At 33.6% G+C, this 60,934-nt stretch overlaps 1 protein-coding gene and 1 long non-coding RNA gene across 2 annotated transcripts in view; one reads left to right on the forward strand and one right to left on the reverse strand.

Moving 5' to 3' along the window:
* Positions 1–34,703: 34,703 nt before the first annotated feature.
* On the reverse strand, positions 34,704–57,600 carry LOC143076621 (ubiquitin-conjugating enzyme E2 L3-like). The gene is made up of 4 exons (XM_076252442.1): positions 57,518–57,600; positions 51,905–52,000; positions 50,676–50,862; positions 34,704–39,273 (listed from the first exon to the last, which is right to left on the reverse strand). The coding sequence occupies exons 1-4, from the start codon at positions 57,542–57,544 to the stop codon at positions 39,119–39,121; spliced, it is 465 nt and encodes a 154-aa protein (XP_076108557.1). The 5' UTR covers positions 57,545–57,600; the 3' UTR covers positions 34,704–39,118.
* A 3,330-nt stretch (positions 57,601–60,930) lies between these two features.
* The window catches only part of LOC143076618 (uncharacterized), a 7,830-nt gene continuing 7,826 nt past the window's right edge, over positions 60,931–60,934 (forward strand). Inside the window, exon 1 of the long non-coding RNA XR_012978727.1 lies at positions 60,931–60,934. This exon is cut by the window's right edge and continues 130 nt beyond it. This is a non-coding gene — a long non-coding RNA (uncharacterized LOC143076618).

Here is a 60,934-nt window from a genome sequence, read left to right on the forward strand (position 1 = left end):
AAAAGGATATTTAAAAGAGGGACGAAAGATACCAAAGGGACAGTCAAACTCATAAATCTAAAACAAACTGACAACGCCATGGCTAAAAATAAAAAAGACAAACAGAAAAACAATAGTACACACGACACAACATAGAAAAATAAAGAATAAACAACACGAACCCCACCAAAAACTAGGGGTGATCTCAGGTGCTCCGGAAGGGTAAGCAGATCCTGCTCCACATGTGGCACCCGTCGTGTTGCTTAAGTGATTACAAATCCGGTAAATAGTCTAATTCGGTAGGTCACATTCATGAAAGGGAAGGGGATTGTAGTTACGACGTAAGGAACATATCCGATATCATTTGTGAAACGGTTATTCCATAACGGTCAACCAACTCGTTATGGCGTCCGTAAAATTTACGAAGGGATGATTTCAACTTCACCATTTGGAACTCTTGGTTTAATAGCTTCCTTGTGAGCAGCAAACCTCTTTCAAGAAAATCATGATAGGAAATGCAAGCACGGGAATATCGTATCAATTGGGAGATATATACCCCGTATGCAGGTGCTGCTGGAATGTTGCTACTTAGAAATGGAAAGTTCACAATTGGAAAGCTGAAATCATCTCTTTTGTCGTAAAGTTTTGTTTTCAACCGACCCTCATTGTCAATTTCTAGATGTAAGTCAAGATATGAAGCCGACTTAACTGTATCTGTAGTATCCTTTATCTCTAGTTCGATTGGATAGATGCGTTCCACATAGTCACCAAATTTTGAATTGTTTAGTGAAAGAACATCATCTATATAGCGGAAAGTAGAGTTAAAGGATATTGCTAACTTCTTATCTTTCTTCCTAAGAAGTTCCTGCATGAAGTCAGCCTCATAATAATAAAGAAACAAGTCGGCGAGCAGAGGGGCACAGTTTGTTCCCATTGGAATGCCGACAGTCTGTTGAAAAACACGTCCTCCGAACGTAACAAATATGTTGTCAATCAAGAAATCAAGCATCTTGATAGTATCAGTTTCAGAGAATTTTTTGTTTGAATCAGAGTGATTCTTTACAAAGTAGGATTTATCCCTCCCTAAGACAAGATACTTGTATCTACGTTGGCCATTCTTTTTTATGAAGCAAAGTAATATCAACTCTTTCAATTTGTCTTTTAGTTTGGAATGTGGAATACTTGTGTACAGGGTAGAAAAGTCAAATGTTTTAATACTGTTACAAGATGAAAGAGAGTTAGATTGTATGTACTCTAAAAGATCTTTTGAATTTTTAAGTATCCACATCTGATTCACGCCACCTCTAGAATAGGCAGTTTCACAATAACTTTGAAGCCCGTCTTTGATTGCTGATAAAATAGATGTTAATAATATAGAAAGAGGTTTCGTGGAGCACTTGGAAGACCCAGCAATATACCGTTGTTTGTAAGGACACTTATGTAGTTTAGGTATCCAATACAGTGATGGAAGATCCAGTTCTTCATCTTTGGTTGAAATTCCAAAGGAACATAGAACAGACCTATGATTATCCAGGATTTCCTCTTTGGTAAGTGTCGTGAGGGTATATGTTGAGTTACCAAGTGAATTGTCAATACCTAATTCGTTTATCAAGCAGTTGATGTAGTGACTTTTACACACAAAAACGATGTTATTTGGGGCTTTATCTGCAGGGACAACAACATATTTGTCATGGAGGTCGGATAGGTGTTTTGCAACATTTGGGTCTTTAAAGATTGACGTAGCATGGTTAACGGTCAACCAACTCGTGATGGCGTCCGTAAAATTTACGAAGGGATGATTTCAACTTCACCATTTGGAACTCTTGGTTTAATAGCTTCCTTGTGAGCAGCAAACCTCTATCAAGAAAATCATGATAGGAAATGCAAGCACGGGAATATCGTATCAATTGGGAGATATATACCCCGTATGCAGGTGCTGCTGGAATGTTGCTACTTAGAAATGGAAAGTTCACAATTGGAAAGCTGAAATCATCTCTTTTGTCGTAAAGTTTTGTTTTCAACCGACCCTCATTGTCAATTTCTAGATGTAAGTCAAGATATGAAGCCGACTTAACTGTATCTGTAGTATCCTTTATCTCTAGTTCGATTGGATAGATGCGTTCCACATAGTCACCAAATTTTGAATTGTTTAGTGAAAGAACATCATCTATATAGCGGAAAATAGAGTTAAAGGATATTGCTAACTTCTTATCTTTCTTCCTAAGAAGTTCCTGCATGAAGTCAGTCTCATAATAATAAAGAAACAAGTCGGCGAGTAGAGGGGCACAGTTACAGACTTAAACTTCACCACTTGGAACTCTTGGTTTAATAGCTTCCTCGTGAGCAGCAACCCTCAATCAAGGAAATCATAATAGGAAAAACAAGTCCTTAAATATCGTATCACCTTCGATATGCAGGTATATACTCCGTATGGAGGCCCTTCTGGAATGTTTGCTAAATTGAAATTGATACCTCACAATAAGCAAGCTGAAATCATGTTTTTTGTCGTAAGATTTTGTTTTCAACTGCACCTCATTGTCAATTTCATATGTAATTTAAGATATGAAGCAAACAGTATAATGTTATAAGGAAAAATAGCTCGACAATTGCATCAGAGACGCCACCCAAATTCGAGCATGGTCGGAGTTTTGTGATAATAAGCCGCGTGTATGTTTTCAAAACATTTGGTTGAGTCATACTTAATAAAGAAAAGAGTGCACACGCTGAAATGTCTCGCCTTCTTTATTATTCATTGTATGTTGATAGTCCTATATATAAAGCTTTATTACAACTGTCACATAAACTTTGCATCAACCAAGAAAACTAAACATTGGCCAATGCACCGTGAACATGAGGTCAAGGTTAGATGAACCATGTCAGACAGGCACGTACAGCTAACAATTCTTCCATACAAGTAATATAATTAACCTATTGATTATAGTTTAAGAAATTCAGACCAAAACACAAAATAGTTACCGTGCTAACATCATTCCATGCATCTCCAAATTCTTGAGTCAACATTTTTGAGTCTGTTGAATGAGCTATTCTATTTCTGTGAAATTTAACACGAGCCAAATCGGCTCCTGTGCTTATATCAGTTGGTGCTGGAAGGGTATCATATCCTGTGACGGGAGGAGGTATTCCACTTATATTCCTCAGAAGACATATCATTAAGGTTATGTCAAAATTCTGAGAAGTAACTGTTGATCCTGTATAAAGACAATAATACAAGAAGTAGAATACATGCACGATAAAGTCGTAAGGCAGTTTTCTGAAAGTTTTGTGATTTTTCTTTGTCTAGGTTGATTATAGTCAAACATATAAATTTTCAAAAAGGCTAACAACCTCATACATAACGACATTCTAAATTATTATGGTATTGAAATGGTAATGCTACATGGCATTTTTAAAGAACATACATGTTTTATTGCATAATTATATAAATGCACAAATATCTTTTAAATAAAAAAAATTACAGGCTACAGAGCAACTTCGGATTAACTTTACATCAAGGTAATTAAGAACGAGCATTGAACATTGTTAGGTTAAGGTTATAAAATGTTCACATTTAAACCTTAGCGCAAGGTAAAATAGAAATATTTCGACTAGTACAAATGTTTAATGCATTATAATGAAAAGATACATTTGACCAACAGAGTTATAACATGTAAACAGGGAAAAGAAAGTGGTATGTAGTTTCTGTTTATAATATGGAAGACTCCATTTGGTCTAAGAGGGTTTACACGAAGACAACTTGAATAGTTTCTACTTATCTGTTTACGAAGAGACTTAAGCAACTACCAGCAAAAATTATTTGTTGACTGAAACAGGAATATTTAAAACTTGTATTGAACGTAATAAAGCGCAAATGTTTACCGGAAAATGTTCCTAGAAAATAGGTATGTCGGCCGGGTCTAACAGCTCTGATTTGTAATAAATTTCAGATAGATATTGATCATTTAGACGGATTTCGGCAATAATACGTACCAAGTGTTATTATGAGAAAAAAAACCAATCGGATTCCTAAGACAGATGGATTATCATTGACATGTGGTGACTCGGTATTGGTCATTCGTCTTTTCATTATTACATGTTATTTGTTCTTTTATAAGTGGTTCATCTGCAAAACATCTGGTTGTCTAGTTTTTAGATATATTACAGTTTAGTAATACACACTGCTAAAAGGTGTACATTTTCTTTATAATATTCTTTTAACTAAAGTTAGAAAGAAATGGACCGTCTTATATGGTATCATTGATTCAGGTGTGTGTGTGTTATTTTAATAGCGTTCTCATATACATGATACTTTTTGTATATTAAACCTACCGGAATGAAATAATGTGTTGTACTGAACTGATGTCAAAACTTTGCTGCGATATCTTAAATCATCAATTGCATTTTGATGATTCAGTAATGTTGAATGAAGATTGTTTGGATGGAAGACTCCGTCAAAATAGCATCGAACAGCTCTTGGGGCAACACCAATGGTCAGTGCAACCAATCGGAGAAAATTTGTTTCTTCTTCTTTAAGTGAAGTAGCCATCTGAAAGGAAAGGTTTTGCTTCTTTAAAATGGAATAAAATCCCTGTTTACCAGTATTAAAATATAAATAATGGTATACGAGAGCGAGAAAAACAGAAAAAAAGTAGGAGAATGAAGGACCGAAACGATGATATAATGGCTAATAAGGAACAAGTTATGAAATATAAAGGACAAAAAAATATAGAAAGAATAGAGAAAGTGCCAAAGAAAAGATTGAATAAGGACAAGTGGTAAGTGGTAGAGGTACAGGACGAAGAAGTTAGTTGTTCGTGTTCTCTGAACTGAATGCATGAACACCATTAAGTTAATTCAAAATGACAGAACCAGATTTCAAAATATTTAACGAACACACGCAATAAGTTGAAGCTTAATCAAATAGAAAAAGGAATTCAGAATTGTGTCTTTATAGTTTTTTTTTTTAATTGATGTACATAGATATGAAAACAAGGATATCCATTATGACAGCTAATGAGACAGTTAACCGCTAACTAATGAAAGAGAGAAAACGACCTTATTTGAAAGCTATAAAAACAAATAACAAGCGTGCACACGCTGAAATGTCTCGCCTTCTTTTCTTGTCATTGATATTATGTTGATAGTCCTAAATACAAAGCTTTGTTATATACAACAGTCAAGGTCAGATGAACCATGCCTGGCAGACTTGTTCAGTTGACAATTCTTCCATACAACAAATATAAATGAAATATTGCTAATGTTTTAAGAAAACAGACCAAAACACAAATACTAACACTGAGCAATGAACCGTGAAAATGGGGTCTAGGTCAAATAAAACCTGAGCGACTGACATATAGATCATAAAGTAGTTCCATACACCAAATATACTAGTTGACTTATTGCAAAAAGAATTAGATGAAAAGAACAAAACTCAAAACTTTAACTTTGACCACTTAACCATACAAATGAGGTCAAGGTTAGAGGACACTTGTCAGCTTGACATGTACACCATATAATCATTCCATACACCAAATATAGTAGACCTATTGCATACAGTATGAGAAAAATAGACAAAACCAAAATATTTAACTTTAACCACTGAACCATGAAAATGAGGTCAAGGTCAGATGACACCTCCCAGTTGGACATATACAGCTTACAGTCCTTCCAAACACCGAATATACAAGACCTATTGATATGGACCTGACCTCCAAAACTCAACCTTGTTCACTGATCCATGACATGAGGTCAAGGTCAAGTGAAAACCGTCTGACGGGCATGAAGACCTTGCAATGTACGCACATACCAAATACAGTTATCCTATTACTTACAATAAGAGATAGTTTAACATAATAAAATGTTTAACTTTTTTTCAAGAAGTCACTGAACCATGAAAAATAGGTCAAGGACATTGGACATGTGACTGACGGATACTTCGTAACATTAGGTATCTATATACAAAGTATGAAGCATCCAGGTCTTCCACCTTCTAAAATATAAAGCTTTTAAGAAGTTAGTTCATGTTGTTTATTCTTTAGTCTTCTATGTTGTGTCATGTGTACTATTGTTTGTCTGTTTGTCTTTTTCATTTTTAGCCATGGCGTTGTCAGTTTATTTTAGATTTATGAGTTTGACTTTCCCTTTGGTATCTTTCGTCCCTCTTTTAGGTAACGCCGCCGCCAGATAGCTATCCCCATGTCGAGCTTTCTGCGTCAAAAGTCGCAGGCTCGACAAAACCCAGATAAAGCAGTAAGCCAAATACAGGTTGATACATGTTAGCATCCAAGGAATAGTGTCTGATTAGTTAAGTGCAATGACACAAACAGCAAGAATGTGTGCATGTAAGCTAAGTCTTCTGAAACGTCAAGTTTATATTTCAATTTGTTTGCAATGAATACATTTTTTTTTTGTGTTTTATATATTAAACACATACCAACATTTGGTTATTCAAATACTGTTTCTTCAAACGCTTTCACCGCAACTAACACTGTTCATAAGGCAGAATTGACGTCAATTATAGTAGTACGGCGGCTTTGTGAAAAATTGTGCACATCCTGCTACAAGCATGAAATTTGGCATAAACCTTCCTCAACTATTACTCTTTTATTTCAGATAGGGAGGCATTTGAAAAAAAAGTGTCTCACTTCCGGTAAAATCCAAAATGGCGGACATCATACTTAAATTAGCCCAATATCGAAGGCTAGTGTGTAAAAAGGTGTTTTTAACATACTACTATCATAATATTTGGTACAAACCTTTGTTTTTTTACTACTTTTGGATGAATTAAATAGATGCGATGTCTTTAATAACACTACTTCCGGTAAAATCCAACATGGCGGACATTGTACTAAAATAAGCTTATTTTTTAGGGAGGGTAATAAATGAGTTTTAACGTACTGCTATTATCATTACATTGTGCAGGAACCTTTATTTGGTGCTTCTCACATTGATACGATGTATAAGACATATGTCTTTAAAACCCTTACTTCCGGTAATACCCAAAATGGCGGACATAGAATTGTCAATTTCTGATTGTAATATTCAACTTTTTTTCAAAATGTTGGGTTTTTTCTGTTCATTAAATTTTTGGCTTTAAGTTATTCTCAAAACCACTAATTCTATTCTGTTGTAAATGATTAAAAACAAAATTAACACTTCCGGTAAAAAAAAAACACAATGTGGCGTAAATTTCAAAGATGAGTCCTCAATCCATATCTTCGATGTGAAGTTTTGGATAGATTGATTAAAACATAATAAAATCACTTAAGTACTAAAACATTTTTAAATTACTACAATTTTCGGCCAAAAATAACGGACACCACCACATGCACACATCGCAGTGCAAGGGAAACCCGATTTTCCACATTAACAACGACCGCGGCATTATTTCTTACATCCACAATGTTCAAGCTTCTGACAAAATGATGAGGCCTCACAAAGTTATCCTCTTTGTCCCCCTCTGGACTGGGTAGCATAAGAGCCAATTCCAAGCTCGTCTCCCTAAACACTTACCTAAGTATATTGCATGTTTTACATGCTGGAAAAGACTAGACCAAATTGAGGGAATAGCCTCAAAAAGCCTTCCCTTTTGCGCAAATAGTTATTTTCTTCCTTCGTTAACCATGTTTTACCCATCTGTTAAGTTTGTTCGATCTGACAGTAAAACTCCGGTGATTTAGGCTGATCAATCATCATTCTTTATGTTATAGTCACATCTTCAAATGCCAACAATGTCTCCCAAACAGTCTTTTTCTTTTCTTTTCAAGCAAAGAGAGAACCATATCACAACCGGTTAAGGCATGGATAACAATAAGTGTGTATGATCACTCATTGCCTTGTGCATTTGAAAGGCCATCGATAGATATTAATCCAAAGTCTTTTGCCCTCCCAAACACAATCCATGATTTGTCTACCCCTATGTCACGGAATAGCGAAACAGTAATGACAGCATCATCATTAACGACTGTTCGAATCATGACTCGTTTAAGTTCGTTTTTCACTGCATTAGACACATGCACCATGATTCTAGTGTCTGCCTCTAAATGTGAACTTGTTGCTTAACTGGAAATTCATCACATGGTGGATAAGAAATAATCTCCTGAGCATTTGTTGCTATAGCTACCATACGCCTTCAAGACTCCATCCACTCGTAATACAGTTTCAAGGTATTTTATTAAGGTAAGGACATAATAACCAATCAGCATACTTGTTAGGCCGCAATTCACAATCGGAGAGCTGATTTTCCACATTTACAAAGACTGTGTTATTGTTTCTCACATCCACAATATAAAAGCTTCTGATAAGGCGAAGAGGCCTCACAAATAGTTGTCCAAAAGGGTTTCCATGGATCATATTTGTTCCTTCGCCATTTATACGCGTCTGGACTAGTTAGCATAGGAACCTTTTCCAAGCTTGTTACTCATTCACACCTCCCATGGTATATTGCACGCTTTACATGCTAAAAAAGACTAGACCGAGTCGTGGGAATAGCCTCTTTCCTCATCCAAAAACACCTGTTTTCTTGCTTTGTTAACCCCATCTGATAAGATTTTTTTCGATCTTACAACAAAACCACGTATCGTTTTCAATGACATTAAATTTATCAAACCCAAATCTGATGCTGTTGGCTGATTAATCATCATTCTAAATGCTAAAGTCACATCTTCAAACGCCATTAATGTCACCAACGCAGTTCCTTTTCTAGCAAACGTGTTATCTTTTAATGCCTAGTGCATTTGAAAGGTCATGTATAGATATATATCTTAAGCTTTTTCCACTTCCAAATGCACACCAAAGTTTTTCTGCCCCTATGTCACGGAATAGCGAATCAGCAATGACATCAATATCGACTGTTCGAGTCATGACTCAGTTAAGTCTGTGTTTCATTGCATCAGACACATCTATCTTGATTCTAGTGTCATTCTCTTTTGTGTAAACATGGTGCTTTACTTGAAACATCATCAAGTGGTGGATAACACTGAACATCCTGAGAATTTGTTGCTACAACTACCTTTTCCTCCAAATTGTATTGAGCAAGCTGCTGTGAATGAAAACTAAAAAGTTCTTTCTTATTGTCGTCATCTCTCAGAAAACTTTGCCAACTTTGATGATTTGTTTTTACCCCAGATTCATCTGTGTATTCCCTTTCCCCTAAATGTAGCTCTTGCTTCTTGTAGCAGTTTTCAAACTACCAGTATTGTCTATGTTCGCATCCGAGACTACATCCACTGTTGTTATAGTTTCAAGGTGTTTCTTAACGAGTATGATGATTGGGTATAACGTCCTTACCTTAATAAAATACCTTGAAACTGTAACAAGAGTGGATGAAGTGTTTGATGAGTATGGTAGTTATCTTATCCACCACGTGATGTATTTCAAGTGTAGCATCATGTTCACATTAAGAGACAGATCCTAAAATAATAGTGCATGTGCCTGATGCAGTGAAACACGAACTTACACGAGTCATGATTAACAGTCGTTACTGATGATGCTGTCAATACCATTTCGCTATTGCGTGACATAGGGGCAAACGAACTATGGATTGTGTTTGGGTAGGCAAAAATCTTTGGATTAATATTTATCCATGGCCTTTTAAATGCACTAGGCAATGAGTGATCACACACACTTATTGTGACCCATACCTTTACCGGTTGTGATACGGTTCTCTCTTTGCTTGAAAAGGAAAAAAAGACTGCGTGGGAGTCATTAATGGCATTTGAAGATGTGACTTTATCAGAAAGAATGATGATTGATCAGCCTAAATCACCGGGGTTTTACTGTAAGATCGCACAAACTTATCAGATGAAGCTTACATGATTAACGAAGCAAGAAAATAACTATTTGCACAAAAGGGAAGGCTAATTATAATTGAGGCTATTCCCTCAACTTGGTCTAGTCTTTTCAAGCATGTAAAAGTGCAATATACTAATGCAGGTGTTTAGGGGACGAGCTTGGGATTGGCTTTTATGCTACCCAGTCCAGGCACTAATGGATGGAGAAGGGACAAAGAGGATCCCTTTGAAAAACACTATTTCTGAGGCCTCATCATTTTAACAGAAGCTTGTACATTGTGGATGTAAGAAAGGATGCGGCGGTCTTTGTTAATGTGGAAAATCGGGTCTCCCGTGCACTGCCTTGTGTGAATGTGGTGTTGACTGTAAATAAACATGTATTTCTGGCCAAATAGTAGTAATTTTAAAAATATTTTAGTACTTTAGTGATTTTATTTTGTTTTAATCAATCTATCCAAAACTCTACATTGAAGAAATGGATTGAGGACTCATCTTTGAAATTTACGTCATATTTTTACCGAAAGTGTCAACTTTATATTTAAACATTTACAACATGATAGAATTAGTGGTTTTGGGGATAATTTTAAGTCAAAAGTCTAATGACCAGCACAAAAAAAATCTTTTTCTTTACATTTAAAAAAAAGTTGAATATCTAAATAATAAAATGATATTTCTATGTCCACCATTTTGGATGTTACCGGAAGTAAGGGTTTTTAAGACATATGTCTTATACATTGTATCCATCAGAAGCACCAAAGAAAGGTTCCTGCACAATGTAATGATAGTAGCAATACGTTAAAACACATTTCAAATACCCTCCCTGAAAAATAAGCTCATTTAAGTACAATGTCCGCCATGTTGGATTTTACCGGAAGTAGTGTTATTAAAGACATCTCATCTATTTAATTTATCCAAAAGTAGTAAAAAACAAAGGTTTATACCAAATATTATGATAGTAGTATGTTAAAAACACCTTTTTACACACTAGCCTTCGATATTGGGCTGATTTAGTATGATGTCCGCCATTTTGGATTTTACCGGAAGTGAGACATTTATTTCAAATGCCTTTCTATCTGAAATAAAAGAGTTATAGTTGAGGAAGGTCTATGCCAAATTTCATGCTTGTAACAGGATGTGCACAATTCGTCTGACATAAGCTTGTAGCCGCCGGACTAAAGTCCATTAGGGTCACCCCCATCTCCTTCAATTTGAGAATATGCTATTATCTTGTAAACGATCCAGATCCCCACCCCCTAAACCAAATATATTATTGAATGGGACGATGAAACTAATCAAATAAAATTTAAGGGAAGTCCCTGAGGGTCACCCCACCCTGTTCAATTTGAGAATGTGCTATTATCTTGTAAACGTTCCAGATCCCCACCCCTAAACCATATATATTCTTGTAGGAACAATAAAACAAATGAAATGAAATAAAAAAGAAGTCTCTTGGGGTCACCCCACCCCCTCTTCTTAGAAAACTTGTAAACGGTCAAGATCCCCACCCCTAAACCATATATATTCTTGTATGGAAGAATAAAGCACATCAAATGAAATATAGGTAGAGTCCATGGGGGTCACCCCCTACCCCATATGTTTGAATACTTGTAAATGGATTGGACCATAGGAATGGCGAGTTATGGGAGCTTTGTTTGGAAGACTTCGTTACAGCATCCTGTTACAATTATTTCTTGTTAAGAAATAGGTTTTGTGGAACACTTGGAAGAAGCAGCAATATATAGTTGTTTGTAAGGACACTTATGTAGTTTGGATACCATACAGTAATAAAATATCAAGTACGGCATCTTTGGTTAAAATTCCAAAAGATCATAGAACAGACCTATGATTAGCTAGGATGTCCTCTTTAGTAAGTATTTTGTGTGTATATGTTGGGTCTTCAAATGAATTGACAATACATGGTTCATTTATCAAGCAGTTTATATAACGATATTTACACACAGAAATGAGTGCGTGTGGGTTTTTTGTTTTTGGGATGACATTTACATATATGTCATAGAAGTAGGATAAATGTTTGCAATGTTTTAGTTTTTTTTTTTTAACTACATAATAATTTTATTCATCAAATATTGCTTGTTACATAAACCATCAAGATTCCAAGCTTCTCTTGACGTACAATCCACTGACTACCCAGGTAATAATCAGCTGATTAAATTAATTGACATACACTTTGTTTACAAAACTCTATATTAACAATATAAAAAATTATTCATTGATTATGTTCCTTTTAATTGAAAGTAACATTGGACTTATTGTCAAATTCAAATTCAAATTCTTCACTTTGAGCCTTACGGCTCATCAGTATAATCAAGTACATGTACATTATATACATATGGCATATTACATACAATATAAACAATATGCATAATAAACAACAGGTGACGTCAGAAGTTTCATCAATACAAAATATCTTTTTATTACAATAAACTGTTTCTTAATTTAAAAGAGAAATGTATAAACTTTCCCAAGTTACAAAGCTGTTTTGTGTTTTCACCTGACAATAATTCTATTAATTTAAAAGTTGATGGCCTAGACCAGTAATATTTTTTTATATATATTTTTTTCGCAAATCAGTATATCTACTACATTGAAGGATAAAATGAAATTCATCCTCTATTACTCCTAAATCACAAAAAATACAATTTCTTTCATTTCTATTAGTACCAACATAACGTCCAGTTTCAATACAAAGGTTATGTGAAGACAAACGAATTCTTGTTATACATTTACGAAAAAGTACCGGAATGCATTTTTGTAAATAAAATTGCAAAACTACATTTGTTACAACATACTTATATAATCTACACTTTGAAGAAGAATCTAATAAAAATTGTAACTCTTGGTTAGCTTGATCAAACAAACGCTGTCTTATCAAAGGTAAATATGAGCTGTCTACATTTAACAACCACTGATTATCCCACAAATTATTCATACCAAGACTATATATCAATATTTTAACATATGTTGCCCAATTCATACATTTTGAACAATTTAACACAAGTTCTTTATAACAAGACCTTAATATACAATTGTCACTAATTAAAATTTTGAACCAAAATTTAAGTATTCTATAATAACGCTCATACTGCAATGGAAATCTACCTAATTCAAAATAGACCATCACATTTGAGGTCGTTCTTTTGACACTTAATAACATTTTGCAGTAGTCCAAATGGACCTTTTCTATCATAGGAGATTTGTGTACTCCCAATATTTCACACCCATACATTAATATGCTACTAACATAAGTATCAAAAAGACTAAGCATTGTAAACACATAATGATGAAGTAGTTCTTCTAATACTGAACATAGCTTTTCTACCTTGTTCTGCACAATGTTTCTGTGTATTCAGAAATTTACAATTATACGGTATTAATACACCTAAATAACAAAATTGTTCCACAATATCCATTGTTTGACCGTTATAGACCCATGTCTCATTAGGCCGTACAATTCCACCCTTCCTGAAAACAACAATTTTTGTTTTTTTTGTATTAACAGACAAGCCCCATTTTTCTGTGTAAATTGACAAAGTATTTAACATTTCCTGTAAACCTTCTACTGTTTCAGACATCAAAATCATGTCATCAGCATACATTAACAAAAATAATGTTATATCTTGAAACTCTAAGGCACAATTGCCATTAGCAATAAATTCATTTTCAAAATCATTCACATAGAAAGAAAATAAAATTGGAGAAAGAACTTCCCCTTGCATTAAACCAAGGTTGTTACAAAAGTAATCAGAGTTTAGCCCATTAAATCTAATACAGGTTCTAACATTATTATACATAGATTTTAAAACAGTTAATAGTCTTCCCCGAATACCTAATCTAGAAATTTTGTACCATAAACATAAGCGATCAATAGAGTCAAAAGCTTTCAAGTAGTCTACAAAGCAACAATATAATCTTTTATTTTTACAGAGTGTATTTTGAATAACAGAGTATAAACAAAAAACAGCATCAACTGTACTATAACCATTTCGAAAACCAAACTGTGCATCAGATAATATATCATTGACAGTTGCCCAAATTAACAATCTTTTATTGAGAATTGTGGTGAAAAGTTTACCTAGATTGCTGACAAGGCTTATGCCACGATAGTTTGCTGCATCATTAGCATCACCAGATTTGAAAATTGGTACCAGGATGGCATCTGACCATGATGACGGGAAAAATCCACTAATCAATACGGCGTTAAAAATAGTACATAAATGTGGTATAATAAAATCCTTGTATTCAATGAAAAATTCATTCAGCAAACAGTCTGGACCATGGCTTTTGTCCATTTTAAGTTCATAAATTGCCTTTATAATCTCATCAGCAGTAATATCTGCATCTAGTTCATCAAAAACACATTCATTATTAATCACTTCGGCCATTTATTCGGCGCACTTGATACAAGTTCTTTGAAATATTCAAAAAAGTCGGTAATGTTTAAATCACATTTCCTCTGATTTTTTTTCCTAAATAATGAATAAAATTTTCTTGGATTGTCTTTCTTTAGTTTACACAACATATAACCTTCCTGTCGTTTGTAACTACGTTTGAGCTTGCAGTCATACTTCTTGTAAGCTTTTTTGGCACTGTTTAAATCTATATGACTATTAAATGTTTTTTTACCATTAAAAGTATGTAATTTTTTACAATAATTGGCATATAGCTCTTTACACTTCTGGTCAAACCATGGTTTATCAGTATTTTCTCTCTGATTTTGGGAGTTTCGCTTTAATTTCGCTTTTACTTTTGGCATTTGTTTGAAAAAAAGGAGCTGTCACATTTGTTAAGCACTGAGTGAAGTTATTTATGCACAAGTCCATACCATCCTGAGACGCTATGTCCATATTAGCTATCGTTGAACTTAAATCATCAGCATTAACTAGTAGGGCATTATAGCATAAGTCTCTAAATTCTTTATTCCATTTGAAAAATTGAGATTCTTCACCATCCATTAAATTTGAATTAATATCATTGCACTGCATAGTAAAGTCAGTTTTAAATTGAACATGTATGGGAGCATGGTCACTGTATGTTGTAAAATTACTTGTAATAAATTTTAAAACTTTTTCAATGTTAGTTGGCTTAGCTAACAAGTAGTCGATCACACTCATACCTCTTGGACCACTATATGTAAAATCCTTTGAAACCCCATCAGGGTGGCGCCCATTTATAATTCTAAGTCCACTGCTCTTACACAAATTAAGTAGTTTTGTTCCATAGTCATTGGTTCCTGCATCTGGATTATTACGGCAAGACAAAGCCTCATCAGCAACATATGCAAACAGATCACCAACCCTATCTAAAATACTATCATGTAATTTATCATTTTGTACATAATCATTCTTATTAGCTGTTCTAGCATTTAAATCACCAATAACAAAAATATTTGGACATTCAGCTGAGTAATGTATTATTTGAGACTCAAGCTCATAAAACAAATCACAATTATGAATCCTATAAAAGGATGAGTTCTGTGGTGGTATATACAGATTTGCAATTAAATAGTCACTTTCACATCCAGTCAGTTCTTTAGCTATCCTTATCCAAATCAATGTCTCATATGAAATGTCAATTATTTTAACATAGGGTGATAATATTTTTCTTATCATTACATACATACCACACCCTTGTTTATACTTTTTTCTAGATAAAGGGATAGATTTACACACAAAATCATCAATTTTAATATTACATGTATTATTGATCCAACATTCTGATAAAAACACAATATCATAAGTACAAATAAAATTCTTAAATTTCTCATCTTTAATTTTTTCTTCAAAACCACCATTTATATTCCAAGATAAACACTTTAAATTTTTAATTAAAACTTCCGACGATTTCTATGATACTTGCGTACCATTTTCATTCATGACATCAGCACCATCATGATTTTGACTTTTATGTAAAATATTTTCTGAATCACTAAATTTAATTTTATCCTTTTTTGCGTTTGCAATAGCAACATCAAGTGGACCACCTGAATATAAAACACCTCCAATAAACAATTTATCCTTAATAAGCACTGCTTTTACATCTGCATCACGAGCTTTTTTAAGATGGGGAATTAATGATTTCCTCTTTTCCACAACAGATTTTGGATATTGATCAGTAATAGAAATTGACGAACTTTTCAACTTGTAACTCCTTTTACGAACACTGTCACGTTTCTGCCTGTCACTAAATTTCACCAATACAGGCCGTATACGTTCCTGACCCTCATTTTGACTCATTACTGCTATCTCATTTTTTTTTACCAAGACGAAAGGCAGATTTTATGTTTAATTCATCCTCAATTTCTAGGTTGTTTTCACACATACTTTTAATAATAAGAGCACAATCTTCTCCTTCACTTTCCTTTATTCCATGAAAAAGCAAATTATCTCGCATGGATTCACACTTAATAGATTCAAGATCATTGTTGAGCTTTTCATTTGCTTTGAAAATTTTCTGGAGGTTGACTTTTGAATCTGACAGGTTTTTAGAGTCGCGCTTAATAAATGACATATCATTGCGCAAGGCTTATGTCTTATGTCCATTATTAGTTATTTTCCATTATAATAAATGCTTTTTGGTTGGTACAATAAACTGTAGTAGTTTCCATCTGTATATTTTTAATTTATTTTCAGTTAAGTATTTGAAAATAAAGTTATATAATGATTTCATATTTGAAGCTTCTTGCAATGGCAAAATTTTGAGCCACCAGTTTATCCCTACTGACGTTTCTTTTTTACTATTCACTAGAGAGTCATATAACATTTTATTTGAAAAAAATGTAGTCTCAAAATAACGATCTTTCCATGTGATCTTATTTCTCTGGATATTTACTTTAATGTTTTAGTTTTTAAAGATTGATGTAGCATGGGTATTAAGAGACCCAATTAGATTTTTAATTCTGTTTTGAATCAACGACCTCACAGCCATTCGGGAAAAGTATCTACGTCTTCTTTCTTGTGTTTAACCCACTGCTGGGCATTATTCTGCGTCCAACAATATTTTAAAGTTGTGTTTCCAATTGATTGATTCGGGCTCTTGATAATTCGGGCCTTTGGAAAACAGTTTCAGCAGTGAAGTTTTATTAACAATGTTTAAGTCCTAGGTAATAAAGTGGACATCCGGATTATATATGAATGGGCAACTAGCACAGGTGCAATTCGAAGGCCAATATTGAGAACCGGCAACAAAATTAAGAAATTGAAGTTGTAGTTGGTTTGGTATAGTGATAAGGTACAGACTTATCTTTTAAATAGGGACGTATTTTCGAGTGAACTGATTTATGAAATTGACCAGTTGAAGGCATCGAGACAGTTGTTGGAAAAGGGAAATTTATGACAGGATCATTTCTCCTTTCCATCGTTCCCAGCGGAGTTGAAGATCTTTGAGGACCAAAAACTCTGAAAGAGTTAGCCAAATACAGACAATTTAATCCTTTCCTTTGATAGAAAATCCTAATTATTCATAAAAAAAAAGATAACGTTTTGTTAGCAGTTAATAGTTATCAATGGAACCAGGGTTATAATTTAGTACGCCAGACGCATGTTTCATCTACATAAGACTCATCAGTGACGCTCATATCAAAATAAAAAAGTCAAACAACTACAAAGTTGAAGAGCATTGAGGATCCAAAATTCTTAAAGGTTGGGTCAAATACGGCTGAGGTAATTTATGCCTGGGATATAAGAAAGTCCTTAGTTTTTCGAAAAATTCAATTTTTTGTAAACAGGAAATTTATAAAGAAAAATGACCACATTATTGATATTCATGTCAACACTGAAGAGTTGACTACTGGGCTGGTGATACCCTCGGAGACGAAACGATTATAATCACATCAATGGCAAGTCATACTCTCGGGAAGGAAATCTTAATCAGCATAGATATCAACATCAAATATTGTATTTACGATTTGTCTTTTTTGAACAGTTGTTTAAGTAGTTCTTGGTTCATGTTGCCAACGGCTTACGGTTAAATAACATAACGGACGCCATAACGAATTGGTTGATCGTAACGATATGTCTGTTTCACAAATAAACACGGTTATGAATGTGACCGAAGGAGTGGTTTACGTGTATTTCCTAAACAAAATATTTTATCATCCCCAATTTTATGAGAGAAAAAAACATTGTGGTCAAACATATGCCAAAAAAAAAATATTCTGAATTAAGATTTTCCCCACACCTTATATTGTTCAATTTTGGAAACAAAAATGCTTGATAGCGTCGAAAAACTAAAAGAAAATGTCCGTCTTCACCCCAAAAAAGAACCTAAATAATATCACGTATTTGTTCTAGAAGTCCATAGAAGTGGTAAGGTATGATAACGGAGATTTAAATTTGTATTTACCTTACAAGTTGACGCCAAGTAATTTATAGCTGTTTTGATATCTTTACTTTCATTCCCTTTTATAGCACTTGAATATCTACAAAGGTCGTATAGAAATATTTGTCACGAACGTGAATAAACTCATCAAAGATGACACCGTACTTTAGCTTCTTTTTGCTGGAGGTAAATAAGGTCTGAAAATGTTTGACGTGTTTTAAAGTGATAACTATTTGAACTGTATAAAATGATAAACACAATTCAAAGTTCTCTGCTCTATCGATTTTCATAAATAGAATGATTGAAAGTTGCATCAAAAGAAAGATTGTAGTTTCGTATCAAATTACATGAATTAATATATGAGATGTTAAGGGCATACGATACAGTTAAAGGGGAGGTAATGACGTTGCTAACGTAAAATGTTATTTTCGCGACGTCAAACTATGACATATCGGGTAAAGATGCACGTTTCGACTAATTTGTATCGTTCAAACTGATTTAATTTGAAAACGAGTGCACGGACCCCTATTTTTTAAAACGACATTTTGTTTCATTTTGCAGGGAGATTATGTGGACCAAATTTTATAAAACTGTAAATAGTGCAATTTTTTTAATTTTGAAAAATATACAGCAAACAATTACGTTTTTTTCTCAAATCATGACCATTTGATAAATAAGACTTATTTTTGAACAAAAAAGGCATAAATTTTTAGGATACTTATAAACTACAGAAATTACAAATTATTCAACAAAAAACAATTGATATTTATCTTTTAAAACAAAACGGTTGTGGGTTTCTTTCGAAAAGGAAAATTCGGCCAGAAATCCAAATTTTTAGAAAATATACAAAATTTCGACCTCATTTAACTCAAAAAGAAGCACATGAAGGTATATGTTTTATTACATATTTAATTTAATCAGGCAAAAATTAGCCTATATAGAAATTTTCTTTAAACTGTAAATACGGGATCAAAACTGTATCGTATGCCCTTAAATGAATTAACATATGAGATATTAAACTAAAACTTTTACGCTTCGCTTGTAATGTTAAAGTGAAAAAAATATTAAAGACCAATGAACTGGCTTAATAAAACATTTGAAAGTTGTTTTAGAATATATGTTTATAGTCAATACTATGTTTATTTTGTTTTTTATAGATAAGTGCGCTTGTTAATTAAACGGCCACTGCTAAATACGTAATCTCATTATGTCGCTATTCGAATAGACTTATTCTGTGGGTTACTCTAAAGACCTGAACGTGGACATAAAAACACCTGAAAAGACATGAAAATATAGTACTCGATTTATTCAAATACTATAAATTCTTCCTTTTTTTTAATTTGCATGTTTTTACAGGTACATATCTATATTTTGTTCCAAAAATAAAATGTTTTAAATACAATAAAAAATGTTGAAGTTAAAACTGACCTGAACGGAGAAAAAGAGGACACCTTTAAGGGGCACTAGTACGAGATATGTAAATATATATAAAGTGTGATTTCTTTTGTTCATTCATAAATGAAAGTGTGGCATGGTAATTCAGTGTATAACTTAGCAGAAATAATACGTGTGAACGGGAAAAAATTAGTCTGGTGGAATACAAAGCATTTTCAATAAACGAACTTGCGAAAATCGAGCAAAAAGACAGTTAACACAAAAAACGTTATTCTTAGAATTAATACATTATAACAAGAGAGCACAAGTTAAAATGTCTCGCCTTCTTTACTGATCATTGATTTTATGTGACAGTCCTAAAATACTAAATACTAAACGTATCGCATATAAACTTAACATGATCAAAGAATATGTAGTCATGTTTAGATAAACCAAGCCAGAAATACATGTACACCTTAAAATCATTAATTGTTTACAGTATACTAAAGATCGACCAAACTATAAAAATTATATATCAAGCAAAGAACCATGAAAATGAGATCAAGTTAATATGAACCCTATCCCACATAAATGTACCTCTTACAATTGTTATACTTAAACTGTGGTTGACCAATTGCACAAAGTATCTAAGAGACAAAATTAACCAAGAAACTTAAAATTTATCAGTGAACAATTAAAATGAGGTTAAGGTCAGATGAATCCTATCAGACAGACATGATTTCTGTTCTATGGTCGGGTTGCTGTCTCTTTGACACATTGGTCATTTCATTCTCAATTTTATGAACACGTTAAAATCATTGGATGCTTTAGATGAAGTTGACCTATTGCATATAATATTTGCTAACTAACTAAAGCAGGAAAAATCATCATTAACAAATGAACCATGAAAATAAGGTAAAGTTAAAATGATAACTGTTAGACAGACATATAAACCTTACAAACATTTCATACACCAAATACAGTTGACCTATGCCTCATAGTTGAAGTAAAACAGGCCAAAACATAAAGACCTCAACGTCGAGCAATGAACCGTAAAAATGAGGTAACGGTCTTATAAGACTGGCATGTACATCGTAAAATATTTTCGATCACTAAATATAGTTGACCTAATATAAGAAAAAAAACAGACCAAAACACAAAAACCTAACTTCTACCACTGAATTATGAACATGGGGTCATTGAAACATGCCAGTTGGACATGTACACCTTACAATCCTTCCATACACCAAATATAGTTGACATATATAACTCCTAGTATCTGAAATATTGACTTGACCACGAAAACTTAACCTTGTTCACAGATCCATTAGATGAGGTCGAGGTAGAGTAAAAAATGTCTGACAATCACGAGTACCCTGCAAATTAAGTTAGGCACATACCAAACATAGTTATCATATAAAACATAATAAAAGAATACTAAAAATTGTTTTTATTTTAAATTGTCACCGAACCAGGAAAATGAGGTCAAGCACAATGGACACATGACCAACTTCATTTCATAACGCATATATAAAAAGTATGAAGGAACTACGTCTCCCACCTTCTGTAATATTAAGCTCTTGTGAAATTGTTAATGACGCAACCGCTAATGCCGCCGCCATATCACTATCGATATGTCTAAATCATAAGCATACAGCGTATAGCTTACATATTGGAAAAAGTCAGGTCATTACATAGCACTAAAGCCCTAATCAGTTTATCAAGTAATAATTACTGTAATATTCTCTGGACGTATATGACGATAATAGGAATTACAAACAAAGAGGCAGCGTGTTCATTTGTATTCAACACGAATAATGATGCAAATAATATATTGGGTTTACATAAACCATATCAGACTGATACCAAAGGGAAGAAAAAAGTAAAATCACAAAAATACTGAACTTAAAGGAAAATCAATTCGGAAAGTCCATAACCACATGGCAAAATCAAATAACAAAACGTATCGAACAAAAACGAATGGACAAGAACTGTCATATTCCTGACTTGGTACAGACATTTTCAAATGTAGAAAATGGTGGATTAAACCTGGTTCTATAGCCCTAACCCTCTCACTTTAATGGCAGTCTCATCATATTCCGTTATATTTACATTGATGCGTTAAATGAACAGACACAATGAATAAAATAGTCAAAATATGGGTACATCAGTCATCATCGTATAACAATTTTAAAAGGAACAATTTAACAGAACACAAAAACATCTACTATCTACGAACACATTCATTGATTTGAGTGTCTGACGTCAGAAAATTTTATACGTCACATAAATTTATCGTTCAATGTGCATACAAACGAAAATTGTACATAGGCAATGTTAGCCTACAGGGTTAAAAAATCAAAAGTATGTAAGAATAAATTTCAGATATAGACCGAGATTTAAACTAGTCCAAAAAGTTATATATAGAATTTAAAAGAATCCATAAATAGTTAATTCCACTACGTGATTGAATGATTTTGACGTTTGTGGTTCAACGTATATAGTAATTCATAATAGAAATATATCATAATGACATATAATAGAACAATATCATACTGACGGGATCTTTTAAAGTACAGAGTCACGTTATAACTCAACGAACGTAAATCAAAGTACGTAAAGTACTAAATATATAAGAATAATGTTGCATCTCCCTTCTCAACACAAATAAAAATAACATAAATGCACAAGCTATACAAATACAATAGACAAATTCAAATTATTGTTCCAATACAAAGTCAGTGTTAAGTAATTGTCCTTGCATAAAAAAGTTCATTACACAAGCATAAAAAGACTCTAAATGCTTGTATACACCATATATGAATTATGAAAAAATATAAGCATATACAGGAAGTTACATTGATTCAATGATTTTAAGCTTTACTATACGTCCAGATCTTGTAATGTATAAACCATCAGAAGGAATTTGTTGGGTTTCTGTAGTTTCTGTATCGCTCGTAATTTGGGGCGAGTTATTTATGTTCGAAGTAGGTTCGGCTAATTCAGTGGGAGTTAGGTTGCACTGCGGTTCGTAACGAACAGAGGGTACAATTGCGTCATTTTCAACAGTAGTAAGGGGTACTTCCTCTCTGGTTCCTATTATATGACGTCTATTGGGTCTATAAATACCACCATCTTGACTTTCTACAATGTGAGACCTACTAGCAGGGTGTTGACTAGAGATAATAGCAAGTTTCCAGAGTCCATTACTTCCCCTTATTCTGACAGAATCTCCGGAATTTAAAGATTGTAATAGTTTTGAGTGCTTGTCATAGTACTTTGTCTGATACGACTTTTTACAATTTTATTCTGAACTTCATTATAAATAGGTGTTGTTGGTAACAAGTCCCTCTAGAGTGGTAGGTAGAACTGATCTGAGTTTTCTGCACATCAGTAACTGTCAAGGGGTATATCCGATATCCAAAGAGAGCTACATACGGGTCTTTACCATCCTTTTTTGCATTTAATAAACATAATTTTTACAGTTTGTACCTTTTTCTCTGCCAACCCATTAGATTGAGGGTAATGGGGACTGGATATAACATGTTTAAAATCCCTTTTTTTTCTCGCAAACTCACTAAACTCTTGGAACGAATACTGAGGACCATTGTCAGAAAAACGGTCTCACGAATACCAAGTCTAGAAAATGTACCCTTCAACTAATTAATAACAGTTGTACTTGTAGTACCATGTAGTTTATGGACTTCTAAATAGAGACTATAATGATCAACTATTACAATGTAATCGGCATTATTCCAATAAAAAAGATCATTTGTTACAACTTGACAAGGATATTGGGGAATTTTGTGCGGTTCTATATGGTTCTTTAGCATTAGAAGTTCTACGTTCCAAACAAACTGAACACTTCAACACCATGTCCGAGATATCCAATGACATTTTAGGCCAAACGAGAACATCACGAGCTCTGCGAATACATTTCTCTACTCCCATGTGCCCAGTGTGAATTTTGTCTAACATGAGGGCCCTCAAACTATTTGGAATAACAATTTTGTGTCCCTTAAAAATAACACCACTATTCACAGAAAGTTCATCTCTATGGTTCAAAAATTCTAAAATTTGTGTAAGACATTCACTACGAGATTCTGGCCAACATTCAAGAATTACAGGTTTTAAAATATCAAACTGGGGGTCTGACAACGTGGCCTTTTCGATTTCCTCTAGCTTTCTATCACTAATCGGTAGACTAGAAAAAATCATGTGAACTTGTGCTTCAAAACTATCAGAAAGATCAGGGTAAGTGTCCGATTTGCGCGACAGGGTATCAGCCACGGGGATACAATTTCCGGGCAATTGTACAACATCGAGTACATAACGCTGTAATCGTGAAATCATGCGTTGCAATCTTGCGAAAACGTTTAATAATGATTTCCTCATAATTGAAACTAGCGGTTTATGATCCGTTTCAACCCTGATACTACGACCATAAATGTATTGGTGAAATCTGGTACACCCAAAAACAATTGCGTACATTTCTTTTTCTATCTGTGCGAAATTTATTTCTGATGTTGTTAAGGATTTTGAAGCGTAAGCTACCGGTTTGTCGTCTTGCAGTAAGACTGCGCCTAGACCGTATTTGGATGCGTCAACTTGTAAAGTAAAGTCTTTGGTTGGGTCATAATAAGAAAGAATCGGACCGGGTGACCTCTTCAAAATCTCATTGACCTTTTGAAATGCCGCGATATGAGGTTCGTCCCACGCAAATTCAACATCTTTATTCAATATGGCTCGCATTGGGCTAGTGATTTCCGCTAAGTTTGGCTCAAATTTTGAAAGATAATTGACCATACCCAATGTAGTCTGCACTTCAGCTTTGTTCGAAGGGGTTGGCATATCAGAGATAGCCTGGACCTTGTGAGGATCTGTCCGCAGACCAGATGAGGTTATAACATGGCCAAAATAAGTAACCTCGGTGACCCCAACCTCTAATTTATCATCGTTAAGTTTCATGTCTTTTTCGCGAGAGATCTGTAATACTCGCCGCAGGTTTGAATCATGTTCTTCCCGGGTTGATCCGCAAACCAGTATGTCGTCGACGATTGCGAACACACCGTCAAGATCTGCGTAGCACTTGTCAAACTTCGCTTGAAAAAGGTCTTGTGAGCAATTGAGAGCAAAAGGCAAACGCTTGAAACGATAACGACCGTAGGGTGTATTAAAGGTAGTAAAAATGAAGACGGCTCGTCAAGACTAATGGTCCAATAACCTGATCGGAAGTCATGTTTAGTAAAATAATGAGCGTTCGATAATTGAGGCAGAATATCCTCTAATGTTCGCATCTGATAATGCGGACGCTGAATCGCAGAGTTCAGATCTTTTGGGTCTAGGCATACTCTTAGCTTACCATAAGGTTTTTCGACAACGACAAGGAAATTAACCCAAGGTTTACTTTACAAATAATGTCTGCGTCACCATGCGATATAATTCGGACTTTAAACGACCACGTAACGCTACAAGAACGCGCCGTGGGGGGGGGGACAACTGGGGGTACCTCCGAATCAATGTGTATTGTTGCTTCGCCTGAAACAAGACCGACACCTTTGAAAATATCTGAATAATCATTTAACACTGACGACTCAGTCATTGGGTAAGAGTCAGAAGAACATGTAGTTTCAGTGCTGTATACCAATTTTATCAATTCATAATCCAAGCAAGACTGCATGCCTAATATTGGTGGGGAATTAGTATCTAGACAGTAGAATTCTAATTTACTATTAACAGAACCATGTTCACAAGGGAGACAACCGACGCCAAGTGAGGGCAGGGCATTACCATTATAAGCAGTCAAGATACGAGGGGACTTTTTGAGAGTGCCATTGAATTTGAAACTTTCAAATATATGATTAGACAAAATATTCACTTGAGAACCAGTGTCAAGCTTAAACTTAATTGGCTTTGAACAAACATTAATTGTAGCAAAAGCTTGATCTCTCTTTACCTTATCCTTATCATTAAAGAAGGTATTATGTTCATTTATACAATCAATAAAAAAAACTCTTGGTCACTGTCACTATCTGGGTCTAGCACTACTTTGTCTACCTTTTGTTTGGATCTGCATACTTGGGCAAAATGATTCCACTTTTGGCAACTGTTCCACTTCTTTCCCTTCGCCGGACATTCTTCGTATTTGGAGTGTCTTCTCCCACAATTTCCACATCCTTGCTGTGAATAACAACGATTGGGTTCGACTTTAACTCGATCTTGGTTGACTGTACCCGTCCTAGACGTCTTGTGGTTCTTCCTAGATGATGCACAGTTATACTGAGAGTGTCTCGGAAGATTTAATTCGTGTACGACTGTAGACGGTTCTAAATATTTCATCTCCTTTAGTTGTCCTTGACTATACTCAAAAGCCTGCGCGATCTGAATAGCTTTTTCCAATGTCAATGTGTCACCTTCGTTTAAAAGTTTCTCTTTCACTTTAGGCGAACTTGTCCCGAAAATAAGACGTCAGTGTCCTTAAAATTACAGTCTTTTATAGCAATGAGCTTCAGTCGAGTAATAAACTGCTCAACAGTGTCACTACTTTGTGTTTCATGTCTAAATTCATACCTTGCCAGTAAGGAGTTCTGCTTTGGTTGAACATATGTAAGAAACTTGTCAAAATGGACAGAAAGTTTCTTTGCATCGTCTTCTCTTATTTGCCATGTGTTATAAATATCTCTTCCTTTTTCACCAACCAACAATAGAAGTTAAGTAATTGTTAACTTCTCGTCTTTTTCGGCGAGCGGTTCCATCGAGGATAAGTCCCACATTTTGTTTGAATTTTTTCCAAGTATCAACTAGATTTGTTGAATCCCAGTTCATCTGAGGCTGTGGTACTCCGTTGAGATCCATTTCCCGTATTTATCTGACACCATGTAATATTCTTTGGGCCGTATATGGCGATAATAAGAATTACAAACAAAGAGGCAGCATGTTCATTTGTATTCCACACAAATAATGATACAAATAATATATGGGGTTTACATAAATCATATCAGACTGATACCAAAGGGAAGTAACTCAACGAACGTAAATCAAAGTACGTAAAGTACTATATAAGAATAATGTTCCAATTACATTAGATGTATGTTTCATGATGATACTTTATTATGATTGGCTAACTGTACATCACGTGTTCTGCCTTTTAAAAGCAATTGCATTACTCAATAAAACATTTCATTCATGATAACACGTGGTCTCACAATAAAGTCCACAGGTGAATTAAATAAAACAATTATTAAATTCGTGATTTCATGATCAAAGCTAAAAAAAAATGTAATTATAAGTATTGAATGCTTCTTTTTGTAACTTCATGGGGTTGTTAAAGCGTTGACCGTGCGCACATTTTTAGAATGAAGCGCTTCCGCGCTTCATACAAAATGTACTTCGGTCAACACTTTTACACCCCAATGAAGTTACAAAAAAAAGCATTCAATTCTGAATTGAATGAAAAAAAAAGTAAAAACACAAAAATACTGAACTCCGAGGAAAATTCAAAAAGGAAAATCAAAAATCAAAAGTCCAAACACATCAAACGAATGGATAACAACTGTCATATTCCTGACTTGGTACAGGCATTTTCTAATGTAGAAAATGGTGGATTGAACCTGGTTTTATAGCTAGCTAAACCTCTCACTTGTATGACAGTCGCATCAAATTCCATTACATTGTCAACGATGCATGAACAAAACAAACATACTCAAAGAGTAAAAATGTCAAAAATAGGGGTACAACAGTCAATATTGTGTTATCATCTTAATATCACTACATAAACAACAAATGTAACAAAGTAGCACAAAAAGGCATACATCAAATTTAACATTCTCATTTTGCTTTTCTTATACGGCTGAATTTATCTATGTAAAGTCTACCCATAAATGAAAGAAGGTTTTCATTACTGGTGTAAAATTGCGCGTTTGAAATTCGCACAGGTAGACATAAAAATAATTTTGTCGTATGACGGCATACATAAATGCAGACTCACGTAAAGTAGATATAACAAAAAACAGACTTACAGTAAAAATAATAATAAAATAATGGTGTGGTTCAAAGTATGACGGGACACATAAGTACAGTTTCACGTCAAATACGGCTGAATTTATCTATGTAAAGTCTACCCATAAATGATAGAAGGTTTTCATTACTGGTGTAAAATTGCGCGTTTGAAATTCGCACAGGTAGACATAAAAATAATTTTGTCGTATGACGGCATACATAAATGCAGACTCACGTAAAGTAGATATAACAAAAACCAGATTTAACAGTGAAAGTAATAATAATAAATAAAATAATGGTGTGGTTCAAAGTATGACGGGATACATAAGTACAGTTTCACGTCAAATGTATATCATAAAAAACAGACTAAACAGAAAAAGTAGTCTTATTGAATAACATAGTTTAGTCATTCATAGTATGTCAAGATCCTTAAGTAAAAGTAATATCAATAAATGAAATAATTTTGCCGTTCAAAGTATGTGGTTTTACGGATATGGATATAAAAAGGTACGTAGGAGTTCACATGCTGAAATGTATCACCTGCTTTATCATGTTTACGGACCATTTATTGTAAATATAAATCTTTACTACGAGTATTACACAAACTTCACATAATCCATGTTAATGATGTCAGTGTCAGATAGACCAAACTAGAAATGCATGTACACCTTACAATCTTTCCACCAAAATATAGTTGACCTATTATTACAGATTATAAGATTCAAACTTTACCATGAAAATAAGGTCAAGGTCGGATGAACCATGCCAGACAAACATATACACCTTGCAATCAATCTATGCATTACACATGTTACATATAGTTGACAAATTGCTTGTAGTATCTAAGATACAATCTTCACCTTAAAATCTTTGTATTGATCAATGAACTTTGAAAATGATGTCAAGTTCAGATGATAGCTACCAGACAGACATATACACCTAACAATAATTCCATACACCATGTATTATTGACATTTTGCTTATAGTATCTCAGAAACATACTTAATTATAAAAACTTAACATTAACCAAAGAACCATACATATAAGGTCAAAATTAGACAGACCTTAACATATTGCAATCATAACATAAGATATCTATATTCAATCAGTTATTCCACCTTCTAAAATATAAAACCGCTGTCGGATCAATATCCCTATGTCGAGGTTTCTGCGACATAAGTCGCAGACACGACAAAAATCAATAATTACACGTTTTTAAAATAATTAGAATTTGACACATTTATAAGGAAAATGCTGTTTGAAACATGTCTTCAACGTATATAGTTCCTATTTGTGTGTTCCTCTATTCCTTCGGTGACTTTATGTTGACAACAATCGTCGCTTAAGGTACGCATGACAGAATAAGCAAATTATCTAAAGCTGCTTAAACATGTTACAATTTTATTAAACTTCATAAATTTAATTGTGTAATAATTTTGTATTATTTAGATATATTAAACATACCTCGTCAGTTCTGTAAATCCGCTACATAATTAATACAATTACCTTGAAATCTTTATCACTATGATAGCAACTTCAGGTGAAAAAAAATCACTTTAATTTTCCTTCGCAAAATAATCACTAGGGGACCTTCACCTCAAATGATAATATAAATCTTGTTGGTTAGATGATAATAAAAGAACGTTATGGAAGGAGGTTTTTAATATACAATGTAGTAAGTTTACAAAAAGGTATTTCCGATATATTGACTCATAAACCGAGATAACTCTTGTTTGTTTTTATTACTTAGCGACAATAGTCATAGTGGAAAGAAGAGAAAAATTATTAAATTTTCAAGACATCGTTCATCCTGCTATTCAAGATGAGACAAATCATTACTTTACAGAAGATATAATATTTGATTCAAGAAGCATAAATCAAGCGAACATCAAAATCTATTGGTTAAATTTCTCTTAAAAAAAAAAAGAGTAAAAAATAATAAAAATGGTTTGACCATGAGCTAAAAATGTCAGCGGAAACGCAACATAACGAAAAAATATCCTACAGATTCTCTCATTCGCGGGTATATTTAGTATTCAAATAAAAGTATGGGATGCGTAGAGAGTATATAAAAGAGAGTTTAAACATGTGATCTTAAATTTTCATTAGAAAGCTTAGAAGCAAAAAATCCAAAAGCAAAAATATTGGAAGCTTATATAAACCATCTTCGTAATGGTAATTGCGATAAGTCAGATAGTAAAAGAGGGACGAAAGATATCAGAGAGACAGTCAAACTCATAAATCGAAAATAAACTGACAACGCCATGGCTAAGAATGAAAAAGACAAACAGACAAACAATATTACACATGACACAACATAGAAAACTGACGAATAAGCAACACGAACCCCACAAAAAACTCGGAGTGATCTCAGGGTAAGCAAATCCTGCTCCACATGTGACACCCGTCGTGTTGCTTATGTGATAACAAATCAGGTAAATAGTCTATTTCAGTAGGTCACATTCATGAAAGGGAAGGGGATTGTAGTTAAGACGTAAGGAACATATCCGATATCATTTGTGAAACTGTTATCCTATAACGGTCAACAAACTCGTGATGGCGTCCGCAAAATTTACGAAGGGGTGATTTAAACTTCACCATTTGGAACTCTTGGTTTAATAGCTTCATTGTGAGCATCAAGAAAATCATGATAGGAAATGCAAGCACGGGAATAAGTGTTTTGCAACATTTGAGTCTTTAAAGATTGACTTAGCATGGGCATTGATAGACCCATTCAGTTTCTTAATTCTGATTTGTATTAACGACCTCACTGTTTTCATTCATTCGGAAAGAGCGTCTATGTCTTCCTTCTCGCGTTTAGCCCATTGCCTGGCATAATCCTTAACTGAATCCATCAAAATTTTAAAGTTGTATTTCCAATTGATGGATTTGGGCTCACGATATTTCGGACCTTTCGATAACACATTTCGTAGGGAAATGTTATTACCAATGTTGAGGTTACCGGTTCTAACGTGGCCCGCTGGATTATATATGAATTGGGAACTAGCACAAGTGCAATCAGGAGGTTTAGACTTGAAGTCGTCAATATTGAGAGCCTACAAAACATGTTTGTAATTGAAAATTTTAGTTGCAATAGGTTTGGTATAGGTATAAGAAATGATTGGTACAGAATGATCTTTGAAATAAGGAGAATATTTCCCATTGAACTAATTTATGATGACGGATATTGCCTAAAAGAGGGACGAAAGATACCAAAGGGACAGTCAAACTCATAAATCTAAAACAAACTGACAACGCCATGGCTAAAAATGAAAAAGACAAACAAACAACAGCACACACGACACAACATAGAAAACTAAAGAATAAACAACACGAACCCCACCAAAAAACTAGGGGTGATCTCAGGTGCTCCGGAAGGGTAAGCAGATCCTGCTCCACATGCGGCACCCATCGTGTTGCTTATGTGATAAAAAATCCGGTAAATGGTCTAATTCGGTAGGTCACATTCATGAAAGGGAAGGGGATTGTAGTTACGATGTAAGGAACATATCCGATATCATTTGTGAAACGGTTATTCCATAACAGTCAACCAACTCGTGATGGCGTCCGTAAAATTTACGAAGGGATGATTTCAACTTCACCATTTGGAACTCTTGGTTTAATAGCTTCCTTGTGAGCAGCAACCCTCTATCAAGAAAATCATGATAGGAAATGCAAACACGGGAATATCGTATCAACTGGGAGATATATACCCCGTATGCAGGTGCTGCTGGAATGTTGCTACTTAGAAAGGAAAAGTTCACAATTGGAAAGCTGAAATCATCTCTTTTGTCGTAACGTTTTGTTTTCAACCTAAGTTGACGCCATCGAGACCTTTGTTGGCAAAGGAATGATTAAAAAAGATCTTTTATCTTTTTCATCTTTTCCAATGCGAACTGGCTTGAAAAGTCTGTGACTTCCAATATCCGAAATTAAAGCTGTAAGTTTGTACTGGTTTGAATGAGGGTTTGTAACAATGGTTTCCAAACATAAATTGAACAGAGAATGAAGTTTAGAAAGGGGTAATGAATAAAGTTTCGTTGAATGTGATGAATACCTAACGGCTTTTGTATAAATGACAGCAAGTCATTAATAGAGACATTATGCATAGTAGGTGATGTATAATGACGATGATCATGACTGCGTCTACGTCGAGGAGTACCGTTGAAAATATTCATCACATTCACCGAGCTACACAAAGGACTAGATAGAATACCTATACCATCAATAGACGGTATTAATATTGACGGTGAAACTTTTTTCTACTGTGGAATCTATTCCTACAGATAAACATGCTTTACTGGATAAAATGAAGAAACCGAAAATTCTGGACAACAAATTAACCAGCTTTACATGTACACTTATAGATATTAAAATTTCAAAAGCAGATTTGGATAGGGCATTTATTTTAATAAACTGAATAGTTCCGGGTAATGTTAGCAACGAAAAGCTTAAGGCATTTCAATCGTATATTATCTAACATTTTTTTTTAAACTTTTAAATGCTTATTTATCCCAAGGAATGATTAGAAAGTTTTGTCTGTCCATGCAATATTTAAAGCAGAAGTTATAAAAAAAAACTAGATTTTTGTTGCAGAGGTCTGCTATGAATAATAGCATTGCACTTTGGTACCGTTGAGATGATTTCAGCTTTCCAATTGTGAACTTTCCATTTCTAAGTAGCAACATTCCAGCAGCACCTGCATACGGGCTATATATCTCCCAATTGATACGATATTCCCGTGCTTGCATTTCCTATCATGATTTTCTTGATAGAGGGTTACTGCTCACAAGGAAGCTATTAAACCAAGAGTTCCAAATGGTGAAGTTGAAATCATCCCTTCGTAAATTTTACGGACGCCATCACGAGTTGGTGGACCGTTATGGAATAACCGTTTCACAAATGATATCGGATTGTAGTTACGACGTAAGAAACTTACGTCGTAACTACAATCCCCTTCCCTTTCATGAATGTGACCTACCGAATTAGACCATTTACCGGATTTGTAATCACATAAACAACACGACGGGTGCCACATGTGGAGCAGGATCTGCTTACCCTTCCGGAGCACCTGAGATCACCCCTAGTTTTTGGTGGGGTTCGTGTTGTTTATTCTTTAGTTTTCTATGTTGTGTCATGTGTACTATTTTTTTTCTGTTTGTCTTTTTAATTTTTAGCCATGGCGTTGTCAGTTTGTTTTAGATTTATGAGTTTGACTGTCCCTTTGGTATCTTTCGTCCCTCTTTTGGTAAACTATTTCATTGGATATTAAACAACAGATTTGATAAACAACATAATTCCTGAAACTGAAATAGGTAAAACCAATGCCTATCAGCGTGCGATGCTGAATCACGTTACGCGGCAATACCATGTATAGACTGGTCCAAATGTTTAGTCTGCATGCAGACAAAGGGCATACAACGCGATACGCAATTAAGGCATGTCGAGTCATATGAGCGTACTTACTATGTTTGAAATAACAAAAATTATAAATCCGGCTATCTAGTGACATGTTACTATCTATATAGATTAATTCAAGGACAGGGTGCTGTGTACTATAAATAGTGCTTGAAAATCGCCTTATAATGATATCGCTTCGATAGAAAAGGCTCCAAATTAATGTTGTTGAAATCATTTATTGCTGACATTATTTGTTTTTTTAAGGCTGAAGATCGCCAACTCTGATTAAAAACAATGTGAATCGTTAGTATAGTAAAATTATCTGTTGAATTGTGACTTTTTGTTTTGTTTTATAGACTACTTGAGCATTGCAATAGGTTTATGTTACTCTACGCAGTCAGGGTTTGAAATTGACAGATTTGTTCCAATTACAATCTCATCTTTATGTGTTGTTTGAAATGCAATTGTCATTCCTTGATTTTCTACATGCATGCATCAAGTCTGGAATATATGCAAGTTGTTTACCATTCGTTTGATAAATTCTTAAAATAAGTCTTTCGTTTTGAATTTTCCTTGGAGTTGGATTTTTTTGTTTATCTTTGTAGGTCAAAGCCATATTATTCCTGCAAGACGGATGTGTCCATCTGAATAATATTTGTATACACCAGAATATAGTTGATCTATATTGCTAATAGTAAACAAGTTAGAAACCACACTTATTCTTGATCTCTTTTTCACTACATGAAGTAGTGCTGTAGTACTGGAAATCTACTTCTAATATTCAGTACTATTATTTACTCCCAAAATTATTGTACTATTTAGGTACCTGTATTTTACAGTACTTGATTTGTACTACTTGAAAATTTAAGTACTACATATTTTTGGTTACAGCGTTACATTTTCAGCATTTTGATAGTATGTCTATTTCAAATCTCTTAAATTATGATTTCAAACATGGATCTTGCTTTCTTTAAGTATGTCAAATTACTATTAGGTCGTATCCAGTCGTCTGGTGTAGTGGTATGTGTCGTCAGGCTTGATATGCTAAAGGTCTTGAGTTCGAATCTCAGCATATACACTGGATTGTTTCTACGTGAATTTTGATAGATAGTCTTTTCTGTATAATTAATTATAAGTTTTATAGTGGATTTGACATTCCCGCCAAAATGTCACAGAACAAAGGAAAGCATGCATAACAAAGAAATTCAAACTGGGGTGATCTGGTAGGGCTGATCCGGCTCAGATCACCCTTGTTAGAACAAAGGAGCTGGGATGTAATCATATATCATATTTTGTCTTAATTGACTTATCTAGGAGTCAATCTCAGGAATTGAATTAGAATAAAAACAAGAGTGTGTCCATAGTACACGGATGACCAATCACACTTACATTTTCTTTGGCAAAACTTTTAGGAATTTTGGTTCTCAATGCTCTTCAACTTCGTACTTTATTTGGCCTATTTAACTTTTTTTTATTCGAGCGTCACTGATGAGTCTTTTGTAGACGAAACGCGCGTCTGGCGTATATACAAAATTGAGTCCTGGTATCTATGATGAGTTTATTTTCTATGTCCAGTGGACTGTGAAATTAGAGAAAAAACTCTAATTTGGAATTGAAATTAGAAAGATCATATCATAAGCAACATGTATACTAAGTTTCAAGTCCCACATACACTGTGCAACCAGCTTTTGTTTCAAAAGGTTTAATAATATGCTTAATGATAAACACAGTGATATCAACTAATTATGCCAAATGCTCATGATTCATGTCAATAGGTCATGCAGTTCTGAAAACAATATACAGTATAGTTTTAGATCAGAAGAAAAACAGGTTGTGATATATTTTATTTACTCTTGTTGGAAATTAAAGATACACCATACACTCTACCATTTTTAAAGTCCAAAAAAAAATCAAACAGAAAAGATAATATTAACTTAATGTGACCGAATTGCATATACACATTCTGAAAGTGTGAGTGAAATAACAATCACAAGGGGAGCTAACTGGCCTTCAAATATAAATGTGCAAATCAATATATATATAGTTGTTTTACTCCTCATAGTATGCCAGTAAAATAAAAGTACATAAAATTTGTCATTACTCTCATATCTTCTTATATCTATCTGTCATAAACACAAAATAAGATTGTTTCGATAGAATTAAACACACTTAATTTGGAGCTACTGATTTGCATTAGCTTGTATATAGACGAAAAAGTTAGGCACCACCTATGATCTCAGATCTTCCTTGAAGATAGAATTAAACGTTGAAAAACATGAAGAACTAACCCCATGCTTTTTTGAAATGTTCCCAAGTATTACAACCCTCACTTGACCTGACCAGTCATGGTTCATATAGGTATTCTATAAAAAAAAAAATAACAGGTACAGAAAAAAAAATTATAGTTTACTTATGAATACTTTTTTAATGTAGTTTTAAAAGAAGTGACTCTAGGATTATCACTTCGTCATTATCAAACCATGATGGCAGCTACTAGTCAAGTACTACATAACAAGCCACAACATTTACTATAACTTATACAATCAGATTTACATATTGTGCACCTTTACACATGAATCTGTGGTTACCATAGAAACAGATTAAGAAGTTGAAAGTTGAAATTCTTATTATTTCATCAATGAAATAAAATAAAATCAAAAGTTTCACTCACTAGGGAAAGAAAACATTAATTGTTGAAGTCAAACATATGAGATCTTGAATAATTCAGATATACTTATTAGTGCTGAGGTGATGTTATTTAACATACTCTACGTGTATATATTAAAATATTTTACCTATAAGTTTAATTGGTAGAGTTTTTGATAAGAAGAGTTACACTTTATAAATTATTTTGTAATTTCTGTTGGTTACTTTTGACCCATTTATATTATTTACTTCAGTATAATTATGATAAAAGATGAAAATAATTGCTTTATTTAATACAGAAAATAGTTACACTAACACAACAGTTTTTAATATTTAGAAATGAAGCACACTGCTTTTACACATGATTTAGGATTACTACAACGTCTTATTCCTAGTCTTATGTTCAATATGGAAAATATAGGAACTAAATCAAACTATCAGTCACTTATAAATAAGTAAATATTTTATTAAGTTTTCTGTATCATTTTTCCACAATTTCAACTTACAAAATGATAACAGCAAAATCATGAAATTGACACATGATTTTTTTTATGTTCGTTTAATGTTTGTTGGCAAATAACACATACAACAATGAACTGAATTCAGAAAGGTAGCCAGCGACATCAAAACAACTTACGTAAATCTCATAGATAAAATGGTCATGGATAATTATTGCAATACGACATGTTTTCAGGTCATTTCATCCCTTTTCTCAAACTGGATGAAGAATTTTTTTAGCAGGATTATTTTGGTTAATTTTGCCTATGTGTTAAAATAAATAAAATATCAGATCTTGTAAATTTCATATATCCAATAGGAAAAATGGACAAGGTTATGAATCAGAAATCATGAAATCTACAATCTAAAGGAAAATAACCAACAATACAGAAGTTTGTCAAATATGAACTGATGTCATTTGGATACATTGACAGATAGAAATCAAGATCCTATAGTAATCCTAGACAACTAATTAAATGAAAACATGTAAAACATTTACTGTAAAGTGAGAACTTTGTAATGATAACTTTTTATCAATTTATAAAAAATATCAAAATATTTGTACTGTAAAAAATATAACACAAGAATCTTTCTATTTTATTGTCAAAGGTTTATTTTTATATTCTCTTCTGATTCATCTTTACACATTTCAAATGTCACATAACTTCTTAATCAAATTTTACAACAGAGAAAATCATATTTTTACAAATACCAGCTTCAACCTCGAAAAATATTTTAGATGCAATAGCTATATCTAGATCTAAAATGTTCTTGTTGCATTTGGAAAGAACCAGAATAAAGTGTTCCATTTCTTTAACAAAATCATTTTACATTTAAAGACGGTAGACTCATCATACAAATTGTGTTTGGTGTCTTGTGAAAATCATCTGCCTTTTTTATATCCTCAAAAGTTCCCAATTTACAGAATTGTGATGAACAAAACCAATAGCAGGTATATAAAGAAAGACAAAAAACCGATACCAGGTATATATAGAAATACAAATTATAAATATGATGCATATATGGTCAATTATTTAATTCTCAAGAAATTGCAGTGGTGATACAGAGGTTCACAATATTCTCTTTCATAAACATAAAATGTCGAGGATCAATTCAATATCAAAAATTCTATGAACATCTTGCAGGCTTAGTCATTCTTCAGAAAACTTGGCCTAAAGGGTACTACTCCAAGGTTCACTAGCATGATAGATCCTTCAAAAACCCTGCAGGCTTAAAATCTGTGGGGGAAACAGTACAACCGATCTAAAGATAATGCCACTGTAAATCTCTGACCAATGGGTTATTTCTCTCCCTGATGAGCATAATTTATTTTACTAACATGCAGTTGTAACTGAACCATTGTAAACTACTAAAGAAACATAACTCTAATGTAATTATTTGTCATTTAATGAAATGAATGCTGAGAATTATCATAGCAAGCTCACCTCAATAAGGTCAAAAGATTTGAAATTTGATGCAACTTGAGTCCAAGCAAATTGGATTTATGTTGAGACTAAACAAATTCAACCAGCGTTACAAGCAATAGCATAGATATGATCAATTGATCAATTTCCAGAAAAGCTAACATATATTCACTGTGTTTGTTGAAATCCATAATTTCCTTTCAATTGCTGGTAGCTTTATATTAATAAACAAAACTGTTTTTTAATACATCTTTATGGTGTATTCTTAACTTGGGTTTTATTGTTACACATTAACTACATGTAAATTTTACTTCAAATTAAAAAATTTAACTTTTTTTTTCAATATTTTAGACATTAATGGATATATAGCTTCTAATAATTTCTCCAGCCCGTTACACGGAAAGTAAATATGTCACAAAAAAGGTGTTATTAACTGCTGGTCTTTTCCTTAGGAAAAAAAACATAAATCAGAAATATTCCTGACAAAAAAGATAAAAACAAACAAAACAAAAAATCTTTTATACCAATACATTAAGTCAATCAAGTCACTAAGACATCTTCATATGTATATAAATGTAAAACATTGCCAATTAGAAAGACAAACGACAATAGGCTATGGTACAGTTAATGTGGATTATCCAATAGCAAAGTGATACATTACAAAATTAAAACGATACATTATAAATTTGGTGTCGTGAAGCCCTCTTCTGGATCAAACTTCATCTGGGGCACCTTCACTTTGAAAAATTCAAACTCCAAGAATGATTTATTTAAATGCCTGAAGAACTTTTTGACCTGAAATTGGCTTAATCCATACAGTTCTTTTCATTCTATCAAATGGTACATTAAACTAACAATTCAGGAGCATTTATTTTTTTTAAATATATTTTCAATCAAATTCAAATTAAATAATCTTGATGATAATTAACTAACACAATTGGTAAATATCACAGTGCTATGATAATCACACAATGACTGCAACAGTTTGACAATTAATTCCTAGATTTCATTATTTTCCAGCAAATAAATTTCACAATAAATTATTTCCTTTTCATTTTTAAGAGACCACTACTATCTTTTGCCAAAATTTATTATGGCATTCTTTGCAAAATTTGAATGTTTTTGCAATTGAACTGAACTGAATTATTTGCATTTGACCTTGTATCATGGGAGACCAATTAAGACCACTTATATGTATATAGTTGCTTACATGAAACTTTGTGTGTATACATACATTTTCATTTTCTATTGCAGGTTTTCAGAGAACACTCATTTATTTTGCCAAAATCTATTATTGCATTCTTTGCAAATGTTGCATGTAATTTTGCATTGAAATAAACTGAATTATTCCCCTTTGTATCATAGCTGGGTGAACTGAATTATTCCCCTTTGTATCATAGGAGTAATCAAACTTATGTTTATCATTAATCACAATATATTACATGTCCCACTGTACATCAATATTGTTCTGAAAATTCAAAAAGTCATTAGATATGTGTTGTGTAAGTCTTAAGCTTTTAAATCTCAGTCCCTTTATTTTGAAAATATTGCTTCAACTGAAAACTGTTTTCAATACTATAAGAAATGTTACTCCTAGAACATAAATTAAGTTGAAAGCACTAAAAAACCAAGGAATTAATTAATCACTGCCTTGTCAATATATTTTTATCACATTTAATCTGTTGGTCTTTTTTCGCTGTGCTTTTTTGTGTATTCATCTGCATTTTTAAAAAATTTCTTCTTATCCCTAGTAAATTCTTCAGCTAAGTCTGGTCTGAGTGGGTGGCCAGGTTCAGGCTCCTGAACTAAGGCTATTAGTGATTGTATTACTGAAAATAGAAAAGAAAATTATGTAATGAATGGCTATTTTTTATTTTGAACTTATTGAACCATAAAATTAAATTTTTACTCTTCACATTGAATATTCCGCGAAGCGGATTATGTAAAATGTGAAGAGTCAAAAATTAATTTTATGGGTCAATAAATTCAAAATAAATTATTGCCATTCATTATAGATAAATTTCTATCAAAAATAAGGCTCAAAGATCTTTTTATATTATTTATATTAACAATAACAACGTACACACATGTTGGCGTATGAATACACAACGTCAGAGTGGGTGTGTCGCCATAAAAATTGACAACATTGAAAATAAAACTAATACTTTTAACCAATCAGAAAACAGTAAATAAATCATATTTGTTGGAGATTAACCATCTCCCTGAAATATTTTTTTACAATTTAGCTTTTAGAGTTTCTACATGTAAATATACATAATTACATGTATTTACAAGATAATATCCAAACCCACAATGAAAATATAAAAGTAATCCATAATATATGTCTAGCAACAAAGATGACTTTTACCATTTACCATTTCTGTCTATTCATAACATTTAGCAAGATATTTACTGAAAACAATTCAGAAAACATTTCAAAATAGTCTTTTATTGATGATGATGTGATAAGCTGCCTTAATTCCAGCAGTAAATTCAATGCAAGGATATGAATATCTTAATGACACCGCTGATGAGTTCGATTTTTTACAAGCTAGTTCACAAAGTAACATTCCACAGGGAGACATGTCATCCTACCCAGACACATAATTCTGACTCAAACAGCTGGGACAACATCCCTAATGCGCCTCGAAATGAGGAACTCAAAAGTCACGTGTAAAGAAAAAATCTCTGTGTAGTGATATTGGACATGTTTCTATTTTTAACAAATGACTGAACTTAATTATTTGTGGTGATTAGGAAAGTAGAGGAACATAGAATAAATGTGTAAAAACTATGGAGCTATTGAATGTGTTCAAAGTATTAAATTTTCAAAGAACTTATTGTGTTAAAAAGGGGATATTTTACCACAAGGAGCCGCATCACAAAAGGATGTTCGGGGTTTGCTAATTTACGGAAAAAGTAATCTCACTTCGTACCCCGAAAATTTAACCACATATGTGAAAATGTCACAGCTTCGAAACGAGCTATCATACATATCGAAGTTTACGATATGGACTGAGCTACAGGAAAAAATGTTACCATTACCGCCTATGTAAAAACAATTAAAGATATTGAGCCAATTTACAAAAAGATTAATCAGAAGTTTTCAGAGTGATCTATGGATGATTTCACCTTGTACAACTGGAAAAAGTGTGAAAATGATGGTTAGTATTTTTTTATTTATACCTAGATATCCCAGATGATTTTAGATAACCATTATTGATAAATACCAGCAAATACTCAATGAAATTTTCGCTTTTAAAATGCATTACTGGCACGGGGCTGAACACTTTTTTTAGGCACAATTCTAACTTTGTTTACACCCCCGAGAGATCCGAAAGGAATTTGTTTATGAATTGAAAAAGGCATGAACTAACATAATAGTTTTAGATGTAAGTAAACATGACACAATACAGTCTTTGTTATGTAATTATCACTCCGGTTTTCAGGAATAACTGATAATCAAGGGAGATAACACACTTCATACGAGTAAAGTGATATACATCATCACATGTGCTTTTATCCAATAATTTGACCCATGGTCAGTAGATATCATATGCAGTTAATAAACAGTCAAACATGTACATGTATTAAAGAAATCATGAATTATTATTTGTAATGCACATTAGCAAATCACAAGATATTGTCTTTTCTCAGTGAAAAAGGGGGAGGATCAACAAAACTTTTGAAAACAATATTGCTGCACCTTTTCAACTATTAAGCTAGTTAGCTAGCACTCGTTGCTGCTAATATAAAAGATTTAAATGAAGGTTGATAAGCCACAAGGGAGAAGCATTTTTCTTTCTTTGCGATAAAACTTTCAAGAATTTGATTTTTGCTCTCTCAATAATACTTATGTATCTAAACCAAATAATAACACAGCCTGAGTAATTTTTTTGTCTTATTTCAGTTCCAGACATATCATTACTTTTTAACCTGAGATGGCAAACTAGAGGTTTTAAAAAGTCCTGAATAACTGGTAAGCATTTTGTTTTATTTGGCAAGCTCTAAATTGTTTATTTATGGTATTTATGCAATTCAAATTACAGTCGGTATGTTAAAAATATACTGATATGAAAACTGTTGCTATGGTCTTGGCATTAAATGAAAATGCTTGGTTACTGATCTTTTCGACTCCATATTTCAAGTTAAACCTTGCAGCAACTGTTCTTCATGTAACACTGCAAACTATAATTAGCATTATTTTGACATGTCGTTAGTTAATGACGCCATATTACGTGTGATGCCACAATGTTTCCTTTAAAACCTCATGCCGATATCTCACTGATAAAAGATTTTCACTGAAATACATGTAAAAAACATTTTTTCTCAAATAGAATTATGTGAAAGAACAAGTTTTGAAAATTTGCACTTCATTGCACTCTAATTATATGATTGAAATGACTTTTACAGTAGTTTATAGTGGTTTCTACAGTATAAAATACAAGGTTTCCACTGGCTAGAATAATTAAGTATTTTGGTGTTTTTTTTATGAAATCTTCATTTTTGCATAATTTCTCTGTCAAAATGCACTTTTAGGCACCAGAAAATTTTATTGAATGCTTTAACAGGGTCTGTGTGTTGTAATTTAAGGTTACATTCAGATGTTTTGTCCTTCTTTTGACTAGTGAAGGTATACTGGAAGAAATTAATTATGCATACATTTTGTATTCAAAATAAATAAATATAGCGATAAAAGTGTCATTGCCTTATAGTGCTGAAACAACTTTTATTTTTTTTCAGAAATGGACAAAAATACACAGATTTATTCAGAATGTCATACCGATGAAGATCACATAAAAATATTTGGAAAAATCAGAACAATGGATTGCAATATGGGACAACATCCCTAATGCGCCTCGAAATGAGGAACTCAAAAGTCACGTGTAAAGAAATAAAGGGCTGCGCTTTAGCGCATGATACGCCCGTTGCTCTTTTAACTTGTCTTTTATGCTTTAAATGAATTTATATGATCAACTAGAAATAGTGTGAGCCCTGTCAAATACCCCCCCCCCCCAAATAATAAATAATCAAAGCACGAAAGCGCTGTAAAGGCAGTTAATTACAGGTTGTGTGTATTTCTAGTCCAGTTATATCATTATCTTCCATAGAACAGAGGTGGTTTGTAGAATTTAAGATTTAGAGTTCTTTTGTACCTAGTTCACCTATATCTATAGTCTACTGTTTACAGTATATTTTCTGTGCCTCGCCATGAAATGCATTTTTAGCCATGGCCTTGTCAGTTTGCTTTAAATTTATGAGTTTGACTGTCCCTTTGGTGTCTTTCGTCCCTCTTCTTTAGACATATAAGAACTTTTCCTTTTCAATATAAATAGACTATTTTTAATTATTGATTGTATACACATATTCTATGACTCCCATAAAAAATAGTTCACAAAGATTGACTAGTCTCTGTACTGTGTGTATAGCAGGAACATCAAGTAACATAATGGTAAATGTACATAGTAACACATCAACTTTTTTGATGACCATACCTGCCAACTGTCAGTATTTGCAGAGTATTTCCCCCATCGAGCTCGAGGCTCCCAAATGGAAATTTTGTAAGAGCAATTTTGTCGACTATTTTAAAGACAAGAGGCTGTCACAACGACAGCAAACCGGATTTATTAACATTTATTTGTGTCCTGGCAATATCACAAGAACCATTACTGATGAATGGTGAAAGTGAAAATCGTCAATATCAAATTTGACCTCCATTTTGAAAAGCTTAGATTGAATGGTTCATGAGTAAATGCAACAACGTGAATGGAAACACCATTTTACGATCTTTCAAGAACCATAACTCCTGAACGGTAAAAGTCATAATTGTCATTATTGAACTTGACCTCTATTTTATCATCAGTAACAACATATTAAAATTTCAAAAGCTTTGGTTGAATGGTTCATGAGAAAATGCACGGACACGACGGGAAACACCATTTTTCAATCTTTCAAGAACCATAACTCCTGAACGGTAAAAGTCAAAATCGTCATTATTGAACTTGACCTCCATTTTGTCATCAGTAACAGAATATTAAAATTTCGGAAGCTTTGGTAGAACAGTTCATGCATAAATGCACGGACACGACTGGAAACTCCATTTTTCAATCTTTCAAGAACCCTAACTCCTGAACGGTAAAAGTCAAAATCGTCATTATTGAACTTGACCTCCATTCTGTCATCAGTAACAACATATTAAAATTTGGGAAGCTTTGGTAGAACAGTTCATGCGTAAATGCACAGACACGACTGGAAACTCCATTTTTCAATCTTTCAAGAATCATAACTCCTGAAAGGTACAAGTCAAAATCGCCATTATTGAACTTGACCTTCGTATAGTTGTCAGTAATAACATATTAAAATCTTAAAAGCTTTGGTTGAACGGTTCATGAGTTAATGCACGGACAACATTTGATTGCCGCCCGCCCGCCCGCCCGCCCGCCAGTCGTACATCCCCAAATCAATAACCGACATTTTTGTCACAAAAATCCGGTTAAAAACAATTAATTCAACAATGGCAATGAGCTTGTTTATGCACGAAGAAGCCAAAAACCACATTAGAATATATTTGAAGGGAATCCATGACAAATCGCCCCATTTGCAAATAGCCCCACTTTTTCACTAACTCGCCCCACTTTAAAAAACAAACTGCCCCAACCTGGATAACCAAATCGCCCCACTTTTGAAATGTGTTATATCCCTTAATATTACTCCTGCCAACTTGCCCCACCTACATTTTGTAATAGAAAACGATAATATCTAGATAAATATATTATTAACCAGGAAGAATTTACTAATGCCAACTCGCCCCACTCATGTAAAAAGATGTTATCCCGTTGTATATAAGTTAAATTCCGTTAATATTACTCCTGCTAACTGGTCCCACCTAATGGAAATCGGTGAAATCTAGATAAATATATTATTAACCAGGATGAATTTAGTAATGCCAACTCTCCCCACTTATGGAAAAAGATGTTATCCCGTTGAATATAAGTTAAATTCCTTATATTGCATTATGATACAATTAACAGGTTTCTTTTCAATTGTTATGCAAATAACTAAGCTTCAAAACTTAGTTATTCTTCAACAATACATTTTTTTTAGAATTATAATTTCAGTATATCAATAATAGTAATTAAATAAATTTTCAGTTTGTTTGTATTCTGTGTAGATTAGTTTTCATTAAAGTGGTGCGAGTTTTTATTTTTAATTATATATATATATATTAATCTAAATATTACCGTTTTTTTATAAGTAGGGCGGGTTGGCAGGAGTAATATTTAACATGATTTAACCAATTTCACATGTGGGGCGGTTTTTTTAAAAGTGGGCGATTAGCCAGTGGGGCGACTTGTCCTGCTTCCATTTGAAGGCCCCCTTGAAGGTTTTGTATGACTATATGAACCATCTTTCACGTAAAACCCCCATGTGCATTTTGAAAAGTTGGCAGATATGTTTCTAACTCCAGGCAAAATCTACCGGTATGAATGAAAAAGAAGTTTTCAATTAAGGCTCTGTGGCCATAACAGCTGTCTCATTAGCATTTTAACCACTTCCCATATTTGCAATTCAAACAATAGAAGAAAATTATTCAACGCAAAAACAAAACTTACTTGTAAATATGAAATTCTCTTTACGGTATGAGTTTTTCTCATTGTTTGAGATTGTACAGTAGTACCTGTAACTGCTTATACCTATTTCTTATTCACTTTTGCTTGATAAACTCACTAAATATCATGTATATACATTGTACCACATCTCCTTATTTTTATATGCATTCCAATAACATGAACAATTGTAATTCAATTCTATATACCAAAGCAAAATGAACTGCACCACTTTCATTCACTAGTATGCATCTTTTGGCAAAATACAAGTTCTTAAATGACACAAGATATATTTATTGATAAAAAAATAAAATTTAACATACAACTCTTTAACAGGTATAAAAAAAAAGCACAGCTGTGTCATAACTTGTGAAATCTGTGCTGAAAACATAGACATTGATGGTATTTGAGTAATTCCATATGTGAAGCTCAACATTAGCTCGTCAGTTGGTGGTGGACAGTTATAGTTCCTTTCTGCAGGCTAGGATGAATGACTTTTCAGGAAAACCAATTTCACAAATCAAAACTTTCCTCTAGATTTCTCCTACAATATTCATCCAGTTTAGTTCTTTTGGTTTAATTGGACACCGTCCTGATTTTTAATTTTGCAAACCATTCAGTCTCTTGCTTGCAAATGGTGCATGAAAATAGGATGGGTATGGCAGTAGACAAGTCTCTTTAAAGTGGGTTTGTGCCCTGAAAAAGTTTTATAACTTAAGTTTTTTTGAAACTTGTGCAACACACATACCTAAATAACTATAACATAGAAGAGAGCATCATTCGTGTCAATGTTTTGTTCCTGTTTACATTGTCATTGATATTTTTTCAGAAAGCCTGAGGCATAGCTCAAGAATTCCTGTTATTACATCCTAAATTAACATAATTACTGCTAGAATAATTATCAGTATGATATACGTACACTATCATTGTACAGCCCAAGTCTTCAGTATATATAATTGTTGCATTCATTCACTCCTGTGTTCAGTCGTTCAAAAATATTTAAACATCAACAAATGAACTTTAATAAGGACAAGAAAACACTAGAAAAGATACGTACATACAACCCGTGTTTAAGTGTATTTGAAAGAGAAATATATCTGGTTAAACGATGTATAAAGGAGGAAAAAATTGTAGATATTGCATTACGATGCTTTCTACCTAATAGCACGTGGATATGTTTACATATTTAGACTTGACCCAGTATGACCCGTACCTTGTAGGTCACCGCCGTCGTTTAAACACTAGACTACAGTCGTGTATTAGGCAATAAAATGCTTAAGCCTGTACTATTTGTGTGAAGTAAATGTGTTTTTTCTGTACATTTAAATTGTTTTACCTGATAGCAAGGACGTATATCTATCCGTTTCCTTCTCAATTCACTTTGTCAATTTCTTCGAGATTCTTCAAAACATACGTATTACTGCGCCCGGAAGTGAAAAAAATATTAGAAATCCTCGTAAAATAATGCTATTTTCAATTTTGTGGAATCCATTTTGTTATATTTATTATATAAAGATAAAAAAAGTTACGATTAATTATGAATTTGCATATCATTATACGGAACGTTTATGGACTATTTTTCCATAGCTGTAAGTCGGTCATTTTGGCGGGAAATCATGTACACATACACACGTAGATTGGCTGGTACCTGATCGTAATGTTACACATCAGATATATCAAATAGCTAATACCCGGAACGTAGTACCGGGAACCAGGATAATACGTAGACAACATACATAACTAATACCGAAATTGAAAACGCTTTACGGTTTCTCGTTTATAAACCGAATTCCGCTTTGAATTATAGAAGATGCAATATTAATCATGTTCAGTCGACTTTTCATTGTTATATCAACGTCTGAACTAATTAAAAAATCTTAAGATGTCAGATAACACTCGAAATTGACCCGACCTCTTTCCACACGGAATACAAACAAGAGGCTCTCAAGAGCCTGAATCGCTCACCTGAATTTTTTTGGTTTAATCTCATATCAATGATTATTTTGGCTTTTCAATTTATTTAAATGTTCTTTGAATCGTCCTATTTTCTTCAAAAGCAAAAAAAAAATCATTTTCTCCTATGTTCTATTTTAGCCATAGGAGCTATGTTTCTTGACATACAAGGAAATGAAATATAAAATTTATACTAGATACTCTGAAACTCTAAAACTCATTTAGCCTAAGTTTGGCTGAAATTGATACAGCAGTTTCAAAGGAGAAGATTTTTTAAAGTAAGTCAACATGATGAACAAATTGTGAAAAAAGTCTTTAAAGGGCAATAACTCCTTAAGAGGTCAATTGACAATTTTGGTCAAATTGACTTATTTGTAGATCTTACTTTGCTTAACATTTTTGCTTTAACAGTTTATCTGTATCTATAATAATATTCAAGATAATGACCAAAAACTGCAAAATTTCCTTAAAATTACCAATTAAGTGGCAGCAACCCAACAATGGTTTGTTTGATTCATCTGAAAATTTCAGGGCTGATAGATCTTGACCTAATGAACATTTTTATCCCATGTCAGATTTGCTCTAAATGCTTTCGTTTTTGAGATATAAGCCAAAAACTGCATTTGACCCCTATGGTTTATTTTAAGTAACGGCGGCCATGTTTTTTGACGGATCAAAAATCGAAGCACACACTTTGTGCAGGATAATCTAAGGAACAATCATGCTAAGTTTCATCCAAATCCATTCAGCAGTTTCAGAGGAGAAGATTTTTTAAAGTTAGCAAATATGATGAACAAATTGTGAAAAATTGTCATTAAAGGACAATAACCCCTTAAGGGGTCAATTGACAATTTTGGTCATATTAACTTATTTGTAGATCTTACTTTGCTGATCATTTTTGCTGTTTACAGTTTATCTTTATCTATAATAATATTCAAGATAATGACCAAAAACTGCAAAATTTCCTTAAAATTACCAATTAAGTGGCAGCAACCCAACAATGGTTTGTTTGATTCGTCTGAAAATTTCAGGGCTGATAGATCTTGACCTAATGAACATTTTTACCCCATGTCAGATTTGCTCTAAATGCTTTCGTTTTTGAGATATAAGCCAAAAACTGCATTTGACCCCTATGTTCTATTTTAAGTAATGGCGGCCATGTTTTTTGACGGATCAAAAATCGAAGCACACACTTTGTGCAGGATACTCTAAGGAACAATCATGCTAAGTTTCATTCAAATCCATTCAGTAGTTTCAGAGGAGAAGATGTTTGAAAAATTGTTAACGACGACGACGACGTCGACGACGACGACGTCGACGACGACGACGGACGCCAAGTGATGAGAAAAGCTCACATGGCCTTTTAGGCCAGGTGAGCTAATAATGATAGTTTGTAGTCAGGTTGACTGCTTATAATGCAAAATACACATTAATAACAAGTTCTATAAAACGAACAATACACACTGATCGTTTCTTTAGTCCCCAATGTAAATGAAAGAAACAAAAACCATATCATACCATAAAAAGAAGAGGAGAAATTCGAACATTTCCGGATCTATTTCTGGCCAAAAGACCCCCTGCATAGATTGCGTATGAAAAGATGAACCTCATGACTTGAAAGTCAGGCCTTAAAGCACTGCCTTTAAAAATGCACAAAAAAATTGGCACTATTAAGGCTACCTCAAATTTAACTAAGTTTGTTGTCTTTAATTTTTCATCCATACATAAAATTTTGTGAAAGTGTTAGTTATTGTCCCAAAAATCCCCCCTTTTTTAAGCATAAAAATTCATAACACGGAAATGTAAAATCTGAAATTTATAAAAATTGAAAGGGAGCTTACATCAATAGATATAAACAATTCACCAAAGTTTCATGGACATTGGTGAAAGCCTTTTTGAGTTATTGTCCGAAGTGTTAAAAATCACCCTTTTTTTATGAATAAAGCCCCATAAATCCAAAACTTAAAATCTGAAATTTAAAAAAATTGAAAGGGAGCTTACATCAATAGATATAAACAATTCACCAAAGTTTCATGGACATTGGTGAAAGCCTTTTTGAGTTATTGTCCGAAGTGTTAAAAATCACCCTTTTTTTTATGAATAAAGCCCCATAAATCCAAAACTTAAAATCTGAAATTTATAAAAATTGAAAGGGAGCTTACATCAATAGATATAAACAATTCACCAAAGTTTCATGGACATTGGTGAAAGCCTTTTTGAGTTATTGTCCGAAGTGTTAAAAATCACCCTTTTTTTATGAATAAAGCCCCATAAATCCAAAACTTAAAATCTGAAATTAAAAAAAAACGAAAGGGAGCTTACATCAATAGATATAAACAATTCACCAAAGTTTCATGGACATTGGTTAAAGCCTTTTTGAGTTATTGTCCGAAGTGTTGAAAATCCCCCCTTTTTTATGAATAAAGCCCCATAAATCCAAAACTTAAAAAATCTGAAATTAAAAAAAAACGAAAGGGAGCTTACATCAATAGATATAAACAAATCACCAAAGTTTCATGGACATTGGTGAAAGCCTTTTTGAGTTATTGTCCGAAGTGTTGAAAATCCCCCCTTTTTTATGAATAAAGCCCCATAAATCCAAAACTTAAAATCTGAAATTAAAAAAAAACGAAAGGGAGCTTACGTCAATAGATATAAACAATTCACTTAAGTTTCATGGAAATTGGTGTAGGTGTTTTTGAGTTATTGTCCGAAGTGTGGACGACGGACGGACGGACGGACAGACGGACGGACAACGGTATACCATAATACGTCCCGTCCCGGGCGTATAAAAATCTCTGTGTAGTGATATTGGACATGTTTCTATTTTTAACAAATGACTGAACTTAATTATTTGTGGTGATTAGGAAAGTAGAGGAACATAGAATAAATGTGTAAAAACTATGGAGCTATTGAATGTGTTCAAAGTATTAAATTTTCAAAGAACTTATTGTGTTAAAAAGGGTATATTTTACCACAAGGAGCCGCATCACAAAAGGATGTTCGGGGTTTGCTAATTTACGGAAAAAGTAATCTCACTTCGTACCCCGAAAATTTAACCACATATGTGAAAATGTCACAGCTTCGAAACGAGCTATCATACATATCCAAGTTTACGATATGGACTGGCTACAGGAAAAAATGTTACCATTACCGCCTATGTAAAAACAATTAAAGATATTGAGCCAGCTCACTCTTTGCATCTTAAATACCTCATGCAGCCAATATAAATTTTAAAGTCTTATAATAGATTGACCTACTCTGGGTTTAACCCAAGGGTTAAGTATGTTTGCTCCTCTGGTTTTTATATTTTTGCCAATTATTCAGAATCCACTTGCAAAATTATAATGGCTTATATGAGAGGAGGTAGGAGGGGTCCTGATCCTGAAATCCAAGAATAAAAACACGACAACCGGAGGTCCCGAAATTCGAAAAAAGAATTCCCGGATCACAAAAGGATCAATCACGAAATCCTGAGATTAAAAACACCCGATTTTGGAGTCTGAATAAAGGTCCTATTCCCCCCTGTTTTATGGACCCTCCATTCTTTTCTGCTTTTTTAAATCCTTTATTTACATACTATCAATTTAGAACAAGCTTTTTATTTTTTGAGAGTGCGAACATTCTTCATTCACAGATTGATTGCATAATTCCTATCTATGCACCCTTACCTTGATCTGTTTTTGTAGCTGGTTTCCAGTGCTCTGGGCTAATGATAGGTAGACACACCTGACCCTTCTCATCAATATTAGGGTGGTATATTTTTGTTTTGAACGTTACTTTTGGTGGTTTGAATGGATACTCTGCAGGAAAGTTAATCTCTACTTTAAACGCCCCTTTATTGAACGGAACCTGATCCTGAAATATTACAAAACAAAACATTGTAAATATACAATCAAACAAAATAGCCATTGTATCTAAAATAAATTTGAGTATCTTCTGATAGTTATTTTGTTCATTATTGTGACCTAATGAATCTTATCTACATGTACATTTGTAATTTCCAAACATCAGATTTATTATACGTGTAGGTAGGGGGACTGACAATGATGATAACAATAAAACACATGTCCATTATTCCTGATGAATTTCTTCTAGAACTACATGTATTTCAGACAACAACAAAAAAAGTTGGAAAGTAATTTAAATCTAAGGAAAACAATCCAATAGTTAACAGTGCTTTCCCCACGGCCTTTAAATTTTAGCATTTATGGTAATAAAATGCTAAAAAATCATAAAAATGATTCCCTTTTAGTAATGATAGTGTAATAGGTGTGATGCTATAATTTCTAGAAACAAGCTACATTTTACATACAGATGGTACAAATGTATTTCATAATTTGCTGTATATCAGGATGCTAAATGAAACTTGTAGGGAGAAGACTGGTTAATCTGATTTCTTATGGTTTAACTGATATATGATCTGGTAGCCAAGTGGCCCTGGGAATATGAGCATGAGTAATAATATTGTTTTACTTAGTACTGCAGCATTTCATTTCATCTTGTCATGCAAGAATTTCATTAGATACTTTTCAAATTTTGCTGTAAAATACTGGAAACAATAGGTTTTATGGTTTGAAAATATAGAAAGGTTGGTGGTCTGAGACCACTGGTCTTGAGTTTCTTTTAAGTTGAATCTCTACTTTAGCTAAGGTGTATAATCTAGTGTAAATACATGAAAATGTAAACAAAATTACATCTACACTATCTAATATTTAATACTGCAGACATCATGGGAATTTTCATAATTTTTTGTCAGGACAAGTGTTTGAATTAATATTGCATTGAAGCTTGATTTTATGTTTGTAAACAATTGGCACAATGTGTATGTGAAGTAAAATGTTTGCCAATGTGTATGTGAAGTAAAATGTTAAGTCATGTTAATATTGCTGACACTTACTGGAACTATTAATCCTTCCCATTTCAGTATATTCGATTCATCTACAATAATATTTCTAAACGTTTTTAAATCAGCCTTTCTTAAATCTCCCAATTCCTGCAAAAGAAAAAGTCAAAAGTTCAATCTTATTCTTAATACAATTTTTTTAACATGCATTCTATGTGTAAATTTGTTATTACTAACTTCCAAACACCATGAACATATGATTACTTTATATACTAGAACTAGAGGCTCTAAAGAGCCTGTGTCGCTCACCTTGGTCTATGTGCATATTAAACAAAGGACACAGATGGATTCATGACAAAATTGTGTTTTGCTGATAGTGATGTGTTTGTAGATCTTACTTTACTGAACATTCTTGGTACTTAGAATTTTCTCTATCTTTAATAAACTTGGACCTTTAGATACAGTGAAAAATATTTTGTAAAAATTTACAAAAATTTACCAAATTAGTGAAAATTGTTAAAAATTGAATAAAATGGGCAAAAACTCCTTAAGGGGTCTACTGACGATTTTGGTCATGTTGACTTATTTCTAGATCTTACTTAGCTAAACATTATTGCTGTTTACAAGTTATCTCTATCTATAACAATATTCAAGATAACCAAAAACAGCAAAATTTCCTTAAAATTACTAATTCAACCTAACAACAGGTTATCCGATTTATCTGAAAATTTCAGGGCAGATAGATCTTGACCTGTTACACAATTTTACCCCTTGTCAGATTTGCTCTAAATGCTTTGGTTTTTGAGTTATAAGCCCAAAACTGCATTTTACCCCTATGTTCTATTTTTAGCCATGGCGTTTATCTTGGATGGTTGGCCGGGTCACCCGACACATTTTTTAAACAAGATACCCCAATGATGATTTTGGCCAAGTTTGGTGTAATTTGGCCAAGTAGTTTCAGAGGAGAAGATGTAAAAGATTACTAAGATTTACGAAAAATGGTTAAAAATTGACTATTAAGGGCAATAACTCCTAAAGGGGTCAACTGACCATTTCGGTCATGTTGACTTATTTGTAAATCTTTTTTTGCTGAACATTATTGCTGTTTACAGTTTATCTCTATCTATAATAATATTCAAGATAATAACCAAAAACAGCAAAATTTCATTAAAATTACTTATTCTGGGGCAGCAACCCAAAACCGGGTTGTCCAATTCATTTGAAAATTTCAGGGCAGGTAGATCTTGACCTGATAAACAAATTTACCTCATGTCAGATTTACTCTAAATGCTTTGGTTTTTGAGTTATAAGCCAAAAACTGCATTTTACCCAAGGTTCTATTTTTAGCCATGGCGGCCATCTTGATTGGATGGCTGGGTCACTGGACACATTTTTCAAACTACATACCCCAAAGATGGTTGTGGCCAAGTTTGGATTGATTTGGCCAAGTAGTTTCAGAGGAGAAGATTTTTGTAAAAGATTACTAAGATTTACGAAAAATGGTTAAAAATTGACTATAAAGGGAAATAACTCCTAAAGGGGTCAACTGACCATTTCGGTCATGTTGACTTATTTGTAAATATTACTTTGCTGAACATTATTGCTGTTTACAGTTTATCTCTATCTATAATAATATTCAAGATAATAACCAAAAACAGCAAAATTTCCTTAAAATTACTAATTCAGGGGCAGCAACCCAACAACAGGTTATCCGATTTATCTGAAAATTTCAGGGCAGATAGATCTTGACCTGTTACACAAGTTTACCCCGTCAGATTTGCTCTAAATGCTTTGGTTTTTGAGTTATAAGCCAAAAACTGCATTTTACCCCTATGTTCTATTTTTAGCCATGGTGGCCATCTTGGATGGTTGGCCGGGTCACCGGACACATTTTTTAAACTAGATACCCCAATGATGATTTTGGCCAAGTTTGGTGTAATTTGGCCCAGTAGTTTCAGAGGAGAAGATTTTTGTAAAAGTTAACGACGCCGGACGACAGACGACGGACGCCAAGTGATGGGAAAAGCTCACTTGGCCCTTTGGGCCAGGTGAGCTAAAAAAATGTGTACATTAGGGTTCTGCGTAACCCAGTGTCTTGCCTCCTTTTGCTGTTAGTCCCAGGCTCAACAAAAATGGGGAATTTTTTATTTTTTCTTTCTAGATACTACAATGTATCTTTTGATTGTAAGAAGCTTTTGTCCAAGTTTGGTAATAATCCAGGATGGCTGCTTATGAAGCTAATATTTAATGTTTTAAAAACTTTAACTGCAGACTCAATGACTGTAAATGCAACTTTTCCCAATAAACTATACATCTACATGTATCAGGTATTATATGGTCAAAACATGTCCAAATATGTTTTAATATTCCTTGACTTATCATGCTTATTATCTTCAGAATTATTAACTTGCATGAAACAAGTGGACCCCTGTTTTAGAAAAGTTGTTCCAAACATTAAATGTGTGTGAATGTGTAGGTTGCGGAAGAACAAGTAGGATGATAATGGGCGCAAACATATTTTTGGGCAAACAGACCCAGATTCATTAAAGTGGGGCTGTACCCCATTTGTCCACTGTATCCCAAACTCTTAATTTCTGACTGACAAAATGCCTTCAAATTTAGATATCTCTGAAGCCACAAAGGAAGCGTGATCGTTGAATCGCATCAAAAGTTCATAAGTCAGTCACAAATTCTCGGTTCAAGGGTCACAGATTCTTCTATATTGATAAGGTCTGTAATATCTGCGATTATTCCGGGAACGTCACGCACAAACCTTCGGGACAATTACTTGTTACGTAACGTCGCTACAGCGATACCAATTGTATATTTGTCAGCCATTATTAAATTACTATCTGAACCATCAAGTCTTGCTCAGATCTTTCAATGGCGACGAGGATTAAAAACGAAGAAAAAAGCAGTGTTTAGCAGCGTAAATAAAGAGAAAATTTACCGGAACACAGAATTGAAAGAAGATAGTGCTAAAACAAGGAATTAAAAGAAGATACTGATAAAATAGATATTATGGACCGAGGAGAGCCCCAGCAGATAACGGTACATGTAATTACGGAAACTAGAAATTTACGAGCACAACCGTTTATACAGTCGGATGATCAGATATCTACAGGAAAACATTGGGAAGAATGGATGGAGAGGGAATTTAGATATTTCAGGATAACAGAACCTGCAGATAAAAAGGATGCATTAATCATTTATGGAGGAAAAGATATATCAAGATTGGAAAGAAGCCTAAGAGATGAAGAAGGAGAAGATGAGTATAAAGTCTTAAAGAACAAATTGAATAAATATTACTTGCCAAAGAAGAACAAACATCATGCCAGGTATTTATTTTTAAAAATGAAGCCATTTAGAGATGAATACACAGTTACATATGTAATGAGACTGAGAGAAAAGGCACATGAGTGTGAGTTTGAAGCTACATGCGACGAAAGAATATTGGAACATTGCATTCAAACTATAACCAATCAGGATTTGATAAAGAGGGCTATAAGCAAAGGATGGAATTTAGATAAATTTGTAGAAGAAGCAGGACAGATGGAAGACACATGTTTACAGATGAAGGATATGAAAGGAGATCACAGAGACATAGGTACAAGTTCCATAAATAAAATACAAAGCAACAGGTCAAGCTATAATAGGTCACAGGATTATATAACCAAGTCTAATTGTGGTTATTGTGGATTTGAACATTGTGAGGGAAACAAATGTCCTGCATATGGTAAACAATGTAGAAACTGTGAGAAATATAATCATTTTGCATCAGTATGCAGAGCGGAAAAGAAAAAACAACAGTACAGAGCTGGCAATTTTAGACGAGAAGGAAGAAGTGTAAAGAAAACAACGGAGGACACGATTGATACAGATTCGAATACAGATATATCAGATTATGATGAAGATGAAGATTATTTTGGAGGAACGACCAAACATTTAATGAAAATACGAAAGGTAAAGACCATACAAGGCAGTAGAGACGTGGACAAAACAGTGACAATAAGAATAGACGACGTAGATGTGAAGGTGGAACCTGATAGTGGAGCTGATGTAAATGTAATGGATGAAAATCAATTTGTAAAATTTCAGAGCAAAACATACGGCAATCCAGTATTAGAAAAGAGTAAAATCAAGTTGAGCACACTGCAAAATTCATTACCAATCAAGGGAGAATTTAAAACTATCATAAGAAACAAAACATGTGGCACAGAGACAAAATTCATTGTGGTAAAAGGAAAAATCAATTCTCCACCCTTACTAAGCAAATCCACTCTGATTGAGCTAGGGATGATACAGATTAGAACTGATGGTTCTTTTGTAAAGAAAAAACAGTTGAGAATACCAGACAGTGGACCAATTTTCAACTCTGAGAAACATTTCCAAATCACACCAGGATGCCAAATAGCCAATAAAGAAGTTAACCTATTAAGAAAACCCATCAACAAAACACAGCAAATAACAGAGTTAAAAAGGAAAAATACAAAAACATCTAAGGAGCAGGAGATTCGTAGAAGATATCAATCAAACTTATTTCAGGAGATAAATAAAAGAGACAGACAACCCAAGGAGAAAATCAAAGGGTATGTTGAAAATAGAAACAAGATGAAGAAAATGGGCCCCCCGCAAGACATGCGCGGGAGGGGCAGTGGACATACAAAATTATGGGCCCCCCGCAAGACAGGCGCGGGAGGGGGCGGATAAAGAGAACTTTGGAAAACAGAGACAAACGTTAGGAAACCAGGACTGAAATATAAAGCGGAAGAACCAGGAGACCGATACAATTTAGTGAACATTAAAGAGACTATTATAATTTATACAAATTGAGAAAGTGAACATCTATATTTTATTTATTACAAAAAACATAAGTGAACAATACAGAGACTGTGATAATTTAATTTATTTTATTTTACTTTATTTTACACATTTTAATTTACATTTATAAAGCATGTAAAGTCATTTTCTATTTCAAAGTTAAGGAGGAATGTAATATCTGCGATTATTCCGGGAACGTCACGCACAAACCTTCGGGACAATTACTTGTTACGTAACGTCGCTACAGCGATACCAATTGTATATTTGTCAGCCATTATTAAATTACTATCTGAACCATCAAGTCTTGCTCAGATCTTTCAAGGTCTATTACACAACAATGTGCAATATATCTTTAACAAAAACTTTCTTCAAAATAAGCTGGTCTATAAAATGTCTTGTCTATATTATGTTTAATCTCTAGAACATTAAAGTTTGCTTCTTTTCTGTACGTTTTACATGAAGTTAATACATAATTTCATTAAAAAAAAAGGAAAACCAGGAACAATATTTTCTGGAATATTCTTATTCCCATTTGAGTAAACAATAAAAACACAGCAATATACTGTATTGGATTAATACTGTATATAAAAAAATATTTTTCAGATACGATGTTTCTATTGAATGTACAAAAAACATATATCGATTGTCGTTTCTGGAATTTATTTTTGTTGTTGCTGGGTTAGTCAGACACAAGTTCGTAAATTCGTTTTTATGAATAAATGTAAGTAAAACATGGCAGGGTTTCAACGAAATGGAATGACCCATGTTTCTTTGTTTTATTATATCTATTTATTGACTAATATACTTTTATATAGGAATTACTACAGCGTTTTTTGGATTGTTTACCTTCTGAAGCCGCCTGGTCGCTGCCATATTGAATTGATCACGTGACTTGCATAATCGTCATGAGGAGGTAATATTTCGCGCCATATTTTTTCCTCAACTGAAGTTATAACTTAAAAATGTTTTAAAATTAAAAGAATTGAGGAATACATCAGATTTATTTACACTTACTGGAAAAGCAAAATTTTGCAAAAGTGTTATTAAAATCTTTTAATACATGTGCTTAATTATGTTACTACTGTCTATAATTTGTACTTCCTGTCAAATATCTGTATTAATTATACTATTATTGCACCTTTGTTTATAACCATGTTGATCTAATGTAAATATGTTCACACTTTTATTGTTTGACAAAAAAAAATGTTGTACTAACGTACCTAACGTATCGCCTCAGATCTAAACTCCTAAATTTGATTACAAGAAAAAGTAAAGAAAACTGATATCTCGGGGGGAAAAAGTCGATGACCAACCGATCGAGTAGACCCTGTCGTGCCGACTGAATGATCTAACTGCCAATCTCATAAAGCCCATAACATGCACACAATTCAGAAGAAAATAATTTCATTACAATTCTTAAAATCAACCGACTGAAATTATATGTTCACTCATGCGCGCTCTGTAAAATATATTTGAGAAAGAAAGAAAACGGCACTCATGTTCACTCATGCGCGCCATGTAAAATAAATTTGAGAAAGAAAGAAAACGGCACTTATGTTCACTCATGCGCGCCCTGTAAAATATATTTGAGAAAGAAAGAAAACGGCACTCATGTTCACTCATGTTCACTTATGCGCGCCCTGTAAAATATATTTGAGAAAGAAAGAAAACGGCACTCATGTTCACTCATGCGCGCCCTGTAAAATATATTTGAGAAAGAAAGAAAAACGGCACTCATGCGTGCCCTGTAAAATATATTTGAGAAAAAAAGAAAACGGCACTCATGCGTGCCCTGTTAAATATATTTGAGAAAGAAAGAAAAACGGCACTTTTGCGCGCCCTGGAAAATATATTTGAGACAGAAAAAAAATCCGGCACTTTTGCACGCCCTGGAAAATATATTTGAGAAAGAAAAATAACGGCACTCATGCGTGCCCTGTTAAATATATTGAGAAAGAAAGAAAACGGCACTCTTGCGCACCCTGGAAAATATATTTGAGAAAGAAAGAAAACGGCACTCATGTTCACTCATGCGCGCCATGTAAAATAAATTTGAGAAAGAAAGAAAACGGCACTTATGTTCACTCATGCGCGCCCTGTAAAATATATTTGAGAAAGAAAGAAAACGGCACTCATGTTCACTCATGTTCACTTATGCGCGCCCTGTAAAATATATTTGAGAAAGAAAGAAAACGGCACTCATGTTCACTCATGCGCGCCCTGTAAAATATATTTGAGAAAGAAAGAAAAACGGCACTCATGCGTGCCCTGTAAAATATATTTGAGAAAAAAAGAAAACGGCACTCATGCGTGCCCTGTTAAATATATTTGAGAAAGAAAGAAAAACGGCACTTTTGCGCGCCCTGGAAAATATATTTGAGACAGAAAAAAAATCCGGCACTTTTGCACGCCCTGGAAAATATATTTGAGAAAGAAAAATAACGGCACTCATGCGTGCCCTGTTAAATATATTGAGAAAGAAAGAAAACGGCACTCTTGCGCACCCTGGAAATATATTTGAGAAAGAAAGAAAACGGCACTCATGTTCACTCATGCGCGCCATGTAAAATAAATTTGAGAAAGAAAGAAAACGGCACTTATGTTCACTCATGCGCGCCCTGTAAAATATATTTGAGAAAGAAAGAAAACGGCACTCATGTTCACTCATGTTCACTTATGCGCGCCCTGTAAAATATATTTGAGAAAGAAAGAAACGGCACTCATGTTCACTCATGCGCGCCCTGTAAAATATATTTGAGAAAGAAAGAAAAACGGCACTCATGCGTGCCCTGTAAAATATATTTGAGAAAAAAAGAAAACGGCACTCATGCGTGCCCTGTTAAATATATTTGAGAAAGAAAGAAAAACGGCACTTTTGCGCGCCCTGGAAAATATATTTGAGACAGAAAAAAAATCCGGCACTTTTGCACGCCCTGGAAAATATATTTGAGAAAGAAAAATAACGGCACTCATGCGTGCCCTGTTAAATATATTGAGAAAGAAAGAAAACGGCACTCTTGCGCACCCTGGAAAATATATTTGAGAAAGAAAGAAAACGGCACTCCTGTGCGCCCTGTAAAATACATTTGAGAAAAAAGAAAAACGACAACCATTGAATTACAGGCTCCTGACTTGGGACAGGCACATACATAAATAATGTGGCGGGGTTAAACATGTTTACGAGATCCCAACCCTCCCCTAACCTGAGACAGTGGTACTATAACATAAGAACGAACTATAAAAATCATTCTCTAACAGGGCACGCATGAGTGCCGTTATTTTCCTTCCTCAAATATATTTTCCAGGGCGCGCAAAAGTGCCGTTTTTTTTAAAAGGCTTAACTCATCAGATGGACAAAAATACAAGTGGACGTGGCCGGGTACTTATACATCCAAACACAAAAAGACACAATGAACAGATCTGAGAGTACTCGTAGTTATCTGACAGCTAGTTCAAAGCCACTAACAACTAATCAAAAAATCATGCAATCTATAACTATGTAATTGTAGTTTTATGAGAAATAAAGTATTCGTATTGCGTCTAAGATTAAAAGGTCACTCCTAGGTGTGAATATGTTCTAAATTGGTCAGGCAATACTTGGTCATGTTTTATGAAGATTTAAGCCCTCGGCTTCGCCTTGGGCTTAAATCTTCATAAAACATGACCAAGCCCTCGGCTTCGCCTTGGGCTTAAATCTTCATAAAACATGACCAAGTATAGTCTAACCTATAATTAATAAACAATGGTGTCCTTAACCGATTTAAACCATCAAAATAATAGAGAGGGTCTGTGTGGGGTTTATACAATATCGGATAGTGGACAAAAAGTGCAGAATAATGCCCCTTCCCCCCCCCCAAATAAAAGAATAAAGAATTGGCAAACAAAGAAGGAAAAGAGAATAAAAGTTCCTTAAATATGACAAATAGAGGAAATGAAAACAAAAATGAAGGACCCCCAATAAACACACTCTTAGTACCGATCAAACTATATTTAAATGTCCACACATCGATAATTGTTGGAAAAAGGTTGTAAAGTAAACAAAGGCTAAAGAAACGCGATCAACTATTTTTCTTCTAATTGGTATATTGCAGTTGATCAAACATGAGGACAATTTCAATTCAAATTAGAAATAAATACCTACTGTATGTCAACTGATAGAAAAATAGGGTAATAATATTGAAAGATTTATACTTTAAGACATTTAAAGAATGTTCAATTGAAGTATCTTTGTTCTTGCAGATTAAATCCTGGACTCAAAAGCCT

The sequence above is a fragment of the Mytilus galloprovincialis genome, chromosome 5 (genome assembly GCF_965363235.1).
Source record: "Mytilus galloprovincialis chromosome 5, xbMytGall1.hap1.1, whole genome shotgun sequence".
Classification (NCBI taxonomy): Eukaryota; Metazoa; Mollusca; class Bivalvia; order Mytilida; family Mytilidae; genus Mytilus; species Mytilus galloprovincialis.

Coding starts and splice junctions, on each gene's coding strand:
- LOC143076621 (XM_076252442.1), bottom strand. CDS start 57,544: ATGGCAGCGACCAGGCGGCTTCAGAAG. Junction 52,001..57,517: donor CGACCAGGCGGCTTCAGAAG/GTAAACAATCCA, acceptor TTTCTTTTGCAG/GAATTGGGAGATTTAAGAAA. Junction 50,863..51,904: donor GGGAAGGATTAATAGTTCCA/GTAAGTGTCAGC, acceptor GTAATATTTCAG/GATCAGGTTCCGTTCAATAA.